At 37.1% G+C, this 72089-nt stretch overlaps 4 protein-coding genes, 1 long non-coding RNA gene and 1 pseudogene across 16 annotated transcripts in view; 5 read left to right on the forward strand and 1 right to left on the reverse strand.

Moving 5' to 3' along the window:
• The first annotated feature begins 9662 nt into the window (after positions 1–9662).
• On the forward strand, positions 9663–22812 carry LOC105050424 (protein STRUBBELIG-RECEPTOR FAMILY 5). 6 transcript variants are annotated; one of them, XM_010930427.4, is made up of 16 exons: positions 9663–10057; positions 11748–11880; positions 12362–12433; positions 12516–12581; positions 12841–12912; positions 13000–13071; positions 14402–14473; positions 14628–14693; positions 15442–15507; positions 15597–15859; positions 16373–16638; positions 18794–19065; positions 20813–20933; positions 21013–21149; positions 21949–22105; positions 22428–22812. In XM_010930427.4, the coding sequence occupies exons 1-16, from the start codon at positions 9976–9978 to the stop codon at positions 22563–22565; spliced, it is 2055 nt and encodes a 684-aa protein (XP_010928729.3). In that variant the 5' UTR covers positions 9663–9975; the 3' UTR covers positions 22566–22812. The 6 variants fall into 6 exon arrangements, with proteins under 6 accessions (XP_010928729.3, XP_073098529.1, XP_073098528.1 ...); XM_073242428.1 differs by having other exon boundaries at positions 11795–11880; XM_073242430.1 differs by having other exon boundaries at positions 10041–10057; positions 11795–11915.
• A 3472-nt stretch (positions 22813–26284) lies between these two features.
• LOC105050423 (probable serine/threonine-protein kinase PBL17) lies at positions 26285–34129 on the forward strand. The gene is given in 7 exon segments (XM_010930425.4): positions 26285–26659; positions 28916–29220; positions 30543–30678; positions 31230–31366; positions 32614–32737; positions 33416–33830; positions 33832–34129. Coding segments are annotated over 7 exon segments (1350 nt in total). The 5' UTR covers positions 26285–26607; the 3' UTR covers positions 34013–34129.
• A 644-nt stretch (positions 34130–34773) lies between these two features.
• On the reverse strand, positions 34774–43635 carry LOC105050421 (TORTIFOLIA1-like protein 2). Of its 7 annotated transcripts, none has more exons than XM_019852381.3 (9): positions 43332–43635; positions 43120–43167; positions 42078–42963; positions 39889–40083; positions 39704–39806; positions 38460–39127; positions 36410–37126; positions 36025–36206; positions 34774–35175 (listed from the first exon to the last, which is right to left on the reverse strand). In XM_019852381.3, the coding sequence occupies exons 3-9, from the start codon at positions 42744–42746 to the stop codon at positions 35112–35114; spliced, it is 2598 nt and encodes an 865-aa protein (XP_019707940.1). In that variant the 5' UTR covers positions 42747–42963; positions 43120–43167; positions 43332–43635; the 3' UTR covers positions 34774–35111. The 7 variants fall into 7 exon arrangements, with proteins under 7 accessions (XP_019707940.1, XP_019707939.1, XP_010928726.1 ...); XM_019852380.3 differs by having other exon boundaries at positions 42078–42968; XM_010930424.4 differs by having other exon boundaries at positions 43096–43167.
• A 6542-nt stretch (positions 43636–50177) lies between these two features.
• On the forward strand, positions 50178–63501 carry LOC105050420 (uncharacterized). Its single transcript, XR_003801636.2, has 4 exons — positions 50178–50421; positions 62099–62445; positions 62541–62853; positions 63292–63501. It is a non-coding gene; the product is annotated as an uncharacterized lncRNA (long non-coding RNA).
• Positions 59725–61315, forward strand: LOC114912614 (uncharacterized; annotated as a pseudogene).
• Positions 63502–65450: 1949 nt separating the features above from the next.
• Positions 65451–72089, forward strand: part of LOC105050418 (V-type proton ATPase catalytic subunit A) — an 11687-nt gene continuing 5048 nt past the window's right edge. Inside the window, exons 1-12 of the mRNA XM_010930422.4 lie at positions 65451–65778; positions 69058–69184; positions 69344–69399; positions 69487–69543; positions 69874–69985; positions 70075–70112; positions 70248–70349; positions 70475–70531; positions 70618–70689; positions 70801–70902; positions 70997–71059; positions 71139–71271. Coding sequence (XP_010928724.1) covers positions 65707–65778; positions 69058–69184; positions 69344–69399; positions 69487–69543; positions 69874–69985; positions 70075–70112; positions 70248–70349; positions 70475–70531; positions 70618–70689; positions 70801–70902; positions 70997–71059; positions 71139–71271 — 991 coding nt within the window. The 5' untranslated portion in view covers positions 65451–65706. The remainder of the gene's footprint in view (positions 65779–69057; positions 69185–69343; positions 69400–69486; positions 69544–69873; positions 69986–70074; positions 70113–70247; positions 70350–70474; positions 70532–70617; positions 70690–70800; positions 70903–70996; positions 71060–71138; positions 71272–72089) is intronic.

Here is a 72089-nt window from a genome sequence, read left to right on the forward strand (position 1 = left end):
TATCTTCCTCAAGATATCCATTTAAGAACGTTATTTTCACGTCCATCTGCCATATTTCATAATCAAAATAGGCTGCAACAGCAAGCAATGTGTGGATGGATTTTAGCATGGCTACGGGCGAAAAGATATCCTGATAGTCAATGCCTTCGCGCTGACTATAACCTTTCACTACGAGCCTAGCCTTGAATGTCTCCACATTTCATCTGCACATATCTTTCTCTTGAAGATCCATTTACACCTAATAGGTACAATACCTTCAGGTGGATCTACCAAGGTTCAGACTTGGTTTGAGTGCATCGAGTCAATTTCTGATCTCATTGCCTCTAACCATTTCTCAAAATCGATATCTGATATCGCCTCGTCATAGGTCTTGGGGTCATCACCATGAGTTCCATTTTTCGTGAGGAATATTTTTTCTACTTCTCTTGTATAGTACCTAAGTACCTTTTAGGAGAATGAAAAATTCTAGTCGCTCTATGAGGTAGAAGAGGTTGTGTTAGGACTGGTTCTAATTGATTGGGTTCCTCAGGTTCTTTAGCTCGTTGCTCTTGGGAGACATTCTCCTTGAGCTTAATTATTCTTCCGATGCCACCATCTTGAATAAACTATTTTTCAAGAAAAATAGCATGTCAATTCACAATCACATTGTGATCTTTCGAAATATAGAAATAGTATCTTAATGACTCTTTAGGATATCCTATGAACCGAGCTCTAAAAGATTTGAACTCTAACTTGTCCGCCTGCTGTCTCTTGACATGAGCCGGACAACCCCAAATTCTGAGATGACTCAGACTTGGCTTTTTACTATGCCATATCTCATACGGTATGGTAGGAATGATTTTAGAGGGAACCCTATTCAATACATATATTGCTGTCATGAGACAATGTCCCTAAAGAAACTAAGGGAGGTCCGTGAAGCTCATCATGGAACGGACATATCTAATAGGGTCCGATTCCTCTGTTCTGAAATTTCGTTGAGTTGTGGCATTCCAGATGGAGTCCATTGAGAGACTATGTCATTGTCCTTAAGATAGTCTAGAAACTTCCGACTAAAGTATTCACCTCCTCGATCTGATCGAAGAACCTTAATGAACTTTTCTGTTTGTTTTTCTACTTCATGTCTAAATTCTTTGAACTTTTCAAAGGCTTCAGACTTGTGTTTCATTAGAAACACATATCCGCACCTAGACATATCATTGGTGAAGGTAATGAAATAGACATAGTTGCCTCTAGCCGGCACATCAAATGGGCCACACACATCTGTATGTACTAGGGCAAGTAGGTCTGGGGCCCTTTCCCTATGTTCTGTAAAAGGGAGCTTGGTCATTTTGCCTTGAAGACATGATTCACAAACTGGATATGACTCGAAAGTCAACGGACTCAATAGCCCGGATTTCTTCAATTTGTTAACCTTGTCTTCCGCTATATGACCTAACCTTAGGTGCCATAGATACCTATCATTTAGACTATCTCTAGGCCTTTTAATTTCATGGCATTCATATTTTGCTCGATATGAAATACAGATATATCAATATGTAGCTGATAGAGACTATTAATAAGAAAACTATTTGCAACTTTATTATTTTCATAAAATATGTTACAATGGTTCTTATGAAAGCTAATCAATAGCCTTCTTGTGTTAACATGAAACAGAAATCAAATTTCTGCTTGCTGCAGGCACATAATAACAATCTTAAGAACTAAATCTAATCCTAACGGTAATCGCAGAGGGTAGGTTCCCACGGCCACAGCAACTCTTGCTCCATTTTTGATGCGTAGGATCATATCCCCATCCCTCAGCCTCCTGCTCTCCTCAAGACTCTGCATAGAAGTGCACAAATGAGCACTAGAACCAAAGTCAAGTACCCAACTGGATGCAGAGGAAATCGTAAGATTAGATTCTATAACGAGCATTCCTCCAGAAGGACCATCCTTCTTGTTCTTCAAGGTGGCCAGGTACTGAGGACAGTTTCGCTTTCAATGACCGTCTGAATTGTAGTGAAAATATTTTTCCTTTTAGCAGCCTTCTTCTTCGGTTCCGTCTTCTTCTTCTTCCCATCCACCTTCTGCTTCTTCACAGACTTCTTCTTCTTTCCAAAAGACTTTTTCTTGGAAGAAGTCCGCTCCACAGTAAGGACTGAGACTTTTGAACCCTTTAAAGAAAGCTCAGCCGTAACCAACATATTTATTAACTCAGCCAAGGTACACTGCATCTTATGTATATGGAAGTTCATGATGAACTGACCATATGCATCAGACAAGGACTGAAGGATCACATCAATCTGAAAATCCCTATCTAAGATGACACCGAGCTTCTCAAGCTCCTCAAGGTCCTTGATCATTGTCAAACAATGATCTTGGACTGACTGCCCATCACGTATTTTAGCCTTAAAAAGTCTTTGGTAGACTTGATACTTGGCTGCGCGACTTTGTTCACCAAACAACTCTTGTAGGTGAGCCAACATTTGGCGGGTAGTCATAATGTTCTCATGCTGGCACTGCAAGTCATTAGATATGGCACCCAACATGTAGTATCTGGCTTTATTATCGTCATCCATCCACTTTTTCAGAGACGCTCTCTATTCAGCAGTCGGACGTGCTGGTATGGCAAGTGGGTCCTGGTTCAAGACATGAGTCAGTTTCTCGGAACCCAAACTAATTCTGTAGTTTCTCAATCAGTCTTTGAAATTAGATCCAGTCAATCTGTGGTATCTTGTATTTTGGTCAGGGGGTTGGATACAGACATGTTTTCTGTAGAGAGTCAAAAGTTTCTAGTTAGATTTTGTAATCAGACTTAACTAATTTATTTAGGAGTTTTATTTTTAAATAAATTAGGCTCCCACTATTTTTTCAGATCCCTACACTCTCTAGGTAGAGATATAAAAATCTCTGTGATTAGTGATTTCTAGTGGGTGGTGCGGTCTCACCGACTGGCTCACCACCTCACCTAACAGTTATTGGTGATGGATCAACCGATGAGTTGACAACTCTTGTCCAATGATTCTCTAATCATGGTGCACCCAAAATTTGGTCTCTAATTCATGAAGCTCATCATGCCCGGAATATTGCTCCAATCCTTAGTTAAGTCAGACCCACCATTTGCACGAATTAGATTTCTGATTGGGTCCCTCACCGTATCCGAAATATTAAGCACAACTCATCCTCTAATCCGTAGCATCCAATGCCTAATGGACATGGTTGCGTCTTTCCGGTGCAACTGAGCCACTGTAACCAGTCGAGAACAATCAACCTCGGGAAGGGCCCGCACATCCACAATGGTGGAAGACCTTAGACTTAATATTTTTTTAGGAAGATTTGATTTAGGTCTCACTAAACTTGACTTGACATAGTCATAATAATTATGACTAACCTAGTAGCATGGGTTAGCTCGAATTGTTAGCCACCTCAAATCAGAACTGGGTCGATACATATGGTCAGATAAGTGAGACCGGTGGGAGGGATATGCCATTAACTTGACAAGAATGCATTCGAGTCGAGTAGCTCCCAATTAAAAATCAGTTGGTTGCATCTGCCCAACTTACCTTAGACACCAAATTGTCGAACCAGAATCAATTGGGTTAGCCTACAATCCAGGCTCTAACCATTGAGCTAAATTAAGTCTTAACTTGATCAAGTCATATCTAAATGTGATTCGACCTTGACCTAGACTTAATCATATTAGACTGATCAATTATTAGCTTTCATGATCCCACCTAACCAACTTTTGATTCGGTTTGATCAACCGCTAGACCTAATTGAGCTACCCAAGCCCAAACTTAATTTTATAAAAATGACTTAGATCTGAAATTCTCAATTTTAGACCTAATTTGATTTCATAGGCTTAATTCATTAATTAAGTCTTGGGTTCATAAACAAAACATGTAAAATAAATCCTAGGATTTCAGGATCTAGGGTTTTGCAGAAAAGTAAATTTTGATTTCTGATTAAGGATGAATACGTAGCACCCCTACACACCATAAGAACACCCCATTGAATGGGAGGAGAGGGTCTTAAATCCTACTTTGTTCTTAGAACCGGACGGCCATGAGGAACACCTTAATCAGAAATATTAATTTAACTACAAAACTAGTTAGATATAAGTTACATATCACATATATAATTTCAGATCTAACTTATACATGCTTTGCATACATCTCATGTATTAAAATCTGATCTAATTAGCATGCTTTCAGATCTGATACATCACATATAATATCTAAAAAATATGATTTAAATTAAACTATTCAATATAAAATCTATTCTAGACAGTTACTAGAATAATTCTACAACTAGTCTAGGCATGCAATAGATCAATCTTATGAATTAATTAAATTTTATTTTTTATTTTTTGATCTGAATATAATATTTATAATATTAAAAAAATAAAAAATAAATTAGATCTAATTTATATTTTAATTATATTAAAATATAAAACTATAAGACTATTCATAGATTAAACTATTCCTAGTCTAGTCATGCATCTCATACATGTTAGATCTACTTAGATTTAATTTTAAATTTTTCTGATTTTAGATTCTATCACATCTAATGTGACATCTAAAATCTATCAATATTAAATAAATAAAAATAAAAATTAGATCTAAATTAGATCTAAAATAGAGCCATCAAACTGGCTCTGATACCAGTTGAAGAAAAAATAGGCTTTTTCCTTATAGGATCTTCCAGATCTGATGAGATCTGGGATGGAATATTTTAAAAAAATTATTCTATGATATTTTAGATCTAAGATCTATTAGATCTAATTTCTATTATCTAATATTAAATCTAAAATTAAATCTAAAATAATGAGGAATAGAGAAATACCTCTAGGGTAACTAGATTACCCTGTAGATGATCGCAGCAATGCCCGAGGTTCTAAAATAGCCACGCAGTTGTCTGGCCTCTACCGATATTCACTTGAGTAGAATCTGGATTATCTTCTCCTCATGAATCTTTGCTCCAAAAATCAGATCTGGATCTGATCTGGAAGATCTTCAAAAGATCTTCTGAAGCTGGAGCAGCAGCTTCTCGATAAATCTCTGTAACTTTCTAATCAAAAAGCCACCACGCCTTGGACAAGCACCGGATGGATGCCCAACCTCTTGGACATGAAGAGGGGAGGGAAAGGAGCAGAGGGGGTATGGAGAAGTGGAGAGGATTCAGGCTTTTGTTGGTTATTGCGTAGAGTCTCTAAACCCTAGGTGCAGACAGGGTTTAAATAGATCCTGCTGCACCATGCAGTGCCACATCATTCGATCAATCAAAAAATTTCAATTAATTCTAAAAAAATTTTGATTGATGGAGTGATGTCATCTGATCATATCAGATAAGAATCTCCACAATCCCTCCTACTGTTGGCACCAACATTGGATAAGCACAGTGAGATTGGCACCCCACAGTCCAAGTTGATCAAGGGATCAGAGTCCTCATCTCATGGGACTCTATCCTTATCCACTTGGGGCGCACGTCTAATCTGAATATGGCACCCACTTTGAGGCTCAATTTAGCAGGTGGATGCTCCATAAAAAATCTTCAATGATCTCTTGTCAAGTGGCCTTTAGTCCAAGGTCCATGAGTCAACGTTTGACCAATGTCCTAAAATGAAAATGGCAGGTGACAGGATTTAGCAGGTGTTATCTTAAATTCATCTCATGAATTAAGATAAGTCCTTTCTGAGCTGGACTGACTCCAGTCAGACTGTGAGAAATCTTCTCAAGATTTTCTGGATGAGTCAAATCACATTTGGCTCAGTCGAGATAGAAAAGATTACACGAGGAGAAAGTTAGGCTTAATCGTGTACTAGCACAATTTTTTGAATCTAATTGGATCTAATCCAAATCAATCGAATTGGGTTAGCTCAATTGATGACATCTAGATCCTAACTCTTGTTTGTGTAATCCAATTAGGTTCATTTTCGTATGGTAATGAGATATGTCATGATCTCATCATCGACATCATCGAAACTCCTTTCGATGGATCAGAACTCTTCTGATTTAGACAATTAGAGTGATCGATCATCAAGATCATTCTAATTGCTCCTAAAATCTACCAGTGATACCTAGCAGTATATGGTGGCAACCCATCAGAAATGAAGACGAACCTCTCGGTGCAGCTACCTGTGTGATTGAGTTCCTCTATCATGAGTTCCGACTGAATTAGAATTAAGGTAAACTCGTCAAATCTAATATCAGTCATATGAATCAATCAATCGATCCAAATCCGATGTGAAATCTTAATAAATTTTTTTTTTCATTATTTCACTCTGCCATGGCCATGGACTTAAGGACTCAATCTTTCGATCATCATAGGACAACTCCTCTTATCTATCGGGTTGATAGATCCCATCTTGGTACAATCTGGTTCCTACAATGAATATGCTACAGCCAACATACACCTTAAGGTTCCGAATGGCTAGGAGACCAAGTTATGATGTAGTCAAATTATAACATACTCAAGATGAACTGTCGATGTACCTCTGGTCAAAGAATTAGACACACAGCTGCAGCATCGAGCTAGTCATCGACGAGAAGGTAGACTTCCTTATGACTGCTCGAGGTGGTCACGCTCAGTACTCTCGTTCTCAACGAATATATGTACTCTCGCTCCGGTGTCTCTACACCGTAGACTCAAGATACATCTATCCTAAGAAAGCGATCGTACACCAACCTTGCGGATCGATCACCATCCTCATGATGATCCTATGGTCAGGAGCTGTTTATGAGTTAGTTATGTAAATTCACACCTTAAATTTTCAACTCTTGAAAATATGAATTAACATTCCTACTAACTCAAAGGATGTATCGCAGACATAATGGATACAATGTGATAGTAGAATAATCCTTTTATTCATTTATAGTCAAAATTATAAATTTATCCTTACATTTGTACAGGAATATATCAGCCAATCTGGCATCTAGGGCACACATTTAACAATATATATTCATAGAAAGTAATACAAAATACTAGAAAGTCATATATATTATTCAGAATGTCATAAATATATAGGAAGTCATATGTATGGTTCAGGACATGATATATATTCATGAAAAATCATACGATGTATTAGAAAATAATAATACTATTCCTTCTTCGTTGTATAGAAGAAAGGATATTTTCATCACTGAAAATTGAAAAAAAAAATGAGCAGTATTTAATGCCCGTTATATGTAAATATGCTACGTGCTCTAATATTATTGGACGATGCACTACTATTGCACCGCACACGATGTATAAAGAATTACTCTTTTAGCCAGAGACGTGATTCTTCTAATTTATGTGTTGTCAATCTTTTTTTTCTTTTAGTGATAAGAATATAACTTCAGTCGAGTTTATAAGTTAAAATCACAAATTATGTTACAGGAAAAAAAAAACATTGTATCTTTCATGTGAAAGAATGATTGATGTTCCTTCGCAACACTCAATGCAGAGTTTTCAAAGCATTCCAAATTTTTTTGACCATTCATCGACACAAATCTTGAAATGACTATTGCAGGGTCAAGAGATGAATCCTTTTTACGTGAAAGATATAACTCCTGTCCAATATATATATATATATATATATATATATATTAGTTGTCTCGTGTCTATCTCTCATTTTTCACATTTTTATAGCATCACTTGGAGACATTGGATTACAATTTATTCAATATGTGAGGTTTAGGCCAAGCAGTGAGGTATGCGAATGAGCCAACCCTCTTAGAGTATTTTGGTCTCAATTTAATGACAGACCCACATAAATTTGCTTAGGATGTGATTCGTAATCAAGTCGAGCTTGAATTCTATAGACTCGGTATAGATAGAATCTTGATAAAAAACTAGCTTGTTTGTGAGGATCCAAGTCTAGACATTTGCAATTGAGTCTCGCTTGATTAATAACTGGCTTGTTTAAAAAAATCCAAGTTTAGACATTTGCAGTCAAGTCTAACTCGGGTGCCAACACCCTAGGGATGATAACATGTGCCTATGCATTTGGCTATTCTCACTTTGTTTATTCTTATACTGATCGTGCCTATAAAAATCTTGAATGCTTATGGAAAGTTGAGAAAGTCAAATAATAACTTTTGTCTTTTTGATTGAGATCTTAAAATATCATAAATTATGTTAAAGTCAACCTAGTTAATGGTTTTCATAAACTAAGGTACATCATGGGTAGGCTATGTTGGGGTTAACTATAGTGCGGCATGCTAAAGGTTAGATAAAAAAAGTATGAAAAATTCCATGCAAATATATATTTAGTCTCATATAGAATAAATATGATCTTAGTTCTACATTAATTATGCATAACAAAAAGACCTAAACACCTTGCATGAGATGAGAAATTGGATTACACCTAATTGTTATACTTGTAATTGTAATTATAAAACTTATCTACAAACACAGATGCGGAGAATGTGCTGCACCTAATTCTTATACTTATAATTGTAATTATATAATTTCTTTGCAATTGCAACTGTAGAGAAGTATGTGAGGTCCAATACCTGTAATTGTAACTTTTTTTAAAACAATAGCAGCCTTTTCCATCTAATAATCGAGATCGATCAACGTCATCTTAATGTATTCCACATCATTTGATCCAAATTAAGCAGCATGATCTTTTTTCTTAAATAAATGACATAATTAAAAATATTTAGGTTGATAAATGGTGATTCTGCTAGAATTACCATTCAATTTTATAGAAATTAGAATGGTGATTTTAGTTTTGATCACCGGCTACTCATGTATTACACAAAAACTTATGATTTAGGAACATTAGAATGGTGTGAGACATATATCCTATTCATAGGTTTCATTAGAGCTATTATATCCATAGGATCAATGTTATAATGGTAGGTACTCTAGTTCAATTTTTTTTATTGATGAGAAACTATTAAATAGACCAGATTCATCATCGATTTAAAGTAAAACCATCATAGGTGGATTCATTTTATCCTAAGGGTTTGTTCTTTTGAGGATTAAAAATTTATCCAAAAATTTATATTTTTTTAGATAAATATATTTCAGATAATATTTAGATAGAAAAATAATATTTATCTAGAAAAATAATTTACTAATTTTTTTATGTATTAAAAAATAACTCGAAAATATATTATCCATATCCTATTACATTACTAGTTTTTTGGATAAGTTATTAAGATCTATCCATATTTTTCATAACACCCTTTATTATCTAAATATTAGTATATATAATATAATTGATTATATTTATATTATGATATATAATATCATATAATATATATTCATAAATGTAGATAATATATGTTATATATAATATAATATATTATATTATATTATATTATATATATATAATAGAATAAATAATACATTATTACATTATATTGTATTTTATTATCATAATAATATAATATATTAGTATTATATAATAATAATAATATAAGATATTATAATATAATATCATATAAATAATATATTATATTAAAATAATAAAAATATTATTATCTGATTGTAATATAATGTTTTAATATATATATAAAAGATAGTATTGTATTATTATATTATTATTATAATATAATTAAAAATATATTATGAATGAAATAAAAAAATTATTCTTTTCCCATCCCATGGCTCCTGTCCACCTAGGATGAGGTCCTAATCCACCTAATAATTTATCCTCGCTGGCTGAACTGTTCCAATCGCTTCTCCGAGCCGCCCAACTGAAGAACCAAAACCGCATGGCTTTTCCGCTCCTGTCGCCGAAGAAACGAACAGAAACAAAACCAGAGGCTCCCCAACGCTCTCGCTGCTCCGCTCTCCCTCCAACGGCGCTGGCGCTTCCCGCCTCCTCCCCCAACTCCCCCCTATTCTTGGAAACGAATCGCTCCGAGAAAAATAACCGAACTTCTGATCCTCTCTGGGGCTTCCGTCACCCGCCCGAACCTCCGCCCTCCTCCTCCCTCCTCCCGCCCGCCCCCATCGTTATGGCATGAATTCCTAAACTCTACCGCCTCTGCTCCGGAGATGGCTCGCTATCTTCCGGTGCTCCTTGCCGTAGCTCTAGGGCTCGTCTTCTCGGCCTTGGCCGAAACCGACCAAGATGATGGTGAGTGTTATCGATCGCCGTATTCAATTCGATAAGACATGCGATCTTCTTGCGAGGGTTTGTAGTTCTGCGTTCCCATTTTATCCGATTCGTGTTGTGTGATGATACATCAAAAATGTCTGTTTCAGCGAAGCGATTTAGTGAGTGCATCTCTTAGATATTTTTCTTGTTTAATTGATAGCAGGATGGAATTTTGTAAGTTAAACATGCTGCGGACATACTTTATCCTAAAATTCAGAAAAAATGTATTTGTTTTGCAAGGAAATTTATCTTAAAGCAAACCTTTTTTTTTCCGAATAAGAAAGATTGTATATGCAGTAAATTACCTCTTCTTTGACTTGTGTAGTAACGCACCATCTCGACTGCCATGTTGGTAAGGTGGCACTGCCAAGGGTAACAAAGTGGCCAATCATGCTAGATTTTTCCTTCCATTTTTTCCCAAATTACTGTGTTTTTTATTGTAGCAGTTGTTGTTGCTAGTTGCTACTATATTATGTTTGTAATACAAGATTCCTGATGACACATGCATTTCAAGAACCAAACATGTCAATAGTTCCCATATAGGTGTCTCGTATTCCTAAGAACTCGAAGTGCAAGAACCAACTTTCCAGTGAAGTAGGCAAAATTACTGAGTTAAATTTGTATCTGAATTACCAGGCTTCTTTAGTACAATGAAGACACTGGTACACTGCATCTATTAGTCTACTTGACTCTACACACAGACTGGTCAGTATTTACGCCCCATGACACTACAGTCAAGGCGAACTTGCTGAGTGTAGACGCATGGGTTGAGTGGATTGGACATATCAGATGCATATCAAACGAGTTAACATTGGATTTTGGGAATTATAGTCTTTATTTTCTATGAAGCAATTTATCCTATAAAAGTTGCTTGTACAACTAGTAATCCTATATGGCCTTGTCTGCGCTTTTTTGTCTAACATGAACCTTAATTGCAAATATCTTCAAAGCAACAGTATGTCAGTAATTTCTATCAACATGCACAAGCTTCTGCGTCTGTAGATTGGAACATGAAAAACAGGTTGCACTGGCTCATATCAATTCTTGATGCAAGATATTAACACCCTCAGATATTTATTGCTTCATTTGCTTCCAAAGAATGACAGCTCATTTCCTTTAAAATTAGATTTTTTGACTCTTTATGTTATCTCATACTGGTATAGCATGAAAAAAAACCCAAAAGCTGCATTTTTTACTGATTCATTTCAAGAATGTTTTAGCTGCAGCTTAAACTGAGAAAAGATACAGACCCATTTATAGTCTTCTCAAGGTCCCAACCCACCCCACCAAAACAAAAAAAAAAGGAAAATCTTAATTAGATCAGTTAAATTTCCTCATGAAATGTTGTGCAAGGTCATGCAGATATAATAGCATGCACAAAAGAAGTACGATGTTTATGATTAGCATGTGTAATTGGTGTGATTAGAAACGTCAAGATGAGGATATGTATTTATTATGTGTACCATAAGTTGGTCGATCATTTTGGCAGTAGTGAGGGCAGAAGAGAGAATTTTGATATTAGTCCTTGCCTCCTTGGTCTAAAACAATTTCAATACAAATATATATATATATTTTTAAATGTAAGTGTTCTACCTAGTTCCTAGTGCTTTTTAAGATTCTGAAGCATTTCTTTTATTATTTATATTCATTTCCTATTTTTGTTTTGCAGTTTCAGCACTTAATGTTCTATTCCTAAGCTTAAATTCCCCCCCGCAGTTGACTGGTTGGAGTTCAAGTGGTGGTGACCCCTGTGGGGAAGACTGGAAAGGAGTCAAGTGCTCAGACTTATCTGTGACAGAAATGTACTGATCTTTGTGTCATCTGATCATTATAATGGGTACCGCAGTTGAAATTCTTGTTATTTACATCATTTTGTTTTTTGGAAAGTGCAAAAGACAATCTTTGTGATATCCCCCCAAATTGACAGTTTGAGGAGTTGAATATTGATGACTTTTTGTTTTCAAGAAAAGAAATGATTCTTGGTAACACTTAATGGATTCTATGATTAATCGTGAAAACATGAATAGAAAGTTCCTATAATAGGATTAGAGAAAAGAAGTAAAGAAGAATATTTTCATGATAGCAGCTATCGTAAATAAAAGGAGACTGGTTTACCATATGACCTATACTAATCTAGAAGGTTTATCTTCTAATTTGTATAGGGTAGTTTCCTTCTCATTAAAATAATTATGTGGACATTATATGAAAACTGCTGAATATTTTTCATTATGATCTTGACACAGATTGACTGAATCGCATGTTTTCTTCTTTTCAATTGAGCAGCTCCCTGGCAGATCTTGGTTTGACTGGCTCATTGGGTTATCAACTGTCAAGCTTGACCTCAATAACTTACTTGTAAGAAACAGCTTTATAAATTCTTATGCTTACCACATTGGTGTTGGAACCTAATGCAAACTTGTCCATTGTCTTGGTGCAGTGATATGAGCAAGAACAACCTTAGAGGCAATATCCCATACCAACTTCCACCCAAGGTAGAACACCTGTAAGTCACTTCTCCAAGTTTCATTTATTTATCAAATCTAATGCTCAAGGTTGCAATCCCTTCATGTACTTATACATTACAACAGAACATTGTCGGGGTACATATACATTTTTATAGAACAAATCAGCTTAGCATATTTATGCAGTCACAGCCATGTTAAGTAAAATTTTCAGAAACCCATATTTACATGCTTTGTGGAATAATGAGAATTGGATGCTTGCATGGTTCCATCTTTACAAACTATGGATTTTGTATGCAGAAATCTTGCTGAGAATGCATTTACTGGAGGAATTCCTTATTCAATTTCTCAAATGACTGATCTTAAATATCTGTGAGAACAAGTCTCTGCCTTGTGTTGTGCATACTTCTTGTGGTGCTTTTTCTCTTTAATCACGAGCAAGTTCATGGTGTAATGTAGAAATCTTGGCAAAAACCAGCTGAATGGGCAGTTGAATGATATCTTTGGAAAGCTTACAAGACTCTCAGAGATGTAAGTTTAGCTATCACTTCTCAGATATGGAAGTTTAGCTATCACTTGACTAAATGTTATAGTATCAGTCTGTATAATTCTTTTGCACGAGCTATATTTTTTTATTTGCTACCATTATGATTCCAACACTAGTCACATATTTTCCAAATCATTGAAAATTTCTTAGGCTAGATATTGTTCTGAATCTTCCTGATTTGATTACACCAAATTAAAAATTTATGCCTTTGGTTTGTTTGGACAAATTTTATGGACAACTCATGCGGCATTAGAATTCTGCAAATATTTTAATTTTCTGAAATTTGATTAACTCTAGCCCTATATTGACTTGTTATTTTTTTTTTCAGTGGATTAATAAATTATAAGAAAACTGTGCATTTATGATTAAAAGTATTCCATAATGATCAAGATCTTAAGAGGGGATTCTTACCAAATTATATTGAATATTTTGAATATTTTTTGGTAGAATTGTGCATCATTTGTTATTGGGCATGCTAATACTGGGAATAATATAGGGCTGTATATTTGGTGGCAACGATATTTTGTTGGGTGTTTTACAAAAACTTCCTCCAATTCAACTATATATTTATGCTGGGCTAGCTTATCATTATTGGGATATTCTATAAATATTCTAGTTAGAACATTAGCAATTGTTTGACAAGAAGAAGAATGACCTGTTTGCCTCTTAATATACCAGATAATTGAAGTGTTTGAATGCCTTGTCTTCATCAATCCTTCAGTTACAAAGACATGTATAAAAACACGCACGCATATGCACACGCACGCACGCACGCACGCACACACGCACACACACACAGGGAATGCACACTGTGTACGAATGACTAAACATGAGAATGGTGAAATGTGCAATGCAAATATCATGGTGTAACTGACCAAAGATGTCTTGATTTTCAGAATTATGTACACTACATCTATGGATTAAATACTTTGTCATTTAGTTGTTCAAGATCATGGTGTACTCACAATTCTGCATCTATCCTATAGAGCCACCTAATAAGCAGTTCAAAAATGTTGGTCTATTTTATTTTTTGAATCTCTGCTTTAAGACAGACTTTCAATTTGACAGTAGCTGACTTTTCTAAGAACCATTATAACTTATAAGCATTACAATTCTGTATGTATCATGTAGCTGAGGCTAATCCCTTCCTGTTAGCATGTTTTTTTAGCAATTCTGACACATGCAGGTGCATAAATTATGTGCATGTAAAACTTGCCCCTTAGTGATGTCTTCTTGTGCGACAAGAATTCATAATGCAAAATCTGTGTGCCAGTATTATATTATTTTATTGATGATCTCAGGTTATGATATCAGGTATCTCTCATTCAACCAGCTCTCTGGTAATCTACCTCACAGTTCGCAATCCCTAAAAAGTCTCAAAGTTTTGTAAGGCACTGAAACTTTATCCTCATTTCTACCATTTTTCTTATGTTCCTTTTGACCTCACTTCTGCCATTTTTCTTATGTTCCTTTTGACCTCACTTCTGCCATTTTTCTTATGTTCCTTTTGACCTAATTGTCATGGTATTTCTTTCTACAGGCACTTACAGAACAATCAGTTCAGTGGTTCGATTAATGTTCTTGCTAATCTTCCTCTTGAGGATCTGTAAGTGTACCATAGGAGTAGCTCATGTATTATAAACTATGCCTCTGAGCAACGCAGGCAATAGTCGAAGCAATCCAGTTCTGGAAACCATGAGTAGTCTTATAGATAAGCTTACTCCTGTGGAAGTAGCTATATCTATAATGTATCCCTATGCTCTCAGTTAATTACAAAAAAAGAAATAATAGATTTGCCAGAATTGCCTATCTTCAGCTTAGTTTGGAGGAAATACTTGAAAACTCATGTTAGTGTCCTTTTCTTTTATCTCATAATTTATGAAATTTGGCAATTAAGTTTTATTTTTCTCATTTTTGGTTGCTGAAGTTTGAGTTTAATTAGAACATTAGTCAGTGGTAGGAAAAACGATGAAAAGGACAAAAAGAAATCTCCTTGGAGACCAAAGTGCAAGTTATTGTCTCCATATTCAGGAAAATAATTATTTGCTTACTTGTAAGTCATAGGAAAGTGCAAATAGCATCATGACTTAGCAGAATGTACGAGCACATCCTTAAACACTTTTTGAAAGGATAGATGCTGTTGATAACTTAAATCAGCTGAAGTTTTTATGGTAATCTATAAAGCTAATATTTTTTCAGAGTCATCTGTACTCTGTAGTCTATCCATTGACTGTTGAGTTCAATTCTTTGAATGACTTTACAGATTGAAATAGTTCTTGCCTATATAGAATTGGTGGCGGGAGTGTCAATTATCTGAGCAACCTGTAACAACTATTGCTTTTTTGTGCTACTAGGAATGTTGAAAACAACCAGTTCAGTGGCTGGATTCCGAAAAAATTAAAAAATATAGATACACTTCAGTGAGTAATAAGCTGTTTCCAGTTCTCTTTTGGTTGAAGTGGATTTTCAGTGTTCATTACATCTTTTTGTTGCTAATTTCTTTCAAAAGGATTGGTGGAAATTCTTGGTCATCTGGACCAGCACCTCCGGGTATGGATAAGGCTTCTAATACTGATTCTCATACTGGTAAAAAAGGGGGCAAGCAGTCAGTTGTGAATGAGGCAGTCATTGCTGGAATAGTGATTGCTGTTTTGGCTGTTGCTTTGATTTTATTGGCTCTAATTAAGCGAAGATCTTCACCATCATCCCATTATATTGATGATCAATCAAGCCAGAACAAATCATTGACACCTCTAGTTTCACATGAGTTAGGTAGGCCTTATGAAACTTTTATACAGCAATATTTTCTAGTTTCAATATATAAGTCTGTTATATAGCTGCTGTCACATGTGTTTACCATTTTAGGTGTAGAAACACATATACATGGTGCACAAATGTTTTGTTATCTGCATATTTTCGATAATCTATTTAGAATAAGTCTTATAAAACACAATTGTCTATGGTCATAATCTGATAGGAGATTGATTTAAGTTCCATTGCTATACTGAAGGGAAAACTTGTATCTACTTGCCGATGGCCTTATACTCTTCCAGTCGGCTGTAAATTTGACTGGATTGAATCCACATTCATGTTGTTCAACATCAAAATTATGGCCCCGTTGATAAAGAACTATCCATGTTCGGATGATTTTCACTTGATGTCTTCTTGATCTCATTTGCAACAAATTAAATGTGTAATCTTTATGTAATAAGTTCTACCAGTATTATTTATTTACATATTCTTTGACTGTTTTTTTTACTGACCAGTTACATAATCTTTGAACAGGGCTTAAGGATTCTTCTTTGATAGACATAAAGGCATTGCAGACACCTCCTTCCATGGGCCTTAAACCCCCACCGGTGCCTCACATATTATTTAGTGATACTGAGTTTGTGAATAAATTAAGTCCCAAACCAAGCACGAAGCCTGTTAGTGTCACAGCTTATTCATTGGTAGATCTGCAAGCTGCTACTGGGAGCTTTAGTACAAGCTGCCTTCTTGGACAGGGAACCATTGGGAATGTTTACAAGGCAAAATATGCTGATGGAAAGGTATGGTTTCTTCTGGATACATCTGATATTTAATGGGCAATGAGTTGCCACTGCCGCCACTCTCTCTGTGCTTGTGCATGTTTGTGTATGCATGCCTGTGTGTAAATTGAAAGAGGCATCCTCTTATATGTATTGCAACATATACATGTTCTAACTCTTTCCATAGAATAAAACCATTTAGCTCTTTCTGACATCATTTTCCAAGCACTTGCTGAGTATTTATTCGATGAGTGGTAAAAGTTTATGAAAATTTAATAGATTGCTTCCTCATTCATTCTTCTATGTATCTATCTTAGATGCTTTGTTGCTCATTTTTTTTCCATGTGTGCTGATGTTTAGTATATAGGTAATGTTGGTTGAAAGATGGTAATATATGATGTTTATTGTTGTTTGGAACAATATTTTGTTGCTTGCTCCTTGCTTATTGTTTTCCTTTTACTGTCACCTGACCCTGCATCATGTAGCAGTATTTCCATATCCAAGTGCTTTTCCTTTTCTTTATTCTTGTGTTTGTTCACCGTGAGCTTTTTTTTTTTTTTGTGATTTATTGTTTTGTTCAAAATATATTGATCAGAAGAAGAGATATTGCTTCGATGGTAACAACTGAGGACATCCATTTGTTGTCATGGTCTAAGAAATGTAGCAAAGTAATAGATATATATATGTTGGTTGCCAACTGCCAAATATGGAGAATATAAAAATAGTTTGACTGAGACACAGAGATATCTAGCAGTTATAGACAAACAAAATACTACAATAACCACTAGTAAACTACTGCTAGCTGATTATATTAAATAATACAAGCTCCAAAGTTCGAATAATTTTTTTCAGTAAAATATGAAAGGAATATTGCCTTCAAAAGCCATGCATGCAAAATCTCTCCACCAGTCAATTATGATCCTTAATAAACTGATGTTTGGTGGTAATGTAAAATAAGTTCATTATCCACACATGCTGCAAGTAAACCCATTCTATACTTAGAAAAAAAATAGAATAAAATAACCTAGTTGAGCTGTGGAGCCGCCACCATCTGTGTTTTTTTTTTTTTGGTATTTTCCACTTTAATCTAAATGGACATGACTGTATGTACTCTAAAACTAAAGCAAATACCTCAAACTCTGATTAGTGCTGAACAAAGACCAGCAAAAACTGATTTAACACTATTTAAATGTGAGTTTTCAAGTGCTGGCTGAGTGATGTGCTGGGTTGCTACCAGCACCCAGCAGAAGTTGGCACATCATAAATTTATTTTTTTAAAAAAAATAAAAATAAAGTCCTTTTTTAGATTGTTGTTTAAATTTTTAGCATGGTCAGGCATGTTTGCCAGCACGACACATGCACATCCACTAACACTAATACTTGAAAGTTGAAACCTTGCTTGGATGATTGCTAAACCTTTAAACACTCAATGATGAGTTTGTGGACTTCTAGAGCTCCTGCATCATATGTTCTTTGGCTAATTTCAAATTTCTTTGGGTTTCTAATTATTAAAGACATATATAGTGCTAGCCCTTAACATTTTTCCCCTACTATTATACTGGCATCATCTTTTTAATGAAGAAATAGGTGAATAGTTTGTCTTTTAATAGATCTGGGCAAATGGAGTTATAAACAAGAAGCACAGCATACCATGAATGATACCATAAGAAGTTATTTTGTTAAATTAACAGAAAAGAAACTGCTCGTCAGCTGTTTGGACTGTCATTATTTAGATGCATGATGTTATTATATTGGTAAACTTATAATCTATATTTCTTTTCTTAATTGTTTTGCTCCTTTCTACGTTCTACTGTTTACTTTTCCCCAAACCACCAATTGTTCTCTCCTTCTTTTTATTTGAATAATCCCCTTGTTTGTTGAAAAAAAAAAACACATACACGTTTATTTTACAGTTTTTAGCATGTTTCGAAGTTCTGTTGTTTGCCATCATTAAGTTTTAAGCAACTAGTATCAGACTGGTCAGTTGTGATTGTGGTTATGATGCTCTGCTATTAAAGCCTACTAGAAAATGAAATATTATAAGATTCCCGAGACTTAGACTTCTTGTAACTTAAATGGTGTCTGCATGATCAAACTTCGGTGAAGGTCTTATATTTTACAAATGTTAGCTGGTTATATATAGTTGGAATATTCATCATATATGATGCGTTCGCAGGTTCTGGCTGTGAAGAAGATAGATGTAATAAATCTCTCTGGAGGCACTTCTTATGACTTCCTAGAATTGGTTTCTGGCATTTCCAAGCTGCACCATCCGAACATTGCTGAACTTTTGGGTTATTGCTCAGAGCCTCAGTATCATCTACTAATCTATGAGTTCCAAATGAATGGGTCTCTTCATGATTTTCTACATCTGTCAGATGAATACAGCAAACCATTAACCTGGGATACGCGAGTTAGGATTGCTCTTGGGACAGCTTGTGCTGTCGAGTAAGTTGATCTTTTGGACATGCCATAAATGGAAAATATATGGCAATCATTGGGAGTGTGTGTGCTTTCATACTATTCTATTTCTTCACTATAAATTTGATCATAGATATCCCTATAGTCAAGTCAGGCTTCAGGGTTATATTTCGAAAATGTTGGAGATACTTAAAAGAGAGTACAAAAGAGAATATGGAATTTATGCATGCATGATTTTAGCATTGTAGAGCAAAGCCTTTTTCCTTATGTCATGATAAGATAGGAAACTGGACTTAGATGGCACAATTAAGAATATTCTGACAGCTTGAGAAATTTGTACATTTCATCTTTGCTGTTTTATTATGGTTCTTTGTTGTAATTTTACACAACAACATTTGTTTATGCATCCTTTCATACTAGCACCTAAGCAAGTGCAATGCACAAAGTAATATGAAATTTTTAAAATTTAGTTTATAAATTAAAAAATATATTAAAAATGTTTTTTATTTATATAAATTTAAATATATTAAAAAAATGTTTTTCTTATTTTAGACTTGTTTGTACTTTCTTCGTATTTATCTACTTTTTTGCATCTATAACTCGTATTTCCATTTTTTTTCTAATTTGTTTATTCTCATATTTTTTTGATATTTTCTCCATTTGTTTGTAACATGATTTTAGATTATTTATGTTATTATTTATTTATTCTCACAGAATGGCAGTGAGAGAGTAACAAAGTGAAACATTTTCTTTGGCATGATATCATCAAAAGGGAAATATTTTATTACATTTTTCTTATTTTGTTTATGTTTGGTATTTTCAATTTTTTATTTGTTTTATCACAAGTTTTTTTTGGTGTGACCTTTTCCTTACATGTTTTTAACTGTTTTTTAAAATTTTCCTTTTTTTCCCTGAAAACCAAGATTTTTTTATTTTTATTTGTTTACTGCTGCAATTGTGATTTGGTAAAATTTCTTAATTTGTCTAAAACTGGGATTTTGATTTTATTCCCTCCTTTGTACATAGCCAGGATTATATAGGTAATCTACGAAAAGTAGGAGGGTACTTTTGGGAACAAAAACATTTGTAGACAGAATCTGGAATACCATTCATAGATTTTGAAACTCATACTTTATACAGTAGAGATTAGTTATTCACTTATTCTGAGTGGGCTAAAAATTGGACAAGAAATAATATGAAAAGGTTTGGAGTGAAACTAATCATTTTAAGGTTTAAGTGTTTAACCAACTCTAGGTGATTACTGAGTGGAGTATCTTTGGAATTTTTACTTCCTGTTGATGGAAAATTAACAACTTAGGTTTTTCTATGAATGACTGGACCTGTCAATGACATCTATGTAATTATCAAAAATCTCAAATTTGTTTTCACAAGCATCTAAAACCTCACCAAAGTAAAATTTTTTTGCCTAACGATGTTAAGCTCAATACAGTTGTAGAAAGTGGTGTACATATTTTTTCTTCAAGGAGGTTAGCTGGGCTCCCTAACCTTGTTCTCCTCTTCTAGGATTAAAAGTTGATGAGAAGTCCACCATCTTGTGCATTCTGGTCATTTGTATGGTTTTTGCATTCTGTGTTCATAGATTTATGCTTTTGTTTGTCCTTGTGATTTATGCATGCTGAACTTTTCATGTAATTCACTCTCTATAGTTTCTCATTTCCATTTGCTGTCAGTGAGAATCTCTTGTATGCTAGTTAATTTAAGTTCTGTATCTGCCTTTTCCACTGAATAACGCATGAGGTATATCTTCATCCAGGTACCTGCATGACCTCTGTTCTCCATCTGTCATTCATAAAAACATCAAGGCTGCCAACATCTTGCTTGATGCTGAGCTCAATCCCCACCTGTCTGACTGTGGCCTGGCTGTCTTTTATCAGGTGTCAAAAGTCATTGGTTTACCATATTATGAGACCATTCATCTGATTCACAAACTATAACACTGAATTTACATCTCAGGATACAAGTGAGAACTTAGGGGCTGGATACAATGCTCCTGAATGCACAAAACCATCTGCCTATACAATGAAAAGTGATATCTACAGCTTCGGGGTGGTTATGCTAGAGCTGTTGACAGGTCGCAAGCCTTTTGACAGGTATTGAAAGAAGTCAGTACGTTATACTTTACAAATCTCAATCATCTTTTAATCAATACTATACCAGTGCACTGCAACTCCGAGAGGGATTTGATACTGTTATTTACATGCATACCCAGCTGTGTATGTGTGAATCTTAGTTCTTAGTTCTGGCTGAAATCAGGCCCCTTTTCATGCCCGACATCTGGTTTCCAAGTTGCTGGAAAGAATGATTGCAGATCACAGTTTACCAATGTGATATATCGTTAAAAGCACTCGAAAGGATATATATTACTTTGGCTGATGGCTATGATATCATTTATGATATATGTTTTAACAAAAGTATACTGGAGATCTACTTCCATGCATAACTTGGTGATCTCAGAGTTTTAGGTCAGACTGCGAGGCTGCATTTGAGATTGATGCACAACTATGAGTGCGCAGTTACAGATTCATGCTTGAAATGTTGGTCTGCATACTTGTGTATTGATAGGGTGATCATGCAAATGGGATTGTCTTGCATCTGTACCAGTCTACCAGATGGTTTTTGTCAATTAAACTGGCACAATGATAACTGGTATTTTGCCTTTTTGGATACCTATTTTGCACCAGCTGGATGACACGGTTTTTCTTAACTTGACCACTTCATGTTTGTAGAGTTCATTGCACTGCCATCTATAGTAACTCCCAATAACACCTTTCATATTCTATATCAGCATGCACGCATGTGCACACGCGTACACACAGATGTGGTGCAAATAGCAGTACAGAGATTGCACTTTTAGCCTGGTCTCACAGTACATGACTCTCTTTTTTTCAGTTCTAAGCCAATAATGGAACAATCCTTGGTTCGTTGGGCAGCACCGCAACTCCATGACATCAATGCTCTGAGACAAATGGTAGACCCTTCCCTCCGTGGGCTCTACCCCCCAAAGTCATTATCTCGATTTGCTGATGTTATTGCACTTTGTATCCAGGTAAAGTGTTTCCTTAACCTTGTCATGTTGAGTGCTTGTAACCAATCAAGGTTTTTCTTAGGAGTGTGTGGGATGGGTGGTTTGGGTCCAGTCACCAATTCACTCTGGTAGGAAAGGTGGAATATTGCATTTTCTTGAGCGTATGCAAGTTTTGAAAACTATCTTTAGAATGTGAGGATTTATGTTTATGATAGCTCTAACATGAATTCTTTTACACTCGTGTTTCTCTGTGTTTATGTTGTTTCGATTAATGTCTGGTACCTAGGACTTTTTTTTTTTTCTTACGAAACATATCTAAACTTTTTTCATTAACTTATTCTAGTCCGAACCTGAGTTCCGTCCTCCCATGTCTGAAGTGGTGCAATCCCTGGATCAATGTGTTCAGCGAACAGGCATCGACAAGAAATCAGGCCGGAGCACTTCCTGTCGCAGTGATGACTCTGAAAGCTCCTACTATTGAGGCAATCGATCTACTTATGTTTATCATGACTTCAAGGAAACAATTCTGTTTTCCTTCTTTCCTCAGAGACTGCAAAATTCCTGATACCAGCCAAAGTTGCTACAATCAAGAATTTAGCGACCCGATCAATTGTCATAACAAAGTATAAGTTGTACTCAGAGAGCTTTTATAAAGTCCACTCGTGTCGCATTGTCAAATTCTGCAGAAGACTAATTATCAAATGCAAGTGCATCCAATATTCCAGTGATTGAGTGTATCAAAATCACTAATCAAGATGTAGGCTCTGTCATAATTTGGATAATCTATGTCATCTGATTAAGGCTACTAATTGCTAAACATGTGGGGCATTTCAGATATGATTAAGACTTGTTCAAGTAACATCTTTAAGGAAAACCAATACATGCTTTTGGTCGAAGGATTTGTGACAATAATTGAGAATCCGCATCTTGAGGCAGAAAGGACCAAATGGATGCAATGTGATCTAAATATATCATGGAAAAGTAGAAGAAAATGCTTGCACATGCTGTCTCAGTCATCGGTACATAGATATTCTCAGTGCAATACTTTTTTTTTTAAAAAAAAAAACTTCAGAATTTAGAAAAACAAAAGAGGTTTGATAGGAAAAAGATGATCATGTAGGTGGACGGCAAGTGGTTAGAACCCAGCTTAATTTACTAATCCAAGTTTTCGATAGGAAGCATCTGTCTTCACGTGTATGTAGCGCTCATTTGATCTCAAAAATAATAAAAGAACATTCTCAAGTATAGCTGGTATCCACCAAATCGCAAGTGGCAATAGGTGGGGTACGAACGCCTCAATATGGATTACTTTGGTTTTCTAACAAGACATCTAGTGGAGAAATCTCTCTTTTGCAATTTTGAAATTTCGCTTCTCTCTTTTGCAAGGCAACCGAGTCCGATTTAGCTAGCACCAGATTGGACAAATCTTTTCTAGAGAAACACTAGATTGGACAATCTAGCACCATTTTTCCATCCTGTACCCACATCGGTGAACGCCAATTTGCCTCGCCCAATCCATAAATTATTTCTTAGCATATAAGTTGCATAATGCCAGACCACAATGGCACTACATTTGCGCCTAATTGCACTACCGAGCTCTATCACAGCGACACCATCAATGGTATTTCCCAACCTGACTTTGTAATTGCTTCCATTCCATCACCAGCATAACCCTCTGATCCATGTCGGAGGTGCCTACGAGTCGGACCTTTTTCTTTTTTTTCTCTAGATCCAAACTGGCTTGGAATGTCTAGTTGGATCTGATTAGGTTGGTGAGATTGCAAGATCAAGTTATAGTTGCCTTCTAAGGAAACCTGTTTGAATTTTGAGGCCTAGCTCTCCAATGCTCCCTTTCCACCAAGAAATTGGTATGGTCAAGATGGCAAAAATGGTTACATAAGTGCAAATCTCAAATGGGTATGTACAGCCCCAGATTGCAAGGGAACGAAAAGGATGGGAAAGAGTGAAAGAAGGAAAGAAGGCGAAGGTTATATGGTGGCCATTCTTAGTGGCCATAAAACAATTCAAGTTAGACTTCAATCATACCGCGTTGCTTATGTTTTGGTATTATATTTAGGTCAATGGTCAGAACTCCATCATTCTTCATGACTGAAAAAAAGATAAAAAAAAAAAAATCAAGATGAAAGAAGACACACCGTACCACACATGATGGACAAAAATAATGCAAGAAATCAGGAAGCTATAGTTCTTAGGGAAAAAAAAAATCAAAGCAAGGCCTTTGTCATAACGTAAGTTGCTATTTAATACAATTGAGTGCGGTTTATAATTTTGATTTTTTTTTTCTCTTAGTGTGGTGATATTCTATTCTGCTCGGTGATCTTTATTCTATTGTCAACAATTTCGCTCCCACTTTCTAAAAAAAAAAATCTCTCCCTCTGTCTTTCTTTTTCTGGAAAAATTATCTACTGGATTAGATTCATCGACTCAACCATAGACCGGTCCAATCAAGAACCAACACGCACGAAGATAGATGATATAGAAATAGGAGGAAAAATGAAGCAACACAGGCATTTGAGCGTTAGTTCACGGTTGGACTGGTTCATGAGGCGGTGGACCTAGCCCAACTAAAAATTATATCTTTTTATGTGTCGCACATGCTTGTTTATCCTATGAGGGTATGAGTTGGTCCAAGATTTGAAAACAATCCAGCTTAAACTTCTGAAATCCGGAAACCATGGCCCCTCGCTTTGTTCTCACACCCACATCATGGTTCATGGTTTGACAATGGTCCAGGATTCCTAAATTCTGAAGGCAGTACTGTAGAGATAGGATTTCAAATTTTGAATTACATTCTTGTCCTCACAATGGGCTCCTAGTATCATCATTACCATTGTAACTGTCTACAGAGGAGTTCCTCATACCAGCGTTTGATCGGATATTTTTAAAAATGAATGCATGTGGTTATAATGGCTAATATCCGCCGTTATTATAGGAGGAAAAAAAAAAACAAGAAGTGACAATTGATCAATGTCACTGTGGATAAAATAAAATGAAAGTTAGTACAGTTTAGGTCTAGTGTATAGTGGAATAATAATTCTCTGGTGTGATATGAAATGCATGGCAAAGATTTGATTTTTGAGTTCAGCGGATGATGCAGGTAAAATTGTTAGTGAACTCTGAGTAATAATTTTTCGAAATCATGGTCTCAAAACTTATTATGCATCATATGAAATCTGATTTCAAAAATACTCTTTGATTGTATGATTAGTAAAAATATTAAAAAATAATTATAAATATAACAATTACATGATGTATAATATGAGAGAGGTTCAAGCCTCCATCTTAAAAGCTCCACTCCATTATTAAATCTCTGCATAATAAGCTCTACATATCTAAAAGAATGATTTGACTTGTCTGATTGTTACACTAATATTTTAAATAAACAAAATATTGCCCATTTTACACTTGTTCAAATGGGTGTCTTATAAATAGATGTGAACATGGAGGCCGCTAGCCCTAACTTAAGATCAACAAAGCATACCTTATAAATTATTAGATTCGATTTAGATCTCAAAGTCAAATTTATAGCTTCATTGGATTAGGTTTGACCGGAAGTTGAATAAAATCACAACACAAAATCCAACCAAATATCAACATAAAGACAACTTATTTTCAATATTTTCTTGTTGTCCACTTATTTCAATTGAAATTAAGATAGATTTTTCACACTTTTTATTTGAATATGGCAATAACAATGATGATATCGAATCATGATACAAGAAAAAGGCAACTACATCTTCTTCGTCTACCTCATCTTTGTATTGATATATCCTCGGCCGAGGCCAGAAACACCTATCTCAATTTATCCGTAGCCTTACCTTTCTGCTTCAGTTCACAGTGAAACATAAGGCTTTCTAAATTTAAGAACTACTACTAAATATGAGCATAAGGTTGCAAATTGGATTCAAACTTGGTCCAAGCAGTTTGAACCTTGGGTGCGACTATCAACATTTAAAGCACACCGAATCCGAACCACGCGTTTCCGCCGTACACGAATCCTTGTAACAGCCGTTATCTCGGACCCCGACCTCCGCATCCGCACGACAACGACTCGCGCATATCATTCGCCGATTAACGGCACAAGCGGAAAATTAAGTGGTACTTTGGTAATTCTTATGGATGGAGTGGGCATTCTCGTAGACGTACGCTTATTAACACGTCATCCCCAACGGGCTTCTGGCCCAGCGATTTGAGCGGCTATTCCTTCCACACAGCAAACGGGGAGGGAAAGAGAGAGAAAATTGTAGCGATCGATATTATCTTCTATTTATATCTCTCTCTCCTAAATTTTCGAAGGATTTGAGATCAGTTTTCTCTTTCCGACAATCGTCGACGAGCTCTCTTTGTTTTCCGGCGATTCCGGCGGTTGCGATCCGAATCGCCAACGCGGCGTGGGGCGAGGACAAAGCCTGGATCTGGTCGCGGGCTCGCGATCGGATCTGGTCTGAGGCCGCGATATCGGGGATGGACGGGTGGGAGTGAGGCTGCTTCCCCTACTCGCCATGGGCGGATGCTTGTCCCTCGAGGAGCTTTTCCCACGCAATAAGAAACCGGGTATGTGTCCCCTTTCATCCAAGTCGTTTGGGCTTTTGGTATTCTTGTAAAGGATTCCTATAAATGGATATCTTGTTGTTCTTTGAGAAATTAGAACTGAGAGGTTATCGTGTTGTTTAATTATTCTCTGGTCTTTTCGGATAGTGGATAGAAATTAAAATAGATAAATGTGGAAGGAAATCTCTGGGAAAATTTGGCTTTACTTGCATAGAGGCAGAGCAACAGCCCCGTAATATTGTATTTTTTATTGTTTGTTTTTATTTTTATTTTTTTTTTTTTTTGGGGTGGGGGGGGAGGGGGGGGGGGAGGGGAGGGAGGGAGAGAGAGGAAATCTTTGACATCTGTGCATTGTAGTTAGCGCAGATAAACAAGACATGCTTGTAATTGTCTGCAGACTGGTTAGGAATATCAGTTTTTAAAAGTTTTCATAGTGAGAATTTGCAGATGAGCTTAAGAGTTGTTGACATGCTTTAATTACACAACACAGATATATCCCAAGTTTTCCATCTTTCTATTTTTGTTAAGCAATGCTTGTGAGAATTTGCAGATATGCATGAGATAAGCATGGTGACATATCTTGATGACGGGTAGGGTACTTGGCAATCAGTAGAGTCCGTTGGTGATTTATGGGGAGTGCCATCATAGAAGGCATAATGGTGGACAACAACTAAGATGGGTTTGGGTCAGAGATTTGAGGTGTCCTAATAGAGGGACAGCAAATCCTCTACAGTCAAGTTGCAGGAAATTCTTATAACATAGATACACTATTGATTTTAATAGGCCAAAAAGAAATCCAAGGTCAGAGTATAAACAAATTGTGGTTTAGGTCCACCGCAAAGTGAAACGTTAGTTTTGGTGGATTCTGAGATTCCAAAGCAGCTCACAAGTTTTTTTACATGCATCTCAAAGTCTGCTGTGCATGGTGGTCAGGCCTCAAGTGGAAGCTTATTTTTGACTTTGCAGTAGACCTGATCCACATCCGAATAGAAGAGGCAGGAAGGGAAGCTGCTTTGGCAGAATATTATTATGAAAAAAGTTATGATTCCACCTAGCAACATTTGGAGATGTAGGACTTATCAAGTCGGCACCAAGTTAATGATACATGGCTTGTTCATAATGATTATGTTTACCTCTGTTTAGATCCTTCAGCATCATCTGATAAGAAGACACTTTAGGTGGCATTGTAGGTTAGATAGGTATGTAACAAGTTTTCCATGAATTGTATATCAGCTTTTATAAGAGATTTCCTATAAAAGGTTTGATATTAACATACTATGGTGCTTTTACATTTCAAATATAGAATGTATACTGCAGTGTGCAACCTAAATTGCCTTTTCACTGCATAAGTTGATAGTCAATGAAAAATAACCTCAGCAACACATACACAAAATCACAAATACCAAAAAGAGTGAATATTATGCATTCTCTAGTAATGATGCACATTGGGTTGGGCCAGTTAGTGGATCACATAACCTCGTCCACATTATAGACATACTGGGCCAAGTTTCCATTGGGTTGCTTTAGCTTAAGCATAAAAGGTATGTTCCAAGTAACATTCTGATCAACTTTGCGCCATCTCTTTGTGCCCCCAATAGTCTGACAAATCTGGCCCAAATGAAACATAGACGTACATGTTATACCTAAGAATCTTGACGTATGCATAACATAATAATCAAATTCTTGCAGCACTTAAAATTCTACCTGTACTTACAAAATTACTAATTTAGTATGTTAACACACACGTATATAGTCCAAAAAAGAAAGTCACTTTAGTAATCTAATGTGTTGGATTTTTTGGGGTTTTTCTTGGGTTGAAACTTGAAACTGGACATGTTCTGCACAAAATATCACTTGGGAAGGCCTGAGTTCAATTTATAAAACTGGCTTGGTCTGGCTATAGCATGTTGGATGGAGAGTGGACTGGAATGAACCTGGGCCAGTTCGTCTAATGTGGGCACGTGTGTTACCACCTCTAGCACAGCGCAGCTTGCCTAATGTGCACCCTGTTCTGTAGTCTAACTCACGATGAAATTGTTTGAACTTTGAACAAAGGGTTTTGACATGGAGTTACAAGGTTTAAAATCATGTCCTTTTGAAAAATTGCAGTTGCAGGCCATCCATAAGACTTAGACATAAGAAAGGACATCAATGTTAAGATTAGGTTCTCCAATCTCATTTTGTTACTATGTCATACGAAACAGCAGTTGTGGCTGTGTTAATTTTCATTTTCTCCTAATTTGTTTTATTATGTATCAGTTAAAATAAGCAAAGCTGCATCTGATGTCCATGGTGTGGTAAGTGTTCTGGGCCTTCTGGCCCCTCCCAAGGATGTTGATGACTTGCGGCTGATAGGTGGATATGGAAATGTCAATGTATTCACATATAGCGAGTTGAGAGCAGCCACCAAGAATTTTCGACCAGATCAAATTCTCGGACAGGGTGGGTTTGGAGTTGTGTATAAGGGTGTTATTGATGAAAACATCAGGACAGGTTTCAAATCCACTCATGTTGCTGTTAAAGAGCTCAATCCAGAAGGCTTCCAGGGAGACAGGGAATGGCTGGTAATGTTTCTTATTTGACTTCTCTTATTTTAGTTTGAATTCAGATTATCACACTATTTGGGGTTGCCTTTATGGATCCTCATTTGCTAAGTATGCTTATTTAGGGCTACCTCTGATGTTCTTCAACAGGGGATGCCCAGCATTCATGCATATCACATTTGGATCCCTTTTGTAGTTATTGACATATTTTTACGACCTGCCGTCAGCCTGCAATTCTCCACCTTTTTCTTATCTAGGTTTGTGACCAGCCATGGCAATGTTAAATTCTCTAAACAGTATGACAACAGAAAATGAAGAGGTTGTATTATTGTTTCTATTTCCAGTTTCTTCTAAAACAATAGACCAAAGAGGTGGTGAATTAGTCAGGCAAGATTAAGATTATGCCTGGTCTCTTGTTCTCCTTTATTTTAATGGGAATGCAGGAATATAGTCCTTGTTACTGGGTCACCACTACTTAGTAGTTAGCTGCAAGTAATAAAAAACCATACAATTATCTAGACCATTCCTTGTAGCAAGAAAATTCTGCACCCCTAACTAAATCCAGAGCAAAATAAATGGAAGATACCTTTTTTGCCGGTTGATCCTAATACCTTTTCTATGAACACCTTGACCTGAACAAGTAACCAATCTTTTGAAGGATGTGACATTGTATGAATGAGATATATCATACAGCAAAGTGCGGAAACTATGTGAGGCTTTTGTTGGCTGTCCAGGCCTCTACTTTTAGGCGTTATAGTCAAGGCATCCTAAGTACTGACAAGGCTGCAAGTGATCCTTGGTTCCCAGGTAACGATCTCTTGAAGTTTAAGATGCCAATAAAATTTGAAATAGACAATAATGAAAAACTGCAAAAAGAACTTCAGCCAACTGCTTTAAGAGAGCATTATTGTGAATTTGTGACTGTAATTTATAGGATGATGAAGTAGATTGAACCATGGAGAAGATAACTAAGAGGGTTCCTAAGTCACTTCCTGTCAGTCCATCCAACACCCAGATCTTTGAAACACAACAGACGTGTGTTTCTTATTGGGACCTTTAAATTTTGTTAATTGGTCCTGCATCCACTGATATACCCAACTTGTATATTTTTGGGAATCCCATGATCTTTGATAAGAAACTGAATAATGCAAGCCTGTATACACATCAGGGCACAAGAAACCTTTGCATTTCGTAAGTCAATAAACTCTAACTGGTAGATTTCCAGGTTAAACTCAAGAACAATGTGACCATAAATGCGGTTGCTGAAGTTGCATGTCGTATTTTGGCAATGATTTAGACATACATATACAAAAACTAATGATACTATCTTTTGTTTTATTCAGGCAGAAGTCAACTATCTTGGGCAGCTTAGTCACCCAAATCTTGTCAAACTAATTGGTTATTGCTGTGAAAATGAACACAGACTGCTGGTTTATGAGTACATGGCCTGTGGCAGCCTTGAAAGGCACCTTTTCCGACGTATGTTCCTGTGTTATGCTTAATAATAATTGTATCCTACTTTTTTTAAATAAATCTGATTTGTTACCCTAATTGAGAACTGCTGTTCAGCATTTTCAAGGGAAGGTTGGCATCAATAAAATATAAAAGACTTTATGAGAGGGAGAGAGAGAGATGTTGTTTTGTGGGGAAGGCGAAAAGGTTGGGGGAGGCTTTTTCCTTTCCTTTTTTTTTTCTTTTCTTTTTTTTTTTTGGGTGGAAGGGTTGTTTGGGGTGGGGGGGTTGTGTAGGAAGGGGGCGATTAGCAAATATCAGGACATTTCTAATGCTGCTATGCCATTTCTGCTTGGAGTGTTAAAGTGAGAACTCTAAGGCAATAGTTGATATCAGATGTATATGACAAACTGCTGCTTTTTTAAATGCCTTTACTGTTCTCTAGGTAAATTTAGTAGTTTATGTGAAGTAAGTCAATTTAAACTTCTTGCAGAGATATAGCTTTACTAGATATGTGCAAATGTGCACATTCTACTAAAATATTTTGATTGCTACCATTTTTTCTTCTTTGTTACCAGGGATTGCCCTCACAATGCCATGGTCTACTCGTATGAAGATTGCCCTGGGCGCTGCAAAAGGGCTTGCTTTTCTTCATGGACTTGAAAGACCTGTTATTTATCGTGACTTCAAGACATCAAATATCTTACTAGATGCGGTTTGTGCTTCTTTTTCAGAATTGGAATTTTATATACAATGAGAATAATCCTTATATGCAACTAATAATTTTAGTTGGTTCGAAATCCTCTGTAATCTATTAAAGTCAAATACAATTGTAGTAGATAAAGTTTATGATAAAAAATATACTTGGTAACATATGTGCATTCAAACCTATTACATTATGTCTGGAAGGCAAAACATCCAAATTATGATACTTATAAGATTATGAACTAAGTAATCTCTAGAACCCAACATACATATTATAAATCCTTCAAGAAGAAGGGAGAGAAGAAAAGAATTAATATTAGCTGAACGCCAAATCCAGGCAGCAGCGTAGACAATAATGTGTCTCAGCTGAATATGCATCTGGTGATGTATCCTGATTAAGTAATTATGCAGCCACCTGTGGCAGCAGTTCAGCCTTTCGACAAGTATTATTCAGAGATCCAACAAGTCAGAGAATCAATATGTTTATGGATGGGAAGCATGTGATGAGATTTTTTAGAACATCTAAATTATATCAGGAAAAAAAAAAAAAGCAATAGACATATAAAAAGATCAACCTGAAATAACATATAGTCTCGTTGCAAGTACTTTACCAGTATGTTACAGTATCATGCTGATGCATGGTAATGATGGTATGCTCGCTGCTGCCAGCACAGCAAAGCTGAGATACGGTACCATGTGTTGATATGGTATGATATTGAGGGGTGTGCCGATATGGATGGCCAGTACGGACTGCCATGAAGTGGTACTCCAATCCATGACTTGAAATTTGTAAATGCAATCCGCATACAGTTTTCAAAAAGAACATAGAATTTTATATTGCGTTAAATCCATTTTCTCTTAAAAGGATAATCAAGTTTTTAGGTGGAATCTGTGACTCTGAGCACTGACTTACTACTTATATAAAATGTCACCTTAATCATCTGTTATTTGTACTCATCGCCTCTGCAATATGTCTTGCGGGGTGAGTTCATTAGTCAATTTGCCCTTTTGCTTTGGAAAAGCAACAAGAAACAAGGAATAAAAAAGAGTTGCTAGCATTTCATAGATTTGGCTGTTATTTATGCATGCAACTTGTCATTCTTTTTCTGAGTTTTTGTGTATCTCTTCTTTTAGTTCTAATTTTAGCTAAAATTAATTTATTTATGACTACTGAATGGATGGTAATTGCTGAAATTTGCAAATAACTTTTACATGGTAATCCCATCCTGTTATCTAGTCTCAATTCTTACCTTCCAGGATTATAATGCTAAACTTTCGGATTTTGGCCTTGCAAAGGAGGGACCTATGGGGGACCAAACGCATGTCTCCACTCGGGTCATGGGTACCCATGGGTATGCTGCTCCTGAGTATGTAATGACTGGTGAGTCTGCTAAAAGAACAGTGTATCACGTGTTTTGCGATATATACAGCTTTTGGGGTAAAAGTGTATGATATCATTAGATATTTGCTGAGTCACTCACTAAAACTCTTATTACTATATTCAATTCATAATTTGGTGATCTTTGATGTTTGCATTTGATTTCGAGGGTCTGAGATGTTAGCTTGTTTACATCTAGTCTGAATAGGCTTGCAGTAATATTCAAAATTAGCAACACTTCTACTTCATAATTTTTAAGGTTTGTGGTCGGTCTCTCTACCTCAGGCTCTTTGCTTTATTTTTTTCTGAAATATAGTCCGTAATTTTTAAGGTTTGTGATTGTTCTTTCCATCTTAGGCTCCTTTTTTCCCCTGAAACAGAAATCTCTTAATTTTTTATGTCACTCAATGAATGAATGTTTTCTTCCTTTTCCTTTTTATTCCCTAAAGACACTGTTTCTCACAGATAGCTGCTTTATCTTTTTAGTGGATCATCAGCTTCATTTTTTTAGTCTGTACGTAGGTAAAATAAATTAGAACTGCAAGGAAATATGCATTCTTTTTCGGTCTAGCATTGAGCTCTTTTGTGGTTTTCTTTTTTGATTATGTTCTGAGCAAGACTCACCTTGCAGCTCTTAGACAAGTGGCTTTCAAACTAATTCCTATAATTGATTTATCACAGGCCATTTAACTGCCAGGAGTGATGTTTATGGTTTTGGAGTTGTGCTTCTCGAGATGCTCATAGGAAGAAAGGCAATGGACAAGAGCAGGCCTAGCCGAGAGCATAACCTAGTTGAGTGGGCTCGCCCACTCTTGATCCATAACAGAAAATTGCTGAGGATCATAGATCCAAGAATGGAAGGGCAATACTCCACCAAAGTTGCAATGGAGGTAGCCGGCTTAGCATATCGGTGCCTCAGCCAGAACCCCAAAGGGAGACCCATCATGAGCCAGGTAGTCGAGACCCTAGAGGGCATTCAAGACCTACCTGAGAGCAGGGAAAACATGCTGCTTCAGAGCTGTGGTAGTGCTGTGACCCTGTATGAGGTTCCTAAAGAAACAGTGGATAGCAACACCCACAAGAAACACTCCCAGGAAAGCAGGTGAAAACAAACAGAAGGCACGTAGAAGAAGAACCAAGCCTAATAATAGCAGGAGTAAAAGTGTAACCCCAATGGCATATAAGCTGTATAGTCCCTTGCAAGATTATGACGGTCCACCACAAAAATCTTCTCATAATGGAGGTGCAAAACCATCTTTTGATGAGGTTAGTATGTAAATTATGTGATGATTGTTCAACTCTTCAGGTACACTTATTTTTGTACTCGATGCGTGAACATTTCAATTGGTTGCCACCCTTGAAATTTTGATAAATATTGAACTTGCCCTTTTGCAACCTTGCTCATCATATTCACTGCAAGTACGCCATGCGCGTATCAACATACAGTTTGATGCTCTGTTCCAGAAGATTATTTGCATAAGCAACCTAAACAAACAGCTAATTTTTATCAAAACAAAGATGGACCCAGCTCCTGCCCTCTCTTAGACCTTTCTAAGTAAATTTCATTTATGCTAGATTGAGGGGTTTTATTTGATAATATTTTGTTTAATTTTCTTCCGATGCATGTGGCATCAGCAGGCATAACAACCAGAGGGTTGCGTCGCCAAGTATTGCTTGCCATTTGCTTTGCACGTAGAAGACAAGAAAGTTGATTTTTTTATTTAAAAAAAAAAAGAAAAAAGAAGAAGGAGGAAAGAGCCACCGCTGTGGGCACAGCATGCTGCCACATGATCATGACTAAATGTCCCATTTAACCCTGAACCAGAGAGGATCCAAATCCATTCAACTCCATCCAAGAAGCATGTAAGGGTAAAGCAATAGCTAGAACTTGCTATATGGTGATCCTCCGACTAAAAGAGGAAAAACTTGAGGTACACCTGCAGCAGAAGACAAATTTTAGGAATATCACCAAAGGATTGTAAAGCATGCATTACAGAACCCACCTTTGCGCCCCATCAAAAAATGGTAGCTAGAAGTAATTCACCAACAGACTGAACTTATTGTAGATCTTATGGTAAGATTAGAAATTATTTAGACAAGTTTAATTTGCCAACATATTACATATGATTCCTCAGCACCAAAGTTCTGCATGTTTACTTCTCCTGGATATGCAGTTCAAACATTTACCGTCACAGAGGTTTCAGGAATGCAATCCTTCCAAAATGATCTGTTGTAATGCATCAGGTGCACATGATTTGCTCCATGTTTTCATGACTTACCAAGATAGACTGAAAATTGAACATATAATATCGCACAGATCAGAAAGCTTCATCAGATATCCAGGATATTGCAAACTGAAATTTCTACTTGGCCACTGTCATCCTCTTGCATTGACTACCACGCTTTTGTTTCCTCGGAGTCCCCTAGTTGGGAGCATTTTCCTATCACAAGAACAAAATTTGTACAAGCACAAGCCTCAAATCCATAGGTACTAAGCTCCAAAAAATGTACAACAAACAAATTCATTGATACCTACAGAATCAAGAAAACGATTGAATGCACTACTAATGCAAATGCATATATTAGTCTTCTAGTTGGCTAAGATTTTAATAGTTACACAACGTGTGCAAGGATAAGTCAGCATTTTCTGACCATGGAACCCAGCTCTCCACCAATGAATATTTATGCCCCCAAAACAACCTGGGTCAACCACACACTGAAAGCAAGGATATGATGCTGAAGGATGAAACCAAAAGCACCACAATATGTTGGTATCCTTCCAGAGCATTAAGTTCTTTAGTCATCTGACAGTCTTGACTACATGAGATGCTTGTTTCCATCTGTGTTCTTTCAATTTTCTACTCTTTGGATTAGCTACATAGAATTAAATGACCTTTACTATGGTAAGCAAAGTTACAAGCACTCTTTTATATCATAAGCAGCACAAAAAGCATTTCTTATGCACATGAAGTCTCATTGATTCTTGTTTTTTCTAGTTTAAAAGGGGGGGGGGAAAAGAAAATTCAAGAAGCTATTATACACCTCCTAAAAACGGTACAATCTTTCCCTAAATTATCTTGGATGAAAAGTGAAAATGCAATATTGCCCATGGATGGGTTGCAGTGACATCACTAACATAATATGAACTCAACTTTAACTATTGAACAAGGATGATCATTTTAACTTCTTATGCACATAATCATATGAAATTTTTCAACCTGAGGGTGTTCCAATAACTATTGAACGATGAAAAAGTTCAGAAACTTCAGGCCTGAAGTTATGGCTAGTACCTGCATGGGGCCTCACCCCATACTAAGCTCAGCTTTGCCACAAGTTGTGATATTGATATTCTGTCTGCTTGATCAGAGAATCCCAAAGCCACCAATCCCTGTAATGCTAACATGAAATCCATCTGAGCTTTTGGAGACATGAAAAGGTGCCTCGGTTCATGGGCAGTACTTAAATCAACCACCTAGAACAACATAGTGGAGAGAATATGGTTATCTTGGACTGAGTTGCACTGGTTGTTAAAAAAATAAATAAATAAATAAAATGAAAGCTAGTGCAGATCTATAATGCAAGGTAGTGTCATGATCGTCTTCTGCAAACTTCACAAGCTATGCAGCAACCATAATTACAGAGTTCTGCGGTCATGAAGGGTTAGCAACTACTTGCCTGTTGCAACCAAGATATTGTGGTATCTGGAAACCTATGATCTAGAAAGTGTGTGGTCAAAATGCTCAGAACCTCACTTGCCGTCTCGCATGACAGTCTTTCTAGAACAGGCCCGGTTCTATCCATAAGCTCAATCAGATTAAGATCATCATCAGAACAGAGAGCTTCAACATATGCAGACTCCACATCCCCAACACTAAGAAACTCCTTAACCCGTTGCCAGAAGCCACTCATACCTTCCAAGTTACTTTGCCTGGTACTATCATTACTAGCTGAAACAGAATGTAAATCCTTTGCATCCCTTGCTAGACTTCTGACTGAGCTGTGAGCATTTCCTCCCGAGTTCTTCTGTATACCCTTGGCTATAGGATTTCTGATTATGTTCAGTGTAGGATCCCGCCAAAGTTCCACTCCCTCTTTGACTGAAGTGCTTGACCTGCTTTTCATAGATCCATTTTCACCCCACGGTTCCTTATTTTTCATCGATAATAGTGAAGGTTGTTTGTAATTACAATCCATCGATGGCCTAGGTGTGCAGGTAGAGAGCCGAGGAGATGAAGAAACACTTTGATTTTTCTTCAAAATTCTAGAACTAGTCAAGTTAGAATAGTTTTCATTTCGAGTAATGCCTTGTGATATTTTATCAACAGCATACTCCAGGTTGTGCACCTTGAACTTCAAGGTTGACAGGTTATCTAGTGTATTCCCCATAAACACCTGCACAATGCAAAAGCAACAAAATCAGGAGGGATGGAGACACAAACACATATACAGGGAAACACACACACAGACGCGCATGCACGCGCACACACAGAGAGAGCCCACCTACATGCCATCATGAAAGAAACATATAATCACTTGCATGGTATAAAACAGCATAAATAAGCAAATGACATAATAAATTAGCTAAATACAAGAAGCAAAACAGGTTGCAACCTGATGGGCTTGTGAAGGACCTAGGCCGGGCCTGGATATGAACATGATGTTAGTTTGGTTTTGCATCCTGGGTCAAGGTCTAAACTTTTGATTCCCAGAACTCTGAGACTATCTTATCTTGCCACATCCAACATGCATAGGTCAAAATGGTATAGAAGATCCAACATTTACCATGACCTGTGTAAGAGTGCAAAAAAGGATATGAACAGTCTGAACCAACATATCGCCAAACAAGGTACACTCGCCAAACAAGGTACACTTTGGAGTTGATTGGTTTCCTCTCTAATTGATGTCTTGACTGTACCTCAGTCAGATTCAACTTACTCATATTACATGAAAAAATGGTAATGAGTAAAGAATGTTGAGCAGGTGGCACCTATATGGTGTCATACGGTAGATCATGCAGAAATGGAAGTTGCTGGCAGATAACAACAGAAATGAGTGATGTCCACGGGAAAAGAACTATCTTTCTTGTCCACAAAATCATGCAAATTTAGGCTAGCATATGGCTCCAAATACATCATAAAACTCGGTCAGTTTAAGTATAGCAAGTCAGAGGAAAAATGCGGTGCTAAGGAACAAGATCCATAATAAGATTCAAGGTGTAAGGAATTGATATCACTTTGTATGCCAATTAATTAATTTGACATATTGAGACATAAAGAAAATAATTAGAACTGAGTGAGGAGATCTGAAGGGAAGATATGAATTAAAAGACATCTACATATTGCTATTTTGAGACAGTATTTTGCAATGCTTGGTGCAAATTGGAGGGGACATCATAGTGGTAGTTATTTGACAAAGGGTAGCAGCAATTTCAGATAGCATGTGGTATAAGCATCAACACATAGCATTAAGTCCCTAATAAGATGGGCCTGAAAACTGGATATGATAATTCTGGGACAACTTACGATAATTCTGGGACAACTTTCTTTCATAAGATATTAAGATACAGCAGATTATTAGAATCATAACCAACAAGCACTACCCATGCATCTCTAATCCTCTGTATAAATAATTTTTTTACCATTTACCCCTCTTAAGGGGCAGTATCATCATAAATCATTTTATCAGATATAGAATAAATAATTTCATGTCTGAATATGTAGAATACCTGTAAGAGATCCAACAAGTTTGACTGCTTGGTCTCAATCTCCAAGAGTTGCTTTCTGATGAAGGCCAATTCATTTGCAGCATGCGCACAGCAACCATGCATAGTCTGTGAACAGAAGTCTGTAACAGTTGAATCCAAACTCTTGCGTTCCTCAGTTCTAAGGAGTTCGGGTTCGATCTCCTCAGTGGCAGTCTTTTGATTCATCCCAATTAGGTTTGCTGAATCTATATCCTCAAGACACTCATGCGCAACAGCTACATGCTTTGTCTCATAGCTACCACTAACTAAATCTGACACAGAAGAGCATTCTGGTTTATCATCCATTGGGTCACCATACTTGATATCTTGCTCCCCAGGTGCATCTCCTGCTATTCTGTCAAAAGCCTTTGCAATGCAATGTCCCTCAGATTCTTTCTGTTCAGAACCAGGCAAAGGCATAGCATGACTTTTTGGAAATGATATCTCAATATGCCAATCATTTGACTTTATATGTTGGTGATTCTGCACGTAGTTGGAACAGGCTTTCCTGACAGATAAAGGAGCTCTTTTCTTTGTGGAACTCGAGTTCCCACTAAGAACAGAAACAGGACCAACTTTCCTGAAAGATGTGTCTCTCCATCCATTATCGCTAGCACTCGTAATGTCATGGTAGTCTCCACTAAAATTTTCTGTCACAAGAACATGATAAATATGTACAACAGGCAATAGCACTATTTGTCAACTTATATAATGTAACATGACATACAAGGGTAAGTACTTATAGAAAGTTATAGTTACACCCATAAATGGATATCAGAAATACCAATAATGCAATAAAAAAAAAAAGCTGAACAATAGCTATGCATTCATGATGTTAACAGAGAAAACAACCACTTCCGAAGCAGCACAACAAATTCTTATATAGGCCAAAGACAGTGATCTTCCCCAAATTGTTTTTAGATGCCTTACTGCCAGAGCTGCAGGTTCATAAGACTATCCTTTTGCTCAAATGCTTCCAGCATCATGCATGTAAAATGATGTAAGGATGACATTATTATCTACTCAGTCAAAGTCATCTTTTATTCACTTGCCAAGTCTTCTAACAAGTCAACAACTACTGCAATATGCTACTCACACTGGAATACAATGTCAATTAATCGATGGTTATTCAAAAATAAGTATTTTAGGTAATTCAGTCAGATATTTTGTTTTAGTATCAAGAATACTGCAGCAAAATTGCACAGAAACTAAAAATGCTCTCAGACCTTTTGTGGATGACCCAGCTTCTGAAGGTTCAGGAGAACCAGTTCCTGGCAGGTTTTTCCAACACTGTATGGCATGCACAATTGCATCCCGCACAGGTTTCACCTATAAAGAAAAGATGGAAGATCAATGCATAAACAAACATGATATGCAGTAGAACTAAAAGTAGTCCAAAGTGTAAACCAACCTTATCAAATCGACAACCTTCTAGTGAGCGCAGGCAGGAACTTTTGAAAGACCCCAACAAAGCTCCAGCACTGACAGCAATACCTGCCAATGCCACAGAAGCAGCTTTGCGTGTTGTCCAGTCACTACTTTTGAGGGCATCCAGAATGCCAGTCAATGCCACAGACAGAGCATGCTCTGTGGAAGCACCTCCTGCCTGGTGAGCATGAGACAAAAAGATCATGCAAAATTTACCAAAAATAAAAGGGGAGCGGAGGAATAGTCATATCTCATGGTTATCAAACAGAGCATTCAACATAACATAATTTATCCAGTAATGAAGAAATTAGAATGGGAGTGGGCAGATCTACTTATTTATCTAGCTAGCATAGAACTTTATTGATGGTAAGAGCATCTAGCACTCCTTCAGAAAAACAGGAGGCACTTGTCTTCATCAGATATTTATTTCATTTGGCCCATGTACTGTAAGAAGATTGTTTCACTGGATGCTACTTTAAGACTCTTTAAGTGATCTAGTTCTCCTCTATTTGCATATTTTGGGCTGTTGAAGGCTCGTGGCTTAATTATAGTGGCACATAATGAGCGTTTCTGTTTCATGATCTTCTTTAAGTCATTATTTATTCATAGAAAGAAAAAAAAGGGTGTACATGTTTATGATGAATCACTCTACAATCAGTGTCAAGTATTCTCACAAAAGCAGTCACGGAGGTGCAATAAAATATAATATTTTTTAATGTTCTCTCTTTCATTTTCATTGATGTCCATCGATATCACTTAAATGTTTTCTACAACATATTTTCTTTAAATATATCAAGTAGCTTTCAGCATTGTCAATGCTGTTCCGAAGCCCAGATGAAAAAGATGGAGAATTGATGTTACATTGACACCAGTCATAAGAAGCATGTCAAACTATGAAAGTAATTTAAATTCAACAATTTGACAAATGAGGCATCACGGTACCAGCCCCAAACAATAGGGGAAAGGTTTGATTATTATGGTTGTGGACTTATGGTTATATCAAGTTAGTTTTCTCCACTTGCTGACTCAGTTTGGCATCAATCTACAAAAAGTCAAAGAAGCAAATAATACACATTCAGATCACAAAAAGGATTCTTAATAGATAAGATCAGGCTTTTGATTGAGATTACGATGGCTAGACTGCCGATGGTGAGCAGAAAGAACAAAAACAATTAAAACAAGAAAATTTTTGATAGATGGCAAGATCACAAACTCAATTAAGGCCAAAATGGAGGAGTGAACTGGTGTGGGGGGGTGGAGGAGTGAACTGGTAGCAAGATCTGGTATATCTCTCCCGAGGAACGCTTTCAGATATAACAGGAATGACAATGAGGCTTCCTGATACTGGTTAAACAGAACTAATTGATAAGTCAGAAACAAAATGCAGAAATAAGCTTGGATTAAGTGTCCTTTCGAGGAATTTACCATATGGTCCTTTGGTGAATTTGGCATTATAAGAGCATTATTGCCGATAAGAACAAACCCAGCAATATTATGCCATTTTAAACCACATATTATTAAAGTCATAATGGGCCTACTTGATAGGTTCTCATCTTCTTAGAAACTATATATTTCACACAATTCTTGCATGAGCTGTCCCAAGTGCGAGTACAAGAAGCAGATCTCTTGAAGGAAACACTTGGGGATGCAGGTGCCAGAACGAGATTTCAGAGAGATTGTAAAGCTGGTGCAGCACCTTATGTAGAATTTCCGCACCATTGAGACACAGTCTAGATAAAAATCGATCCTTCTTATGGTTTATTAAACTTCAGTAATTAACAGTCTGACTTCCACTTACCACAACAGAGCGAGAAAAGTTATCAACTGACAGCATTACAAAGTGTGGTTACAAGAGCGAGTAAAAAGTAATTTTGAATCCTCGTACTATCCATACCTTCTACTATGCTGAAATCTATTGATTGATTCGAGCGATATTGCTATAATGATGCATATCACCAAATCATACAGTGATGCTAACATGTTGAGCCTGATGATAATGCAAGGGTTTAAAAGTAACCGCAAGAAAGAAAAAGGAAAGCAAAAAGTTATACACGAAATAGAAGCTTCTCACGCAACGACATACTCATGTAAATAAAAAGACAAGACAGCATACCATTATGTATCAAAGCCAGCGTATCAAAAGTTCATAGTTTAGAAAACAACAAATTTGACCTGAATGATGCTTCTGATCAACTCAATGATGGCTGGCTTCGCCATAAAGTGCGGATTTTTGAGCAACTTAACGACACGAGCCAGCATCTGTGGCAAAATCGACATAGGGGGATCGCTTGCCTCATCAATAACCCGGGCTAAACACAAGGCCGCACCAGCCTGCACGTATCTGTTCTGCTCGCCAAGTGCTTCGAAAAGAGGCCTCACCAGTGCCACAAAGGCAGTGCCGCCGCCGCCGCCGCCGCCGCCGCCAGAGCTCCTTATGCTCGTAGCCAGAACACCACATGTTTCTACACAGGCATCCCTGACAACAGAATCAGTATCCTTGAGGCGCTTAACTATACTAGCCACCATCTTCGGAAGGTGGGAAGCCAAAAGGCTCCCATGAGCCCTGGCCAAGTTGCCCATTACTCTCACGCATTCCTTCCGAACACCACTCTTCTGCTCGGAGTCAGTATCGGTGATGCACGATAGGAACGGCGTGATCATTTCAGGAGCTAAGCTCTCGGCAGTCTTCTCGAGCTCGTCCACACCAATCTGGTGGGTGTCCCTGTCGGCGAGCTTGTTCAACGAGAGAACCACTCGGTGCTTCAGCTCGAAGACCGCCTGCTGTGAAGTCACCATCCTGCCACCAGCCCTGGACTTCACCAGGGATGGATTGGACTTCATATCGATTTATCTTCCAAAAGGGTAGGAATTCCAAAGGATGTTTTGTTGATCTCTCACTTCCAACCCTCCGCCGGCTGCCAAACCACTCAAAGCTCACAACTTTGCGTTAGATTTTGACCCGCGATAGCCGGGCTTCCTTCAAGAAGTGGAGAACGGGGAATGGCCATGGTGATGGTAGCCCTGTCCATCAAATTTTCAAAGATTTCTCCCATAGTTGCTGCTCTAATAGAAACCCAAATCTCAAGTTACTAACAAGAAAGCAAACCATATTAAATGAGGAGCTAAAAGAAAAAGAGTCGAGTTTTCTCAAAGAAAAGATCAAGCCAAGAAAGCCCAAAAGAGAAGTAACTGAATTAAAGGAAAACGTGATGACCAGTTCCGAGATGGATAGATTCGTGACACAAACTGTAGCCTGGGGTTCCTACAAATAAAGATTAAAGACCCTCACATCTCTTTACACTGCTTTCGGAAAGCAGATCGAAGGAAAAAAAAAACCCAAAAAAGAAGAAAGAGACAAAGAACAGAGCTGGAGAGATCCATCCAGTTGGGGAAGAAGACACAGCAAAGGGCCTGGATTTAACTTACCACCACGGATTAGAGATCCTTCGCTCCAGATGATGCCTGAAAGAAATCCAAGAAGAGGGAGGGAGAGAGGATGCCGATTAAACAAGTGGAAGAAGGCAATGGGAGAAGACAAAAGAACCCTAGAATTCGAATTACTCGATTTCAAATGAGCGCAGAACCCAAAAAGAGTGGAAGGGGAACAAAAAAAAAAAAAGCTGAGAGAGAGCACAGACAGCGAGGGACAACCGCGAAACCGAGGAGAGAAAAATAAGAGGCGGTGCGAAGGAGAGAAGCAACTGCGCGACCGGAGGGGAGGGAAAGAGGGGTTGGGTCGGCGATTCGAAATCCGGAACACTATCGCTACGGGTCCCAATCCACTTACCAAAACTTCCTGATAGGTAGGCATCTGGCGCACTCCTGACACTGTGGTTGGGCTTGCAAGCATTTATTATTCGGAACGGCGGGGTGATGGTTTTGGTTTTAGCGTGACGCCTCTTCGGACAGCGATCTGGCGTCGCGTGGGACACCTGACAGACGGGACGCGGCCGGTATCATGAGTTTGAATTCGAAGGGATCGCTATCGCTAAATGCCAAAAAGAGCCCAGCTGGGCTCGGGTCCGGTCACCTCCCGCCTGCTTCTCGTCGCAACGAGCCGCTTGGTTGGGACCTGGGAGAAGGTTTGGGGGGTGGGGGGAGGGGGAAGCAAACAGTTTGTGGAGTACACATCCCACCTGGCTTTCGGGCAGGGGAAACTGTTTGTGTTCTCCCCGCCCACGGCTTTCACTTGCGTGGTCTGATAACCTGTGCTTGTTGCGATTGGGCGCGAGCGTTTGGGTGTTTTGATGCTTTGAGGTTGAGCTTTCTTGCGCCAAAAGCAGTGCAAATATCATGCGTAAACTGGGCGACTTGCGTGATATTGCATTATATATTATTGTGCTTTCTATTTCTGTCTACTATTGCAGCCATTGTTTATTCCAATAGGTATGTTATTGAATGACTAAGATTACTTTTTACCCTTTTTTTTTTTTTTTAACTCGGATTTGGTATATTAATAGATTGGTTAATTGTCCGTCATATCCTGTATGAGAAGAAAAAACGTGCCCTATGATATGTATCGAAATGGTCTTAAAAAAATATATATATATTTTTATTTTTATTCTTTTTTAAGGATCCAGCTCCATTCAAAGGTGAGCAGCTTTTGATGTCTTCTAAAGATTCTATAGTCTTTTTATATCAAAAAGAAGAAGAAAAAAAAGATTCTATAGTCTTTCCATGCCATAAAGTTCCATGCATGCAATCCAATTGGATTTGCATCAAATGCAACAATTATTAGATCGTGAATATTAATTATTCTAAATATATTTTCTTTAATATATTAAACATTATTTGTTTTATATTTTGAATTTATCATAATATATTTATTGTACGATGCATCAGTTAGTTGAAATGATATGAAAGAGCCAAACAAGAAAAAATAAACAAAAAAGTTTATAAATTTTACATATAAACCAATGACATCATGACAGCCCAGCCGCCTCTTATTATGTCGTTGTAATAGACAATTACAGTACGAATAGCAACTTTTATATATATTTTTTATAAAATAATATATTTTTAAATTTCAATTTTTTTTATAAAAATTTCCTCCAAGACAGATTGTGTGGTCTAAAAATATATTATTTTATTAAATATAAGTGATAGTACCGTTCATTCATTATTTTTCCTTTCCATTATCACACCATCATAACTATCATTACTTTAGTGAGTATTTGAATATTAAAATTAGATAATTTTTTAGATAAAAAATGGCTACTGTAACAAGCAGTTACTAATGGTTTCAATGTGAAGCCATTGCAATGGCACTATCTAAAATCTTGGTCATTAGAGGCAAATTAGATAGCTAATTAGGCATTGTGATTAATGGAAAGGATAATGAAACCTCGGCCATTACTATGCCCTGCCTGCAATGGAAATATGCAACATGAATACACGATAAACACCACCATGATACGTCAAATAGTGAATTTTGTAATTCAAGGTGATCATTGAAACTAACAAAATGAATAAAATGCAAAACATTTCACAAGGACAGAAAAAGAAACAGGATAATAGTTAGCAACAAAGATCGAGTTACAGAAAAAAGGTCTGGTAGACAAAAGAATCGGTTCATCTCTAATCATGCCCCGCTTAATCTGGCTGACCAGCCTAATCTCGCCTAACCATTATGTTCCCACCCATAAATTATATACTAATCTATCCGATTGATTTTAGACTATAGATTGTGTGATATATAATCCATGCAAATTAAGTGAATGTTGTTCACCAAAATTATTCTTTTGCCAGGGCTAAAAGATTTTGGATTAAAAAAAAAAAAGAAGCGTTGCCAGATAGTGTGGGTGAACAAGCTTTGTTGATGCTGTGGATCAAGATGGATGAAGGAGAGTCCGGAAGACTGAAGGAGGGCGAGGAGAATGGAACAAAAAATAGCAGGTTTGTTCAACTATGTCAGTTGGCATCCTCTAAATGATTAATGTAATCAAGTTTTTCCTCCTTATCTTAATGCAATCATAATACATAATGATGTTGCTCCGGTGCTCCTACTAAACAAAAGTAGATGACAAATTAATATTCTCACGGACTATGATAGCTAAGCCGTGCGTTGCCAACTAACTCGAGGGCACGAATCTTTGAGATCCAAACAGAAGTACTTCCTCCTCTACATTTGCATCTTGTTGGGATATACTGATCGACCCTAGCGCCGACCCATCCTCAACACCGACTCTACTACGAGCCCGACCGATTTCGTCCGACCGACAGTGGACAACACCGACAGTGACTACCGATCGTGTCCGACCGGAGTGGATCGACCTAACGAGCCAACGTCGCCTCTGATCATCTGAGAGCCGATCCCTCGTGACCGACTTCCTATCGGGTGGGACACCGCTGACTAACCATCGGTTTGGATACCTGACGTCCCACCTTTACAGGTCCTTCTAGACGCCGAATGAGCAGCATGGGCTGCAGTCCTATCAAGCAAACGCCGTACGAATGCTAGGAGGCATTCTCCTGTCAGGAAACTTGGGGCGCTGTCCTGTCAAGGACGCAAATTAATTTCTAACCTGTCAACTCGTCAACGACGTGACCACCTCCGACGGTTTGACAACTCTCCAGTTGTCTATATCACCAACGGTGAGGCCATACCACCTCCCACTATAAATTTGGAAAGGCAACAGTGCTAGAGAGGTCCCTTCGAAAACTTCCAAGCTCTCCTTCTCCCTCTCTCTCTCGTTGAGTTCCTTGTTTTCTTTTCGCTGTTGTCTAGTCTCCTCTCTGACTTGACCGTCGGAGGGTCCTCGCCGGAGCCGCCTCCGATCAGTGTGGACTTTCTTTTGCAGGTGCTCGTTTCCGACGACCAGGCGATGAGGGGATTGACCGCAACAGATCTCAGTTTGAATAATATGTGGCTTTTATCTGCTCTTTCGTTTGGCGAAGGAAACGAGTAGCATGTATATTATTAGTCAATCTCAACGATCAAAATAAAATGCTTTGCTGTTTATATGCATCAATATCTGGGCTACCCCTTTGTGATTGTGGTTGACAAGTAGGAAGAGCTTATGCAGAGGGTCATGGTCGACACACATAAGTAGAACAAGAGAGCGTTTAAATTTCTTTCTTTTTATATCATTGTATAAGCCAATGTATCAAGACCCGGTAGTTTCTCTACGTGGGTTTTGTTTGAAGAGCGCTGGCGTGTAGCAAATAGAGTTAAAAGGTGGAGACGGAAAATGTTGTAGCAACTTGGAAAGTATAATTTAAAAAATCACTCCAGCTTGATATATTGAACTCTCATTGCTGCACGTGAAATGTGCCATAAAAATAAAAATATACGACGGAGCAATATGATTTTTCCGAGTTGTCTGTCTTTTTTTCAATGATTTCCTGAATTACCGTGAGGGCATTGCCTGGCGGATCGCCGACGCTGTACTCAAGTCCCACGTGACAATGGATCTCATCCACTGGCTCGTAAAATCACATGACGACTCGTCGAGAAGATGGCTAGGCTGCAATATCGGTACCAACGATAAATTATATCCTACATGAAGTGCACCACATTGACAGTGCACCATGTCAACAAAATTTTACTATGCGATCAAACAATCCATATCCACTCCCAACAGAGTCTCACTCGTTGCCTCTATAATTTTATTGAAGGATGAATTAAAAAAAAATAAAATAAAAAATATTATGAAAAATTTTTGACTGCATACAGATATAGCTGAAGTAGACTAGAGATCATCGGAGCGATGTTTTTGCAAAATAAATCTCGATTAAAATTGATCCCGACGAGTACCCTCTGACGACCAAATCAAGAATTTGGCGCAATAGAAGAGAATGAGAGGAAATTACAAGAGGATACAAATATGATAGGCATACGCGGAAGATCTTTGTTGGAGCCAATTTCGATCAGAATTTATTTTATAGAAACATCACTGTGATAATTTTCACTCTACTCCAGCTATAGCCATATGCGATTGAAAATCTTTCACAACAAAAGATAAGCATGAAAGGATAGATGAAAATAATCTTCTCCTTTATTTGATATAGAATGAATGAAAAAAAAGAAAAATAAAATTTATATAATATTTTTATTAGATTATTTTTAGAAAAATTATTATTATTATCAATTTATAATACTTATTTATATTAAAAAAATAAGGTATAAACTTATAATCATTATAATATATAATTATATAAAATATATATATATATATATATATATTTAATTTTAATTTAATTTAACTTAATTAACAAATAATTTTATAAAATAAATATTAGTGAATAAATTATATATATTAATTATATAAATAATAAATTAATTTATAATTTAATTGAAATAGTTAATTAATATTGTATAATTGTCCATTAAAAAATAGTAAATAAAAATTGAGGAATTGAAGATAATTTTAATTATTTAATTATATACTAAAATTAAATAATTGATAATAAAATTTAATAGCATATAATTAATAGTGTATATAAATATATATATATAGATAAAATGAATAAAAAAGTGAAGAAATATTATAGTTTTATCAAATATGGGATAATTTTTTCATCCATCCTTATATCCTTCTAATTTGAGAGGATGTAAATTAATGGATCAGGATAGATGGACAATTCTTCTTTTTCCATCTATTCTTTTTATAATTTTTTAAATTAAATGATGGATAGAGATCATTTATCATTCCAATTTCATCCATCCATCCATCCTCTCATGATCCCAATCAAACATAGGATAATAGATCTAGACTTATATTACCACCATCAAGATGGCCACCTATCCCTCTGATCTTGCTAAGGCTGCCACTTCTCTTACCAACCTTACCCATGAGAGCGGTTGCAACGAGAAGATTACCATCCGAGAGGATGGTGTCTCGTCGTTGCCTGCCTTCCCCTATGATGGCACCGTTTCCCTTTGTGCCCAGATTGCCACTACTGCCACCCTCAATGGCCTCCCCACAAACTATGAGCTCGTCATCTCCCTCATTATCATGGACCTTGCTATCCCAATCATGATCCAAGTCTTCACCAACACGCTCGTGAGCCTCCAAGCTCGCCTCACCACCCTTGTCATGAAGGGCCGCCCATGACCTTCGAAGGAGTTCTCCCACGAGACTGCTGTATGCGTCTGTCTCCCTCCTATCCTTTGAGCTCTCCCTTGATGATGCCTCCTTTAATTTCCAACAATCTGGGTCGTTTGATGATAGAAAATTGGAGGGGGGGAGTGTCTTATTTGGTTGAAGTTTCAAGATGAGAGGATAGAAATTTTTTTTTAATATTTCATAGAAAATGAGAACTTACGGAAAAGATGGATTTTGAAATTTTTCATGAGATAAAAATTAATATATATTTTTTTAAAAAATATTATTTTAAGATCTACGGTTAAGATTTTACAAACATCAATGGATGATTAGGATAAAATATTGAATATTAATATAATAATATTATTATATTTATTATATGCTAATATTATTTTAATATTTATATTAATATTAAATATAATATTTACATTAATATATTAATATTTACATTAACATAATAATATATTTAATATTATATTTATATCTATATTAATAAATTCATTATATTAAAATATTAGTATTATACTAATATAATATTAATATATATTAGTATTATATCAATACAATAAATTATGATCTAATATTATATTATAATATATTAATATAAATATAATATTATTATTTATATAAAATTTACGAGCAAAAAAATATGACTTTATATCTGTTAAAGATATAATAAGTATTTAATATAATTTTTTTAAAAATATGGATACTTAATCAAATATAAATTATTTTATAATAAATTATTTTATTATTATCAATTAAATATATTAAATTTTTTTATATATATTTTATATTTTTTTTGTGAACCAAACGAGTCTTAAAAATTTTTCGCTGAGAGAGGGGAGTGAAAGTGTTGAAGTTGTTCGTTTGGTAAAATCTCGTTGGCATGGTGCACCAATGACGTAGTGCGACCGATGAAAGTATAATTTTTTTGGCAAAGAAAAATTATTGCTTGGAGCCTTGAATCACACCCAGGTAGACCACTCAAATTTTATATTTCATGAATTCTAGATTGCGTGCTATCGATCGCGTATGCGCTTTGAGATTTATGCTGGTCTACCTAGGCGTGGTCGAGGCAATAACTTCTCCTAGGCAGGAACAGTGTTCAAATGATGCGATCTAAATTTAGGGAAAAAATATATATTATTTTAGGCTGAGAAAAAAAAAAAAAAAAAAAAAGGCAAGGTGGCTACGAGGCTGAAAAAAGGAAAAAAAAACTCAAAATACTGTTTTCGCCAAGTAACATGGCAAAGTGGCGACGACCACGTGATCCTTCTTACCAAGACGGAAAGTTTCAAGATTTTTTTCATTTTCCCTCTCCCTGTTCTGCAGTTGTCACGCTCGAAGCGCTGCCGCCGTCCACCGAGCCTTCTCCCCTGCTCCCGGCGCCGCTGGCCGATCGCGAAGTGAAGGAGAAGAGCCACAGGGTCGCATGAGATTAGGGCGAGATTTCTTCTCTTTGCCGGGTCCATTTTCTGTTCAATTGAATTTTCATAAGCATAGCTTCTCCTTTGAATTTCACCATAATCGCTACCACTCATACATTCTCATCAATTCCTTTTTCATTTTCTGGATTATGCTGGTATTTTTTTTCCAAAATTTCAGATAGTAGGGCCAAAATCCTTTTCTTTCTTTTCCTGTTAAATCAAGGGAGGATGGCTTTTTTCCTAAACACTTTCTAGCTAGATTGCAAGAATATATATCAGTTATGATGGCGAATAGATTATTTTGTGACAACAAATATTATGGATTATGCTACAGCCGATGTAAAATTTTCAGATATCGATGATTTTATCTCTACATAGATGCAATGAAACTTAGCTGCTCTAGATATTTTTTTTGTGAGATGGACAGAGGTCCTAGATTACTGCATGGTAGGTTTCTGTTTTAAAAAAGCTTAAAAATTTAAATGTGGTTAGATATAATCTGTAACAGTTTTATCAGTTTCACTGATCTTTGTAGCCAGTTGAGTTTTCTGTGGATATCTTCTGGCAAAGTATCCAGTTAGCAGATGTTGGTTGGAAATCTGTGAGCTGAGATGTGGATAGAATAGTTAATTCTCAGAACTAAGTTCAAAGGGGAACTGAGGCAATAGGGGAGAAAAAGTGAGATTTTCCTTTTGAGAGGTGTTCGTGGGAACAAGTTAATCTAAGATTCTACCGAAGGAGGAAACACTTGAGAAAGAAAGAAACTGAGTAACACATGAGAAAACCTTCATCAGTGGCTGGCACGATTGTATGTGAAAGACTAATGGTTTCTGTTACGGTCGAGAGGTCGGATGGCTGGGTTTGCCTTCGTGCTCGCATACATGGGGTATTGTCCATTTTGACTCTGATTGTCTTTAGGCTTCAGTGGATCTTGGTTATTTGGAGTCTCATGGTTTTGCTCTTTAAAAGGTATCTCATATGGGAGAGAAGGTTCCAATCCTTATAAGCCATATTTCCTCTTGACTCACAACTGATATGGGATCAAAGATGTTGTCCCCTGACAACAGTTTCCTTAATTTTTCCAAAGTTGACAGCATATCATTGTTTTCTTTGCATTGTGTTAATTGTTTTTTAACCTATGTAATTTCAAAGAGCAAATGAGATGGAACACAAAAAGTGGAGTATAACTTCCATCCTGGATACTTTTTTGATGGTTTACTTATGTTGCTTGTGAGCCTTGGTTTATATGAGCCCCATGCAGCATAGACACAACTATGAAATATGAATGCAATAAAATATGCACATGTCAATATAATAAATCTTGAAAATCATATGATTTTACACAAACTAGGTTTCGACAATAAATTAGTTCATATTCTTTCCATTTAAAAAGAATCTACAAAGTATAATGGGTTATCGTGATAATATATTTCATAGTAGCACTCTATATAATAACATTAACATTTCACAAACTCATCATTGGTCTTCTTTCAAATCCATAGGGCATAGTTCATACGATAACATCAACATGCTATTAAAATGGGAAAGAAAAATCAACACCACCAATTCTTAAATCAACCATCCATCATAAAAAGATTAACATTCATCCACCGAAAAATGACCTCCTCATTCCTGAAGTATCTGGGAAATACCTGGCTCCTCTTTTTGAATTTTAAAGAAGGATACGTAAATAAGCATAGAGATGCATCCTAGTTGTATCCAATGAGCGTACTTATATCTGATATATATTGATATGAGTATGGCAAGCAATTCCAAGTATCTCTTGATCCTTGTTTGGGCCCAATTCCTCCTAAAACAATGTTAGAAGCTGCTTGAGATGAAACTATTGAACCACACTTAAGTGAACGGATAAGTTTCTTCAACAAATTCAAGCAATTTTAGCCCTATTTGTGAGATCTTATTGTTGACCTTCAATAATTATAGGCTCTACATGTTTCTTAGAAAAATTCTTTAAAGAATTCTATTCCATGCTTGAATTTTAGATCATATGGTTTCTATAAACACCTTTGGCATCTCAATAGGTTTGGGTTGCTTCATAGTTTGTGGCCTCAAGAGGAGAATCTTGTTTTCCCTGCTTCCTTGTGCAAAGGGTATTTGTGGGACTTAAACTGAGGAAAACATGGGATAACCTCTTTTTGAAGGTCTTCAAATTCAAAGTTCCATGCTTTTCTTTATTTAAAAGACCTTAACATTTTTCAAGCACTTATTTTCTGCATAAGATTCTCTGGCATGTTTTTTCATGAATCATTGCTTCTCCTTCTTAATTAAAATAAGGTTTGGACTACACACTTGATGCTAACTCCTTGGACAAGGAGTTAATGATTTAAAATTAATGATAGGCTGTTCAAATTGAAGATCCAAACCATTGAGCATTATCTACACTACAAAAAAAAGCCTAAAAGCCAAAAATTATGTATTTTGGTGGTCTCTAACGTGTGCATCAAGTTGGTATAAAAATAAACAGTATCAATTGTAGTAACATGGTAAAATCCATGACAGGGCATATAAATCAAAGATCCATTTTATGGGTTATAATCTACATATCTTAAAACGTGGTTAGATTTAAATTCACTAGATGTTGATGGTTAGATCATATGGTATATAGTATCATGCTATTGAAATTGTCCATTTTGATACATGCTGGATGATTAAGTTAGAGACCACCAAAATACAAGATTTGAGTTTCCAGGCATTTTTTGTAGTGTAGATCAAGTTTAATGGTTTGGATCTTGAATTTGGATTGCCCATCATTGATGTTAAATCTTTAGATCCTTTTTCGAGGAGTTAATGTAAAATGTGTAGTCTAGCTCTTAAGATAATGAGTAACCTTCTGCATTGGTATTTATTTTATATATGTCATAGCCCAAAACCAAGCCCAATCCAGCAGACCCAAGCCCATTCAAAAAAAAAAAAAAAAAAAGAGAAATTTTGGAGCCAGCATGTGCCCTGCACGTGCTAGGCTGCGGGCAGAGAGTTTGGAACTGAAGAAATTCATGGAATTCTTCTCCCAATCAAATCCAAAAACCATCTAGGAAATCTGATTGAAATCGAATTGAAACTCTCCCTAGTTAAGGTCTATTTAAAGACCTCAATCTCAACAGTTATTTCTCACAAAAATCACCGATTAATCACTGAGTTCTTCCCTTCTTTCGTCTTATATTGCCGACGGATTAATCTTCTTGTGGCCGTCGAAAATTGAGTCAAACCAAATCCAAATTAGGTAAAATCTCTTCTATTTTATTCTGTCAATCTTTTAGAGGTTTTTATCTTGGATTTTACTGAGTTTTCTACTGAAAAATCCCTTAAAAAATCCTTGTTTTTCGAATCCCCTGTTTTTGTCTTTATTCTTGATTTGCCGTCACCGTGGGCCGCTGCCGGTCACCGGACCTGACCGTTCGACGTCACCGGGGACTACCCCACCGGTCGGAGGGGTGGTTGGCGGGGGGGGAGGCCTCTTAGTTCGAGAACAAGAGGGAGGAAGACCTCCCTATTCCGTGAAGAAAGAAGAGGAACAGAGTTCCCTCTTCCGTGAAAGAAAAAGAAAAGAGAAAAGAAAAAGAAGAAAAAGAGAAAAAGAAAAGAAAAGAAAAGAAAAAGGAAAGAAAAAGAAGAAAAAGAAGAAAAAGAGAAAAAGAAAAGAAAAGAAAAGAATAACTATAATAATAATAATAATAATAATAACAAAATATATATATATATACTTATATATATATAAATAAATGAATAAATAAATAAATAAAATAAAAAAAATGATGAGAGAGAGAGTTTCTCTCTCTTCTCTCTCTTCTTTCAGTCTGAACTCTGATTTTCTCTCTCTGGAATTGGACTTTCTCTCTCTACTTTCTATCTCTAGAATTTTCTCTCTCTAGATTATTTCTCTCTCTTGATGGATTTCTCTCTCTAAAGTTATTCCTCTAGGATTAGCGTAGTGGAAGGCTTCATCTGATGATTTTGATCGAGTTTAGGGAAGAGTTTGATTTTAAGTGAGGTTTTGATTTGGGATCTGTTTAGATTGAATTTTGAATTAAAATTAATGTAAAAAATATAATTTTGGATAATAGGTACGGAAGAATCTCCTAGAAGTTAGTCGATCTGTTCATTCAGTGCTCCGTGAAAGGTAAGTAATGAATCATCTTCTCGAGATATTTCATATTTATTCTGAAAATAAATAATTATTCTCTGAAATTATGCATGATTTATGAAATTATGTTTTGAAAGAAAAGTGCTTTTGAAATATTATGGTACATCGATTATGCACACGTTTAGTGAGAAAAATTATGATATATTATGATTCAAAGTGTTTGATACAGATCGGATTTTTTTGCTCTCAGCCTAACTATGTTTCAGTGGGCCCCGCCAATGGGGATTATACGTTTGTTTCAGTGGACCCTGCCAGTGAGGGTTGTGCGCTGGTGCTTTGTGGACCCTGCCAGTGGGGGTTGTGCGCTGGTGTTTGTGGACCCTGCCAGTGGGGGTTGTACGCTGGTATTCTGTGGACCCCGCCAATGGGGGTTAAACGTTGGTCATAGTTAAGGCTGTTGAGTTACGATTGTTTTGCATCAAATCGGATTTATGATTATATTATATGTGAATATTTGAAAATATTGGATTTGCATTAAATCAGCATGAAATATATTTTTATGTTTAATTGCAATATTATTCTTAAAAATTTGATAATATCTGAATTATCTAGTTGAGATATTTGTTACTTACTGGGCTGTCTAGCTCATTACCTTTCTTTCTATTTTTCAGATTCAGATAATTAATTTCGAACGTGGGAAAAAATATTGGGACAGAGCTTTTAGCGGCGAGATTTAGCATTGTCAACTTCATTGAATTTAGATCTATTGTTTTATTTTTAGTAAAATTTTATTGGATGTAAGATATTTGATTTAAATTACTTGAATCAAAGTTGAATAATAATTATTTGAATTTATTCCGCTGTGATGCATTGATATCGTAATGAGATGCCTTGCATGCTTATGGACAGAGTTCTTCATGAGTATGTGGCGGTTGCCGCGACCCTCGATTCACAATCTCGGGTCGGGGGTGTGACAATTAATATGGTATCAGAGCATAAGTGGATAATTATGACACAGAATTTGACATAGTATGAGTGTAGGTGGGTAAACATTAAAAATATTGGGACGTTAAAGAATGAGCATCATAATAAATCTATCCTAACAAATAGATAAATGAATCTAATAAGGTTTTACTACTATAAGGTTACCATGCCTCCCCGTAGAATGACAAGAACTACTCAAGGAATTGCAAGAGAGACATCACAACCACGGGATGGTAGCACTCCCCATCTGATCAGTGGCACCCCTCAGGAGGAGGGAGTCGTAGATCCTAATGGGAGTACTTCGAGAGCACGTCATGAACCAGATATGGCTCAGTTAATGCAGACCCTAATCAGGATGGTACAAGCGCAACAACAAATACAGCAGCAAATGCTTGAACAACAGCAGATACAACGAGATACACAACAACATCAGCATCCACCACCACAACATGGAGAGCAACCAGTACAACGGAATAACATTTCAGAATTTAAAAAGCTTGCTCCTCCAGCTTTCAAGAGGACTACTGAACCTTTGGAGGCTGATAACTGGATAATGGAGATGGAGAAAGCCTTCGCTGTCCAAGAGTGTTTTGATGAAGAAAAGATTCGATATGCAGCTTATTTACTACAAGGAGAAGCATACAACTGGTGTCAGCGACTACAGCGCAAGTATGAACAAGACGGCAAAATACTTACCTGGGAAAGATTTCGGATTGCATTCTATGATTAGTATTTTCCTCGGAGTATAAGGATCCAGAAAGAGCAAGAGTTTATTTATTTGAAGCAAAAGGGTATGAGTGTGACTGAATATGAAGCAAAATTTACAGAGTTAGCAAAATTTGCTCCGAAATTAGTGAATGGTGAGCAAGAACGTGTTCACAAGTTCGAGATGGGACTGAGAACTGAGATTCGAAAACAAGTGGTTCCATATGAATTGACAACTTATGCAGATGTGATAAACAAAGCACTGATAATTGAAAGAGAAGTCAATGAAGAACGTATGGAAAGGGAAAGAAAGCAAAGAAAGAGAGCAAAATCAAATGATACACAAGGGCAGAATAATAAAAACATCAAAAGATCAGCTAAGGGAGCAGTAGACAATAAGACTCAACAGATTGATGGTGAGCCGTGCTCTAGATGTGGCAAAAATCATGCAGACAAGGATTGCTATTGGAATACAGGTGCTTGTTTCAAATGTGGTCAGATGGATCATAAAATTGCTAGCTGCTCGCTAAATACTGAAAATCAAGTTGGCCAAAGAACTCATGAAGGACAACATAAGGGTGGTGGACAGATTTCTAAAACCCAGGGAAGAGTTTATGCGCTTACTCAACAGAATGCACAGGCTTCCAATACAATGGTGACATGTATGAAAAATTTCGAGGACGAAATTTTTTTTGAGGGGTGAAGAATGTCATAGCCCAAAACCAAGCCCAATCCAGCAGACCCAAGCCCATTCAAAAAAAAAAAAAAAAAAAGAGAAATTTTGGAGCCAGCACGTGTCCTGCACGTGCTAGGCTGCGGGCAGAGAGTTTGGAACTGAAGAAATTTATGGAATTCTTCTCCCAATCAAATCCAAAAACCATCTAGGAAATCTGATTGAAATCGAATTGAAACTCTCCCTAGTTAAGGTCTATTTAAAGACCTCAATCTCAACAGTTATTTCTCACAAAAATCACCGATTAATCACTGAGTTCTTCCCTTCTTTCGTCTTATATTGCCGACGGATTAATCTTCTCGTGGCCGTCGAAAATTGAGTCAAACCAAATCCAAATTGGGTAAAATCTCTTCTATTTTATTCTGTTAATCTTTTAGAGGTTTTTATCTTGGATTTTACTGAGTTTTCTACTGAAAAATCCCTTAAAAAATCCTTGTTTTTCGAATCCCCTGTTTTTGTCTTTATTCTTGATTTGCCGTCACCGTGGGCCGCTGTCGGTCATCGGACCTGACCGTTCGACGTCACCGGGGACTACCCGACCGGTCGGAGGGGTTGTCGGCGGGGGGGGAGGCCTCTTAGTTCGAGAACAAGAGGGAGGAAGACCTCCCTGTTCCGTGAAGAAAGAAGAGGAACAGAGTTCCCTCTTCCGTGAAAGAAAAAGAAAAGAGAAAAGAAAAAGAAGAAAAAGAGAAAAAGAAAAGAAAAGAAAAGAAAAAGGAAAGAAAAAGAAGAAAAAGAGAAAAAAAAAGAAAAGAAAAGAAAAAATAAATATAATAATAATAATAACAAAATATATATATATATACTTATATATATATAAATAAATGAATAAATAAATAAAAAAATAAAAAAATGATGAGAGAGAGAGTTTCTCTCTCTTCTTTCAGTCTGAACCCTGATTTTCTCTCTCTGGAATTGGACTTTCTCTCTACTTTCTCTCTCTAGAATTTTCTCTCTCTAGATTGTTTCTCTCTCTTGATGGATTTCTCTCTCTCTAAAGTTATTCCTCTAGGATTAGCGTAGTGGAAGGCTTCATCTGATGATTTTAATTGAGTTTAGGGAAGAGTCTGATTTTAAGTGAGGTTTTGATTTGGGATCTGTTTAGATTGAATTTTGAATTAAAATTAATGTAAAAAATATAATTTTGGATAATAGGCACGGAAGAATCTCCTAGAAGTTAGTCGATCTGTTCATTCAGTGCTCCGTGAAAGGTAAGTAATGAATCATCTTCTCGAGATATTCCATATTTATTCTGAAAATAAATAATTATTCTCTGAAATTATGCATGATTTATGAAATTATGTTTTGAAAGAAAAGTGCTTTTGAAATATTATGGTACATCGATTATGCACACGTTCAGTAAGAAAAATTATGATATATTATGATTCAAAGTGTTTGATACAGATCGGATTTTTTTGCTCTCAGCCTAACTATGTTTCAGTGGACCCCACCAATGGGGATTATACGTTGGTTTTAGTGGACCCTGCCAGTGGGGGTTGTGCGCTGGTGCTTTGTGGACCCTGCCAGTGGGGGTTGTGCGCTGGTGTTTGTGGATCCTGCCAGTGGGGGTTGTACGCTGGTATTCTGTGGACCCCGCCAATGGGGGTTAAACGTTGGTCATAGTCAAGGCTGTTGAGTTACGAGTGTTTTGCATCGAATCGGATTTATGATTATATTATATGTGAATATTTGAAAATATTGGATTTGCATTAAATCAGCATGAAATATATTTTTATGTTTAATTGCAATATTGTTCTTGAAAATTTGATAATATCTGAATTATCTAGTTGAGATATTTGTTACTTACTGGGCTGTCTAGCTCATTACCTTTCTTTCTATTTTTCAGATTCAGATAATTAATTTCGAGCGCGGGAAGAAATATTGGGACAGAGCTTTTAGCGGCGAGATTTAGCATTGTCAACTTCATTGAATTTAGATCTATTATTTTATTTTTAGTAAAATTTTATTGGATGTAAGATATTTGATTTAAATTATTTGAATCAAAGTTGAATAATAATTATTTGAATTTATTCCGCTGTGATGCATTGATATCGTAATGAGATGCCTTGCATGCTTATGGAGAGAGTTCTTTATGAGTATGCGGCGGTTGCCGCGATCCTCGATTCACAATCTCGGGTCGGGGGCGTGACAATATACGTCACTGAACTTAATACAGTTTCAAAGTTGTTTCATCATCAAGCTCTTCAGGCAAGGCAACATGGAACTATATGTGGCTATTGATTCTGAGCTGGTTATGTTTTCATATAAGTATCTGCTTATGCAGTTTATTATTATTATTATTTTTACTATATAGAAATGAAAACTAATTTTCCAACTCGAATAAAAATCTATGCGTAACACTGAAATATTAATTGATTTGGTGATATAAATTGTAAATACCAACATGTATTTCTGGAAGCAGCTTTGTTAAATCTAATATTTTATAATTTCGTCTGGTACAATCTTCTTAAGTTCTTTATACAACGTTTTTAAGATTTATGAAGGTATTCTTTTCTCAGAGCATTGTTTTTCATAGCCTTAATTCTGTGGTCAGGAGGAGTTCACCAATTTCTGAATAAATTTATATTAAGCCTTCGCAGACCTGGGTTTTTAGGAAGAGTAACTGCTAAATTTCAAATGATATTTGTCTTGGAGGAAGAAAACCATGTTTCCTCCCCCAATTGCTGGGCATTTTGTAGGCTTGATTTACACCAGGAAATAAACTTCTTTTTTAACTTCACATAGAAATTTTCGTGCCGGTCTTAGTTTTTCATGAAAGTCTCTCTCCCTTGTCAGACAACTATTGCATATCAGTGGAATGGAATGAACTGAGACACCTTGCACAGTTCAATCTTTACCTGCTTCCAATAAGGGCAAGGGATCACCTAAAAGGCCAATCACTGTTAAGGATAAAGAGTCACCTCCAAAGCTAGATACCACAGCTAACAGTCCTGAGACACCATTAAGTTCACACTGCACTCATTCCCAGGCTGCTCCTGACTGGACCACACATGAAAGAAGGTTCTTGTGAGTGAGATTGCTGCTGTGGATGAGGACTGGGTTAAAGCTCTCTCTATGCTTCAAAAATGGAAGAAGATGTCTGACAACTGCAAGGCATTTGATGTCATCAGGTCTTCTGTGCAAGAGGAAGTGGGAGTCACAGCTTGCTGATTACAGGAGGATCAGGGACTAGGAGCCCAGATATCGAGTGGGTACCCGTTGATGCTTAGTGGGTGAGAAGAGAAAACGATCTAAGCTTCCAGCTTTGTTTGACCAAGAAGTATTTGATTCAAGGGATGCCCTTATTAAGGCACAGGAGACTTGGTCATGCCTGGGGAATAGTGCTGTAGATGTTCTTATTGGTAAAGCTGATGCTGATTTAGGTATGTTAATTACCTTTGTCCCAGTTAAGCCTTTCATTTTATAAACAGACGCCGGTTACTTATTCATGGTGATCACGTATAAGGTTTAGCTGGAATTCTCAAGATACACTGCTGCATAAATTTCCAGTCTCCTCTCTGAAGAAATATGGAAGATGGAGGTAAAATGTGTTGATGACTTCAGAGGACTTCATGGGTATTGAGGCACATCATTACTTGAAACCCAGTTCACAGCCTCCTCAGCATTTCCCCAGAGCATATCTCATAAATTTATATAACTCAGGCAGCATTCTAGCTGAAGTGGAAAAATAGGAAATCCAGATAAATTTTGTGTAGACCTAATGTAAAAGTATAACTAAAAGGTATTTTAAAAGCTATTCGACAGAATATCTGACAAGATTCTGACCTTTCTTCCCCTGAATGCATGGAGCGATTATTAAATAAAAAAAGCATGACTTAAAAATTTGTAACTCATTGCCACATCATGCCTCCATAATTTAGTTATCTGTAAAAGGAATTTTCTGCAGCAGTGGATCCTTTTTTCCTGAGTTCTGTGAATTTAAATCCCAGCCCGATCTGTTTTGATTATTATTCTCAAATGTGCACGACCATATCAATTTTTCAAAATTTTGGTTCTGAGGAGGAAACACAGATTGAGACTTCCAAGAGCACAGATAAGGCACAAAATATGGCCATGAAGCTGCAGGAGAATGCTCAGCATATACATGCCATACTAAGAGGAGAGTTAGAGGATGATGCAAGGTTCGTGCTCCTGTGGATTTGACAAAACCCTATGCTATGGAGACTGACTTCACTAGGCGACAAGCCAACGAGCTCATCAAAGCTTTTGGGAGCCTTGGAATGACTCTCAATCAGATCACTGAGCTAATCAAGAATGGTGAGTGTGAAGGAATTAAACCTGTAACTTCAACAGCACAGTAAGTATAGTTCTTTTAATAAGATGCTGGCTTTGAGCTCATGTCTACATAGACTGTTTAACAGAATGTAAAGGTGCAAATAATTGATCAATTGGTTAGTACGCAAGATTCCAATCTCTGTCTGGAATGCTAAAGTGGAGATGGTGAAACTTGCTGTAAGAGCAACTAAGCTTTGTATGAGGGTGTGAAATTAAAGCAACGGCAGAAACTGTCTGGAATGAGGATGCTAGTTATCAGGAGAGCTGATGAATGGCTTGGTTGAGAGAGCTGCTGTAACTTTTTTCTGTTTTGGTTTCTGAATAGTTTCTTTTGATGAGACCTACCCTCCGATGCCCTAGGGTCTTGGTTAAGTTAATTTAGAATCCTCTCTTGTACTTCTATCTTTTCTGGGTAGACCTTTTAGACAACGATGCAAGTTTTGCTGCTCCAAAAAGAACTTGCATGAACGGATCAACTCAGCTTTCGGATATTTTCTGATCTTCTCAAAAAAGCAAGGATGAGAAGCCATTGACTTGTACAGTGGTGTGATTTCTTCACAGCTTCTAGTTGAAGTTTCAGCAAGAGGCAAATTTCCATCTCATTTGCAGTGAAACTATTGAAGTGTATCACTCCTAAGATTAAGTCTTCATGAGCTTTATACTTAAATATCTATAATTTTTTTTCCTTTAATAAAGTCTAAGAAGTACCATAAATTCATATTAATAAAGGATGTGCTCAATAAACCTGCTATGTTGGGCATGTAGAATTAATATCTGGAAAAAAGGGAAAGAAAATGCATACTTTTGTTCATACCATATGAAAAAAAATAAGACTTTCACCACAACTTACTATCAGTTTTTTTTCTTCTTTTTTCTCCCCACCAAACTTGTTGCAGGTTCAGAGTTGAAGCCTATGTTTATCTATCTTCAGGAACTGTATTTCAGCAATATTTAAGCCTTTCTTTTACAGGGAAAGCAAAAACCCAAAAGCATTTCTATTTATCCAAGGAAACTTACAGCTTAGCTTCTGCTAGTGCTTTGCTTTAAGCCTCCACTCTGTAGGTGATCCATGGATGAGAGTACACACAAGCAAAATGCTCTCATTTGAGCAAATGTACCTAGCCAGCCAATCAGCTACAAAATTACCTTTAAGTGCATCGGCAAGATCGTACTACTAATTAATTTATGTTGGTTGTTCATGTCTTCTGCAAGGGTGAAAATCGTTGAAGCAGTGTTTGATAAGGTAAATGTTTAGGGAGCTGGCTGTTTTTGATTTCTTTTTGCAATTAAGTTGAAAAGGCCAAGGTTAATTCCACTTGTGTGACGATTATCTTACAGCCAGTGGATTGCTTGAAGTTTGAGAAAGCATCAGGGGCTGAAATCGTGAACTTCACACCGAAGGTGGTGCTCACCAGCTTCATCTTGTGACAAACTGAAAAATAAAAAATTATCCTTGGTTCTGTCCACAGAATAGGGGGTCAAACATTATATGGCATCTCAGTGCTCTGTGGATGGATAAACCATTGATGTGATGTGATGCTGGATATGTGGGGGAAACAAATGAGGGGTTATTTTTCAGCAACTGAAATGCTTCCAATTGGGGGATGTGGGATCTGCTGGCAAGCTTGCCAAGCTGGTGAAGCCTCTTCAGGTGCTGCCTTGACTAGAATTGCTTTTACTTTTTCGCATGACAAATCACTCCATTTCCATTCACCAATCATGCTACATCTAACTAAATGAGGCCCCAATACCAAGTACATCACTATATGATTTGCAACAACCCTTGTACAGTGCTTGAAAGATTCTATAGATGAATTTCTTTGCATCTTCCCTATTATAATAATGAGCCCATGGTTCTCTTTCAAGCAATCATTTTATAATTAGGATAAAAGCAAAACATATTTTTTTTATGGTTTTTGGAGGTCCTGTTTTCTTAATCTTTGTATTGCCCTCAGTCTAGTATATACCTAAGTATCTTAGATACATATACCTAAGTATCTTAGATATATATACGTAACTTCAGCTTTTGAAGTAGAGAAGAAAATAGAGAAATAAAAATTTAAGCTCATTTTCTTCCTTTTTGATGCAGGGTCGGAGATAACAAACATTTCCTTGTGGTTTACTGAATTATTGACTGTACGTACTGTAAGGGTGGCAAGTTTTGACCGGACCTGAGAAACTGATCTACTTGTTGGGTTGGCTATAAACAAATTTGAGGCATGAATATATAAACCTTGATCTATGTTGCATGGGTTGGTTATAAAATAGCTTGAGGCCTAAACAGGTCAACTCGATCCAAATGCCACCCATGCACCAATCCAAACTGGAAGAGGCATTACGGACAACAAAATATGATTACTTGCTTTTTTTTTTTTTTTTTTTATCAATACTTTTAAGGTTAGTTTTAGCTCAATTATTTCCAAGAAGGGATACTAAGACAGAAATCACCAAAGCATGTCCTGAGCAAACTTTCCTATCATTAAAATCTGGCAGAGATGAGATCTGTGATCAGAGCCAGTCAATCAGTCAAACACTCAAACCTAGCTGAAGCTAGGATCGTTGGACAAGTCATGACCAGTTTGAAACCTCAGTTACGAAATGACCAAAATGGACGCGCAAAATGGAGCATTGTCTAGTGTCCGTGTGTGGTCCGCGGCTGGTCCTCGTCCCCTCCGGCAGCCGAGCATGGGTAAAATAGTCATTTAGGTATCAGTAGTCGGGCGTGTTACGCCCGCGAACCAGGGCCGCTCATTCCGTGAGCAATGTGTTCAGCCTCGTTATTTAAGTACAGAAACGACCACAAAGATGACCAAAAGCACGGACGTCCGCATAAGAATTCCTGCATGGGCTCATAAACCTCAATTAATGGCTTCTCGAAACGAGCCTCATTCCAAAGGCAAATCTTTGATTGTTTTCATATTCGGCAATTCTTAATACGCTCTGTTGCGGTCAATCCCCATCATCCGATCATCGATGTCGTGCATCTGTAAGAAAAATTTTCATTGATCGAAGATGTCTTCGATGAAGATCCTCCGACATCAAGTCAGAAAGGAGGCTAGACAACAGTGAAAAATTAGGAGTTCAGTGGAAAAGAGAGAAAGAGCTCAAGAGCTTAGAGACGCTTCAGAGAGCTTGAGAAAGCTTATTCAAACTTATCAAGACTGTTGCCTTACCCCATTTTATAGTAGAATGCAGTATGATCCCGCCATTAATGGTGCAGACAACTGAGAGTTGTCAAATCATCGGAGACTGTCAAATCATCGTGGGTTGTTAAGTCACTGGGATTAATCCATGTCCTTAGTGGGACAATGTCCCAGGACGACCATACCGCATGTTCTTGACAGGACAACTGCCCATAGCGACTGTACGGTGTTTGGACGAACTGGCCGACTATATGTCGGTATTCGGCTGTCGAGACGTCGGGTAATGATCCAGAGACACCGTCGGTTGATCTGGTGTCTTACGGAAGTCGGACGTCGGCTGCCACCTCCGACAGTGAGTTGGTGATTTGGACTCGACTGCTCGATCGGTCGGAAATAGTATGGATCTGTTCGATCGATATATCTTTGATCGGATATTGTCGGCAGTCATTGTCGACAGTTATTATCAAAGTCATCGTCGGAGTCGTCCGTTGGTTCGATCGATAGAGTCGGATGTCGATCGGATCGATCCGAGAATGAGTCGATGTATAGAGACCGATCAATATATCTCAACACGTCCGATTTACTACATAGAGAAACTTCGAAGCCCAACTCTGATACCAACGTACCAATCCTAGCATTGGCGACCTCGTGAGTTAAGCCATTCCCCTCATGCCAGATTTGTGGAGGTTATTTTTGGTACCACGTTCGGGCCTCCCAGCAGTAATCTTATCAACTTTTTTTTTTTTAATAAATGGTTTCCCTTTTCACTTCACCGATTGGAACACCCACATTCCTGAACCTGGGAACGGCAAAGGTGCAGCCCGCGAGCCACGTCGCCGTTCGATCCACGATTTAAACGTGGGTGAAGGACGTCGCAACGAGAACTTATTGGCTGGACCACGCCCAGGTAGACCAGACGTTTCTGTGGGCCCACCGGTACGTCGGATTACTTTTCTTGCCACGTAATAAAACTGAGGCCGATTGCTGCATGCTGTTGGGTGTGCGACAGGCGACAGCCGATCCTTGCAATCAATCATGCATCATATTATTAAATTAAATATTACTAAATACGGTCTCTCTCACGCAGCTTTCCCGTGTAAAAGAGGGAGATCTCTATTCATGGCATCTCCACGGGGTGCTCGTTCTCATCTTCCGTAATCTCTTTTCCCTCTCTCCCTCACTGGCCCTTGGCCTCCAGATCTCGCCCTCTCCCTCCCTGCCTTCCGGCCGCCACAAAACCCTAAGTTCTGCTCTATTTGCGCTGCGATCGCCAGTGATCTCCGAGTAGATCTCCCCTCGGATCGCGGAATTTGGCTTACGGATCAGTTCTTCTTTTTTGTTCTTGATCTCGATCCGCCGAGATGGCCTACGGCGATCGGCTGACGACCTTCGAGGATTCGGAGAAGGAGAGCGAATACGGATATGTCCGCAAGGTATCGTTTCGGACTCGTGTCCGTTCTTTTCCCGCTACTTGGATCAGATTGGATGGAGTTTGTATGGTTTGATTGATTCAAGTTTTTGTAAGTCGAGATGTATTTAGGGCTTTTCTTGTTTCCTTATATCATCAGAACATATTCAATTTCTTTCGCGTCGATTCATCTCGAGTGAGTTTTAAACATAATGGATTTTACAAGATCGAAATTTTCACCTGATTTCGCCTGATCAAAGTTATCTGGTCGTCGAACTGTTAGAATTGCCATGGAGAAGTGTTCGCCGAGTGCCTAGTAGCCACGCTTTTGTATCATGATTAATGTTGATTTTTTGAAAGCTGTTTCTCCCCTCCTACCACATTATCGGTCTCGATACAAACTGTGTGATTGTACTCTAGTATGCTTTGCTTGAGGGCAAGATGTGGAATCTTTTGCTAAATATGGATACTTTGGTTGTTGCAGCATACTTTTTATGTTTTTTTCACTCAGCCTTCATGTCAAGAGAGATTTTTTATCACATGGTTCGATTGATTCGGTACAGAGCCCCTATATGCTTCTTGAGAGAAAATATGTACATTTGTTGGCATAATTCTCTCAATCACCAAACAACTGCATAAAACTTGTGATCTATATGAGAAAGGCATGCCTTCTGTTAGATCTTTAACCCCGAATATCCAAATCAACCAACAAAAAAATGATTGCATTTATGCATGTATATCAGTTTAAATTCCATCCTACCATGCCTTCCCTTTCACTGTCAACATTCTGCTGCATTCCCTCTCACTTTAATCATTAGATGGGAAAAATGGCCCAAATAAAGAGGATCATTGTACTTAGACTGTTGCTATCATGACTTTCTTTAAAAAAATATGTGCCTTTTATTACATCAAAAGCAAATGAAATTTATATTAAACTTCTTAGTTTGATAGTAATATTAAAGATCTGCTAAGTGCTAACCACTGCAGTTGGGTGGAATGATTGTGAAACTTTTGCTATATCCCAAAATTTAGTATGAGTACTAGGAACACTTAAATGCATTTTCAAACATTTGCTGTTTGCCCGGTTGAGACCCATCCACTAAATTCTTATGGTTGTGAACATTTCTATAGAAAATGACACACCCTGGGAGTTAAAACATTTCGCTCTGTCCCAAAATCTAGTATCACTGGTAGTAACATTTAAATACATGTTCAAACATTTTGCTGTTTTCACCACATTCTTATATCTGATTTTGGAAACCAGATCTCACCCCCCTCATGATATCCGCTTATAAGATTGATTCTCATTATAAGTAATGATATAAGAACCGAAATTCCTTTTTTAAAGTTTGAATTAATGAATGAACAACTGGTTTGTTCATGTAGACTTATAGAAGCTTTGATGAATGAAAGGCTTTAGACTAAACAAAGTATATCTATCAATAAGCACTTTGACAAACTAGGATACGAGTTCTCTTGTTCGTGGTCATGATAGCTTCCTTCAAGTTCCAACCAGCCATCCATGACTGTTTAAATGACTTTTTTCCACCTCATTTACACCTTATCAAACTTTCCCCCTTTGTGATAACATGCCCTTGAGGAAAAAGGACTTAAACTAACTAGGATGGTTTTGGCATGTGCAGCAAGGGCTTTAGGAGATTTCATTGAGAGGACATGTAAGATGTGTGTCTCAAATTTTGGACATGGAGGGGGTGACATGAGGTAATTGGGTTATAAATTTTCTAAAAGGGAAGAATTTTGCACTAGGATATGAAGTGCCTTTCAAAGAATGAATGGAGAAGAGGCATCTACAAAGTGGACCTCACATACTTAGGGCAACGGTTGTTATTTGTCATTAGTTGTGGTTATGCACAAGCTCTTCACATCTTGGATGACATTGTTCAATTGAAAACTTGGTCCTTGCTCATCTAGATCTTTTAAAATTTTAAATCTTCCTTCTTATAGTTGGAATATTTCTTGCATCCAAATGGGTGTATACTGGACCATGAGATATGGTATTTGACATATCATCATCCGTATCGAACGATCCATTTCGAGGTACAGATAGACCTTATCCTTTAATAGTGTCTTCAGAAGCATTACTTTTGAATCTTGTCTCCAATTGTGAAAATCTCTCTTCCCTGACTGTTACCGAGAGTTGAGTGCTACGTCTTCCAGAAAAGAAGTTTTATCTTTAGCCAAATATCTTGAGACCAGCTCTCATTTGGATTTGCAATTGGTTATATCTGGATGCAAAGGTTTCTTGCCTATCCCTGTTTCAGCCATGAATCACATTTTCATATCATGTTTGCTAGCAGGTCTTTTTTTGGTTTGTTTTAATATGACTAAAGTTGAAACTTTCTGCTTATCGAAATGTTATCCATCAATATGTCTTTCCATTCATACATGGGATTTCTTTTCTGAATGCCATACATAAAATAGAAATATACCATCCCAAATATTCAGCATTCTTAAAAAAAGAAGTCTAGCTGTCTTACTTAGTTTTCTTCAACATCAACATTTTGTCAACATCAACTTGCTGGTTTATCTCCAAACTTATTCAAATGTTTGTTTGCTGGTGGGTTGTCCTTTGTTAGTATGCAACTTCATATATAGTAGTATCTTAGTTGTAGCTGATCTTTGCCCCAACTTTTTCCTTTAAGAATTTATGAATTGCTGTAGGAAACATTGAGCTCAACTGAACCATGATGAATCTATTTTTTCAACTACAATATCTTTTCCAACACTGGAAATAAATATTTCCGTGCAATATGACCATACCTGCAGGGACATGTATAGAAACATTGCAGTGATCTATACTTTCAAATTCATAATAGACTTCAAACCAACAAAAAAATTTATTTCCAATTCTCCTAGTTTTAAAACTTTAAATACTGTTTCCTGTAACCTGTTATTTGGAAGAGGGAAATAAGTCAAAAAAAATGTTAGACTAGTTGCTAGAGAGTATGGGCTTGTGAACTGTTGCAGCCTTCCCATGTCAACTGGCTAATAGAATTTGTTTCATATTATTGGAAAAGGCTCTATGCTCCTTGGCTGCTGCAAATTTTTCTTCTCTTAGACGTGGGTTGCATTAGTCCTCTCTTTGCCATTGCATGTCAACAATCCCAATTAGTTTGGAGTTCCAAAATGGCTTTTTATCATGCTTAACTCTATCATTGGCCCATTGAGTTTGCTTATTTAATATTTGGAAGTGAGACTTCCATTTCTTTGACTGCAACATGATAATTTTGCAGAACTGAGCTTTAATTTGTAATTTGATCGACTCTTCCTTGAAAATTTGCAGGTATCTGGGCCAGTTGTTGTGGCAGATGGAATGGGAGGTGCTGCCATGTATGAATTGGTTCGTGTTGGTCATGATAACCTTATTGGTGAGATTATTCGGTTGGAGGGAGATTCAGCTACCATTCAGGGTATAGGGTTGATGGACCTTTGATCATATCCTTAGTTTTTTGTATAGCTTGTAACATCTTTCTTTCTGTTGTTCTTGTTGCATCGTTTTGATTTGGTACATGTTAGCACATGAGAACTTCAGAGTTGCTATAACATGTAGATCGTTGCTTGTATTTCAGTTTATGAAGAAACTGCTGGTTTGATGGTAAATGACCCTGTTTTGCGAACTCATAAGGTATATATTCTGGGATATCTTTCATGCAATCTATACTGACTGATTATATCATGTTCCCTTTTATGAGGTTGATGGTTTTTTCTGCAGCCTCTTTCTGTGGAGCTGGGGCCTGGTATTTTGGGCAATATTTTTGATGGGATTCAGGTTTGCCTATGAACTTAAGAACAATTGAAGTACATTTGGGCTTATATCATTTGCATGTTTCTGTTTAATTAGCTGCTTGTATTGACGAGACTTGTTTATTGTTGAGAGATATGGTGCAGCGGCAGTTTGGCCATGTTCCTCAATTTCATGTGTTTCAAAAACTATTAGGCTCTTTGTATGTCTTGTCAGTTGTCGTTGTTGTTAGTTGAGATGATTCACTTATTCCAACATCATGTTTTAGATGCCTAATGTGGTTCAACTATCATGCGATGATTCAGTTTTAACAGATGATTACCTGACAGCACACTTCTTTATTCTTCTTTAAAACAGCGGCCTCTAAAAACTATTGCTTTAAAGTCTGGTGATGTTTACATTCCTCGTGGTGTTTCTGTTCCTGCCCTTGACAAAGATACATTGTGGGAGTTTGAGCCTAAGAAATTAGGTGAGTTGACTGAGTCATTTCAGTCGTTGGACTTTTGGCAGCTGTTTTGTAGAATCCAGAAGTGTGATCTTTTATTGTACTTGTTGCAGCTGTTGGAGATCTTCTTACTGGTGGGGATTTATATGCTGTACGTTATGCAACATTGGACAACCTTTTTCTTTTTAAAAATTTGTGATGGCTCTTTTAATTGATATTTGAAAAACTTTTAGCTTTCTCTATTCCAGTTCTATACAGATCGTAATATTGATTATTTACTATGCAGACTGTTTTTGAAAACACTTTAATGCAACACCATGTTGCACTTCCTCCAGGTTCCATGGGCAAAATCACTTATATTGCCCCTGCTGGTCAATATAGCCTGAAGGTCTGTGAGCAGTTCTCCCTGCTTGTGAATTTTAAGTCTATTCATCTTTATTGAGCAAGCTTGTTTGTTTTTTTTCCATCATCTGTTTTGCTTCCTGTATCTTTACTGTTGCATGATTTATTCAGGATACAGTGCTTGAGCTCGAGTTTCAAGGTGTCAAAAAGCAATTCACAATGCTTCAGGTTAATATCTTGTTTAGTTTCAGTTTGATTTTCTTTTAGCATTATGCTAAATTACTTTCAGGTTTACATAATGCCATTTTATGCAGACATGGCCAGTGCGTACACCGAGGCCTGTTGCAGCAAAGCTTGCAGCTGATACACCTCTGTTGACAGGGCAGGTAAAAATGAAAATATACTTTAATGGATCTCTGTTATCATTGACCCCATTTTTTTTTCTTGCATATTCTTTCGTTTCTTTCAGTTTTCTGAGTTGTGTAATTGGTCTTCAGCGTGTACTTGATGCCCTTTTCCCCTCTGTTCTTGGAGGGACTTGTGCGATACCTGGAGCATTTGGTTGTGGAAAAACAGTTATCAGTCAGGCACTCTCAAAGGTAACCATATTTTGAATGATACTTCCTTTTTTGATATTTTTCTGTTTCAATGTGATCTTTCACTTATTTTTGTCACCTCATCCCTCTCATCCAGTACTCTAATTCTGACACTGTGGTTTATGTGGGTTGTGGAGAAAGAGGAAACGAAATGGCTGAGGTTTGTGCCCCCACCTCTCCAGTTGTCAGTCCTTCCCATTTCAGTTTTGTCGGATATATAATGTTTATCACTATTCCAGGTGCTTATGGATTTCCCCCAATTGACAATGACATTGCCTGATGGCCGTGAAGAATCTGTGATGAAACGGACTACACTTGTGGCTAATACTTCCAATATGCCTGTGGCTGCTCGAGAGGCATCTATTTACACAGGTTTCTGTTCTGATCCCTGCATGCAGATGCAAATCATGGACTATTTGTATGTTCAAAGTCAAGAGAGTTAAACATCTGCTTGGTTGAACTAAGAGAAAGGGGTGACATAAGCAAATTGGAGCTGAATATTCTAGTTAAATTGCCTCCATTTGCCATTGCATGGAGAAACAAAACAACTATGTGGAGTAGGGCTCTTAACTAGGCCTGCCAATGGATTGAACTTAGTGCAGATTGAGTCTTTTCCAAATCTGGTTTGAAAATTTAAAAGTCGGGGCTCAGCCAACAACCTGATGGATTGGAGAGAAAGCTACCTGAACCCAATCCAGTCTCATTGATGGTTAGTGTTTGGGATTGGGAGTAAGGGCTGGGGATGAGGAAGACAATGACAGGGAATGAGGTGTTGGAGTTTAGGCTGTGAATTCAGGCCATGAGGTGGTTGGGTTGGTGGGTTCTTGTGTGGGTGGTTGGTATTGGGGCAGAGGGCTGCAGGGTTAGGGTGAAGGCATGGAGGGTAGTGGAGTGAGAGAGAAAAGGAGGGCAAGGCAGCCATTGCTGGTTTGGGGTGGGAGAAGGTGGTTGGACCAGGTTGAAGGAGGGATAGGATGGAGGAGATGGGGACGGCATGGGTAGTGAGAGAAGAGGACATGGAAATGATATTGTACATGTTTTGATATTCAAATATGTGATATAATCGTGATATTATTTAATATGTGTTAATATCATGCGGTAAGATAACTGGGTCACATCATTACCCAATTGCTTGACCCAACCCGAGTTCAGTTTTACAGGAATTTTAGGTTATCCACTCATCTTTAAGT

Source organism: Elaeis guineensis, chromosome 8 (assembly GCF_000442705.2).
Source record: "Elaeis guineensis isolate ETL-2024a chromosome 8, EG11, whole genome shotgun sequence".
NCBI classification, from domain to species: Eukaryota; Viridiplantae; Streptophyta; class Magnoliopsida; order Arecales; family Arecaceae; genus Elaeis; species Elaeis guineensis.

Excerpts from the sequence above, each read along its gene's own strand:
- LOC105050424 (XM_010930427.4), top strand. The coding sequence starts at position 9,976 with ATGGCTCGCTATCTTCCGGTGCTCCTTGCCGTAGCTCTAGGGCTCGTC. Across the intron at positions 13,072-14,401 it reads CTTACAAGACTCTCAGAGAT|GTATCTCTCATTCAACCAGC; the intron begins GTAAGTTTAGCT and ends TTATGATATCAG. Across the intron at positions 16,639-18,793 it reads CAAAATATGCTGATGGAAAG|GTTCTGGCTGTGAAGAAGAT; the intron begins GTATGGTTTCTT and ends ATGCGTTCGCAG.
- LOC105050421 (XM_019852378.3), bottom strand. The coding sequence starts at position 42,746 with ATGAAGTCCAATCCATCCCTGGTGAAGTCCAGGGCTGGTGGCAGGATG. Across the intron at positions 39,807-39,888 it reads AAGGTTGTCGATTTGATAAG|GTGAAACCTGTGCGGGATGC; the intron begins GTTGGTTTACAC and ends TTTTCTTTATAG. Across the intron at positions 37,127-38,459 it reads ACTTGTTGGATCTCTTACAG|GTGTTTATGGGGAATACACT; the intron begins GTATTCTACATA and ends TGCATTGTGCAG.